Here is a 72,089-nt window from a genome sequence, read left to right on the forward strand (position 1 = left end):
GCAACACATTTCAAATAATGAATATTTCAAGTAAATTATTATGGGCCATACTTGCATAGGAAGAGGCAAAATTGTTGATAAATTATTTATGCAGCTTTAGCACTAATATAATAAATATTACATAGTGTTGGAGGGAAATGAAGGATTTTGAAATGAAGAAAGAAATTAACTATGAAGGAAGAACACCTGAAAATCGCAGAAGGTGAATACACAGATTTGAGATATGTGAATAATAACTGAGATACTAATGGGAGAAAATAAAAAGGATGACAACTATAAATCACTTTGAGAGGCAAAATACTCTTCATCTTTAGTTCTTTCTCTACAGAGAATATAGAAGCTTCTCAAAGTTCCTTCAACTCTGTCTAAAACAAATAAACAAAACAAAAGAAGACCCCTTAGAGTTAGCTGGGTGGGAACATACCTAGTCTGGCTGAAGAGACTTCCGTGATCAGAAGTGCAGATATACAAGAGGGCCATAACATGTGGAGAAAAACATAATTTTGATTATCAAATAATGTGTTACTTTTATTTTGCAGAGTGACTTTTCTCATCAGCTTGATACTAAATTAGGACAATATGATTGTATATTTTTTTAATGACAGAATCCATAAGGATTCTGTTTTGCTTTGGGTAGGCACGTTCAGCAGCAGTAGCTGCCGTGCCATTAAGCACGTCTGTGTGGTCAAATCTGCTCTGACATATCACATCAAGTAACAAGGTCATTAATTCCTTGTTTGCTGTTTTGCTCAGCTGTAGCATGTACAGATTCTTAGTAGTCTTATCAGTTGACTCTTCATCTTAACATTTGAGAAATTAATATTTTTTTAAAACTTATTTTTGTGTAAGAGAGGGATTTAACCTTTTTTTTTTTCCTTCTAACTCCCTTTCTGTTTACCTTCCTTTTCAACAGTAAGTAGAAAATGGGAGAGAAGAGAGGAAACAAGTTAAAAAACCTCAATATATTCCAGATAGATTTTGAAAAAACTAATTTTTCTAAAGTGGTAACAGACATATTACACATTTTTTAACCACTGACAGTGGACTTTGGGTTCTTTTAACCTCAGGAATAACATACTAAAATGAAATGTTTTACATTCGTCATTTCCGTAAATGTCTCTCTCACAAAATCTGTCATGGGCACACAAGTCTCCTTGTCATTGGACATTTACCAGCCTTGGCATATCAATCCATCTTTTGCACATCTGCTCAGAAAATGTAATTAGTTATACCCATATGCTGCAGAAGTACATGGTAAAACTTAAGAAACAGAAAAGGCCAAGAGACTTGACAGCCTTTCTCCTTCCTACTATGTGTGTTTTGTCAAAGACAGAAAAGTGAAAAGCTTTTCTTGCCCTCTGCCACAGGGTAGGGATATCCCTGTGTCCTAAGCAACTTCAAGAGATTAGGTAAAATCAATTTATAGTTTATTCTAGTACTTCTGGTTCTATTCACTTGAGAGCAATCATTTATACTGTAAAAAGACATAATATTCCCCAAATAGACATACCTTCCTTTTCCTGGTCATTAACATACTTATGAACTTGTCCTTGCAAAGAACTGATAAGTAAGATGGACAGGGATCCTCATCTGAAGTTTTGTGACATGGGAGACCCAGATGAGAAGCTCTTGCTACACAAAATGACACTCGTGTAGCAAATATGGAAACTCTAATCTTGTTGATCAGCTTTTTGACAGCCATGCTCAATTTGCTGGCAAGTGATAAAGCAGAGAGGGACTACAGTCCACAGTGGAGCTATGCCTCAGCAATGAAAAGTTGGTTCAATGGCATCTTTATGCCACCTGAGTTTGTGGCTAGACCTGTTCCACGTTCACCAATGTTCAGCGCCTGTGTTCAGTGGCTACATCTCTGCAAAAGGGCGGAGCAGAGATCTGGTGTAACTCCTTTGGACTTTACTCAGCCACAGGATCCTCTAAAATTTGACTTTTTCACTAAACAACATTAATTACCTTGCATTCATATTAAGTTTCTCTTTCTTATGACACCATAATTCAAGGCTATAGATACTAGAATAGAACTGTTATACTATGATTTATCCGATAATCCCAGCTTCTTCAAAGTTAACCCCGAAGGATGAAATATGCTCTGGATATACTATAATTCCATCTCCATGGCAGGGGGTTTGTAGCTGTTCTCAGAATCTGCTATAATGAAACCCTAGTTTAGTTTTTCCCTGGATGGTACATTATCAATCTCAGTTGGTGGCATGTTTAAAACCCAAGATGACAATTCAATTCACAAGAGATTTGAGCTTTCAGCAGGACCTCACCATCACAGTGTGGAGCAGAAGCCACTGGCCACTAGTTAAATGATATGGTACAAAACAACTTCTGAAAATGCTGGATTCTGTCAACTCTGTTTTCTTGTTTTCTTACTGAAATCCAAAACAATGTGTCACTGTTCACTGTCTGAACTAATTCATGGTGATTCAGCATTACAGAAACACCATTTTAAGTTCGTCTCTGACACACCACATTTAGTTGTTGTGTATGTTTAATGGCTGTACATTTTTTCTAAAAAAACAAAGCAAAACCAACTTTCAAATTATTAGCATTCTTTTACTTCAGTAGGGGTTCAAAAATAAAGCTGCTGTACCTCCATCCTCCCACTTTTCTTTTAGGATTAATTTGGAAAAAAAGAAAAGCTCTCCTAATTATAGAGATTTAGCTTTCTTTATAAACTGGCTATTTTAAGATCTGTTTACAAGATCACAATATGAAACGTCATTCAAAAACAGTGTGAATTGATTACATCCTTCTGAAGAACATGTAGCAGTAGAATATGCATTTGTAGCTGTTACACTGCCCTATAATTAAGGCTTTATTGCTTCCCTTCTGAACACATGTGGCTGCTGGGGAACAGCTGAGATACTTAGGATGAGACAATGGAAAATTCTCTCCTTCTTCCCCTCCCCCCCGCCTCCAAAATCCCAAACCCAAAACCCAAACCAAAATCACCCCCAAGCTTTTATAAACAAATGGAAGAAACACTGTGGTCACTACCAAATATAAGAATAAGACAAGATACTGATTATATTTTTCTCCTCCAGTTTCTTTTTAATGAGCAAATTTTCCCCAAATACCATTAATAATTTGAATGTTGCTTAATTGGGAGACTTTGTATTAGAACAGCTGAACATAGTCTTTGGTCTTTTAATTCATTTCCATGGATTCTGGATCACAGCATGATGATGGAATGGTCGACAATCACATCGGGAATATTCACGTATCCCAGAATGAATGAACAGACCAAAAAACAAGAGGCACCATGTAAATACATTTGCGTGGTTAGAATTACTCAGGGGGTTCAGTTCTGCTCTGAACCGATCTCAAATTTTTGAAAGACTAAGCTTAATAATGAAATGTTCCGTGCACTGAGCAGCTCTCCACACAGATGAGTGAGCTAAATGCCAGCTGCCAGCTTTATGGGCACGCGGCCATGCTATGTGACGCTGTGCTGGCCACTTTATAGAGTTACACATGTGTTCCTACATCCCTGCTATAAAATAGCTGTACCACAGATAATTAATTAGGAAAATCTACCATTGGGATCTGTGTTATTGGAGACGGACTCCCAAGGAAAACCTTCACAGCTCTGCAGTTTATTTGTTCTGAATAAATACTTTTGATAAATGAGATGACGTATTAAAAAGCAGATATGCAATAATATTGTTTTCCATAAAGGTCATCCATAAGACAAATGCTTCTAAGGGCAGATGAACATATATAGCAATAATGTTGATCAGCTCTGTCAAGTTGCAGACAATGACTTTCTGAGCAGTGAAGCCAGAATTCCCATAGCAACCCTCAGAAACATCAGATGCAACACAGATTTGGTGTAGGTAGCAAGCCATATAAAGTAGGAATGGGAACATTTTGAGTTAAGGGTTAAATATAATTTAAATCATGAAATCAAATATCCTTCTAATTGTATCCAAGGTATTTTTTTCCTTCCGTACTATTTTTTGATCTTCTATATTCTGAATCTATGTATAGACTGCAATCCAAGTGACAGATGACAGTTATCTTTGTACCACTCCCAGAATCTCTGTTGGGCTATAAGACAAAGCACAGTAGCTCCTGTTGCTCCGTGGCCGGGAGAAGGGGGGTGCCTGGCTCCCAGCCCTGGCGCCCTGCTCCCTGCCAGCTCCCCGCTGGGGGCCGTGGCCCCTGTCCTAACGCGGCTGTAAAAGCCCTGCTCAGACCTGGGTGAGGTGCTCAGCGCGCGAGCAGGAACTACTGTGGGACCTGTAGCAAGTGGCTTTGCAGCTCGTATGGAAAGGGGAAAAATAAAAGTCAGGGAGTGTCTTCTACTGGCATCTCTGCATTTTAGCCAGATAGGGCATGGCTTTTTTTACCTTGGTTAAAAGAAGCTGGCTAAGACTTGCTGGTTTGACTCGGTACTGCCTTTCTGTATTAGATATTCTGGATAGGGCTGATGCTGGTCTGTACTGAGTCTCCCTGCTTCTGCAAAAACTCAGAAATGAAGAAAATACTAATCTAAAAAAAAAAAATGTTCTAGGTTCAGTCTTCAGCAGAAGTGTATTTCTTCATCTGCTGCATTCATATGTGACAAAATAAGGCACAACTGTATTTGCATGGTATTTTTAAATTCGTTTAGCAATTGTGTGCCGTAGTGCACAATCATCATCACGGATGATTATTAATTAGTTGCTTTTTCTGCTTTTGCACCTCCCTGCTTACATTTCTCCATTATTTTTCTTACCCACAATGAGATGGTAACAACCTGTGTGCAATCATAGGAATAAAGCAACATGCTGTAAGGCACCAATAAATATTGAACAACTTTAATATGTTAAGCTGTCACAAATAATTTGCTTATAAAATTAGTACTGTCCTGTCAGTCAATGAACACGCAGTCTCCAGAGAGCTATTCTCACTTGGCTATTTTCTCTCAAACCCAATTAAAAATCTATCTAACCTTGCTTTAGCCTTGCTTTTATGTCAGCAGAGTATCTGCCAGGTTTTTTTTGTTTACTGCAAAAGGTATAGCTGGTGGACAAAAGGAGGAGGAGATGTACTGAATTCCTGTAATAGTTTTTCTCTTTGTAGAATTACTCTCAATTTTCACTTTATTTCATAGACTCTGAATACTTTTTAGGTTGAAAGGGACCCTTGTAACCTTCCCTCTTTTGCTTTCGTTAGATAAAAACTTTGGACTCTCATGCAGTAAAAGGAGATGCAAAAGCCTTAGCAATTCTGAAACTTCAGTGAGCTGCTGCTCCCCTAGGTAGTCCCTGCCAGCCTTAAGGCTCAGTCCCAGCTCTGTGGGGCCCGTGCAATTCTTACAGGCTACTGGGCAGGAGCTGCTGATGTTCAGGGCAACTCTGGCCTTGTTTTGTAACCCAACAGACAAATAATGCAGCACCCAAGTGAAAAAACTGTTCTTTACTTAGAAGTAAGGAGCTTTGTGATAGTTGTACATGTGTGGAGCTTCTTGCTCAGCTCTCATTTTACATACTATTTTTTTTACCTCCTGGTGAAAGCTTAATTTATTATTTAAATGAATGCAATTACAGAGTACAAATAAGATAAACATCTTACTTCTTTTCATTTGCAAAAGAGCCTGGTGGGATGCTTTACTTTTGTGGAAGAAAAAAAAATCACATTATAACTTTGCAACCACTTAGTTTTTGATTAAAAAAGTTAATTCAAAAAGGCAATTCAGTTGCACTTTAAGCTGACACACTGTTATAAACAATTACTTAAAGAACAGTGAGTCTTCCCCACACCACATAATCAACATTGCCTTGATTCCAAGGAATTTTCTTAGTATGGCTTTGACAATTAATGGCTTACTGGCATCTCCTGGTTAATTATTAATGCAGACATAATAATGCTTATTCCTTAACTAACCTTCTAAGCAATACAGTTATCAAAGGAATTATTCCTGCTGAAAACTGTGTCACATCACAGTCTAGATCAAAAATTTTAAACCTCTAAGTATGGCTTTTTGCCTGTAGGAAAACTAATACAAAGTTTTTTGATTTTTTTTTATTAAATTTTAAACAAGGACATCCTTTTACAGTTCTGCATTTCTTCAATTGTGTGTCTTACCTAAAACAGGATCCACCTTCACTTTTCAGGTCCCCAGAACCTCCCAAATCCACTGAAAGTTTGTGGCTGTCCCTTTCAGGTTCAGATGAGCTGTTGCCCCTCCATTCCTCCCCTGTAAAGTTGGTTTCATGATTAATTTATGCCAGCATTATCCTTATCTTAGTGATGCTACCAGTGAAATCCTGCCCATAACTATCAGGCAAATGAAAGAATTTCAATATATAAAGCCCAAATCTTTTGAAAAGTCACTATTTCGGGTGCAGGCTGATAGCAGCAGGGGCCAGTTCTTTTTTTATGCCCATACTTGCTTCCTTTTTCTCTGGATGTGGGTCTTGCCACAGATCACTTGTCAAGCGATGGAGTCTGCACCAGGCAACCATTTAAAATCATTCAGTGCTTAGAGCCACAAGCCATCTCTGTTTTACCTTTATTACTGACAATTTGCACTGGTGACAGCTCCCTTGTTAGGTAGCTGAGTTTTTTATTCTTGCCTTTGTATGTGTTCTCAGTCTAGAAAGAGAGAGAAATGCATTGTTTACAGGGCTGATGTATGAACCACTAACATATAAAGAGACAGCATGTTCTCAGCAACTGACCTTTCCTTCTGTCTTGGAATGGTTTCCTCTTTATGGTCAAGACACAGACCACGATGACTAAACCTTGCAGCCCTACAAACCGTGCAATCACACTGCTCTGAGGAAGCTGGTGGTGGTTAGCCAGGAGCTTTGCACACTGAACTCTGAGCAAAAGGAGGTCTCTTTTCTTTCTTTTAAATGTTTATTTGAGTTGTGCTTTCCAAGAACCTGCCAATGGTCCTGTCTCCGGCGCTGGGTAGAATGGGTGTCACTGCAAAAAATGGAATTGGGCCAAAAAAACCCACACTTGGTCACATTTCTCTGTCAGCCCGAGAAAGCTGATAAGCCGCACTGGTTCTGTATTCTACAGGTGGTGATTATCTATCTAGGAAACTGCAGGTGCAGTCTGAATTTTCTATTTCACAATATAACACTAATGTTGTTTTTAAAATGATCTCACATAAATGTGAGAACAAAAGCCACGCAGAACTGGATGGGAAACTTTCTACCACTCAGAGATGTTGTTTCATGCTCTCTGCAGACAGACACACTAAAACATTTCACCATTTTTACACTGGTTCATTTTCTTGAATATCAGATTTGCCTTTTAAGTGTTTAATTTCAGTCTGCAAATCTGCAGAAGGAAGTTGAGGCCTCCAGACAGAAGCTCTTAGCTGTAAGCAGCTGAAAGTTGAATTCTTAGTCAGACTCCTGGCACTTCAGAAATTATTTAAAGTGGTTGGGCTCTAACAAGCTGTAGAGAGCTATCTGAAAAGAGCAGAATGAAATTCCAGTAAGAATAGACAGATTGATTTTGAGTAATCAAATAGTTCAAGCACTTTCTAAGCAGTAGCCTAAGGAAGGTGAGACTCCATAAAAGAAAAATTTTTGGAAATAGGTCTAAATACCCAACAGACTTTCTAAAATTCTAAGTTTTTATGACACAAAAAGAACAATATTTGATTGTGCTTAACAATAGACCTTGGTTTTGCATGATGACAGTCCTACTAGAAAATCAGAAAAATAACAACATGGTCACAAGAAAGCCTCTACGTAATTGATTACTAAAGTCTTTCCCCCCATAAGTTATGGCCTAGCTAAAGAGGAAGAGAAATTAGAAATAAATCCTGAACATAATGAACGACAGCTCGCATTTGTACCAAGGATTGAAAATCTTGAATGGTACTTCTGACTTCCAAATGCCTCGGAGAGCAGCTTTCTGCTCCGGCAGAACATACAGCTACAATCAATGCAACGCATGTTGGCATTGCCCATCTCAGCTCACCAGACAGTACATTTTCTTAGAGGAGTCTAAATTAGAGACATGGTATTTAATTTTTGGTTACACTTAAACATTCATAACCTTCCAGGTAAGCCCGTTCAAGCTCAATTTCTTGAACTTTTGGTTATCTGGTATTCAGAGTGTTACTGCTGTCTGTCTTGTTGGAATCCTATTTATAGGACTATACACTACTGAGAGATTAGGAGTTAAAAACAGTAGGCAAAATTGAGTATTAATAAATGCAAATTAATGCTTATTGGGGGAAAGCCAATTCTCCTATATATACACACTGATGGAAATTAAATTATTTAGTAACCTTCAGCATACCTCGTTAGTGGACAGATCTGCAGAATGGCAGCTCAGCATTCGGTGGTACTTTAAAAACTAAATTAGGAATTAGTACAAAAGAATGATGAAAAAAGTCAAAGCATAATTATGACAACATGTACATTTCTGGTGTGCCTGCATTTTGACCACTGGTTACAGCAGAACTAGAAAATATAGACAAAAGCAGTAATAATGACTACAGATATGAAATGCCTTTTGTACAAGATGATATTAAGCTACAGCTTTTTTTTTTTTTTTTTTCCTGAGAAAAGAGGCAGATCTTGGAAGACACACTGGAGGCTTGTAAATTCTTGAGTGGCACAGGGAAGAAAAACAGGAAACAATTGTTCATCTCACAATTTAAGAGGCAGAGGGCATTACCTGAAATTATTGGGTAGCTGATCATCACAAAATGAATTTATTTTTCCTGCAAATTAAATTATGGGAAAAGGTTATAGTTCAGCCCTGTTGTTCTGCCATGTCTCCTACAAGCATCTGCTGCCAGCGCTGCTGCACGTGACACAGCGTGGCACAGCCCTTCAGCACCGCGCTGCCTTCCTCCTAACGCGGACTTGCCTCTTGTCTATAAATTGTCCAAAGCAGCAGAGATGCATGTTTCCTGCAGTTTTTCAGAAGCATCTTCGCTGCTATTTTATAGCTGGAAAAAAAAAAATATGCTGAGAAAAGCTGAGGTTTCATTAATACTTCATGGGGCAGTATGAGAACAGTCTTCTTTGCATTGCTGAAAAGGCTGCGTTGGTGTTCCAGGTCTCACTTGCAACCTAAATTTTTTAAGATCAAAGCCACGAAATGACTTGTGCAGCCTGGGCAGGGCCGCAGCCACCCAAGTGCAGCCCTGAGCTCAGGAACTGCAGCCCCGGCCCCCGCAGCCTTGGGGTGGCTGACAGGAGCAAAGTCACTTAGTACCACCCCAAAAGGTGGAGGGGGGGCTGAAGCCCTGCTGTTCTGCAAGGCCAGAGCCGCGGTTAGACTGTGCCCAGTTCCTGCACCCCATTCTTTATTCAGACTTAGGCTTGCTCAGACCTTAACTACCAAGGAGAACAACTGCAGGAATTACAAGTGCAGACTGACAGACCTTTTGGGTGGAATAATTCAATGACTGTAACACTTTAATGCATATTGCATGAGTGAATCAGCTAATCATTTCAAGGCAAAACTCGCCTTTCCCTTTCTCTTCCACACTATCCAAAGAGGGAGGAAGTTAAGGATTACAGGAAGGTCAGCCATGGGAGTAAAAGGTTCGATCCTACAAACTCCAAGTGGAAGCTCTTGTGTTGGCAGGATCAGTGCTGTGACTAACACTGTATCCCTGTAGAAAGTCTGTTTCGTGAACTGTCGAGTTTTTTCTTTATCCTTTAAAAACAGTCAAATTGAAGATGTTTAATAGACATGTAAATACTGCAAACTGAAACCTGAACTAACAGTACTTTAAAGCAGCATTAATTTCAGACATGTTCAGCATCTTTCCGTACCACGTTGCCATGAGGTGACTAGCACGATCTATTAAAATAATCCTAAAGAGCTCCTTGAAGACTACACTAGGTAATTTTAGAAGTACAGGAAATAACAAAGAGTCTAATAAGCACAACAAAATACCAAAATACTTCTTAAAGATGAGCATACAGAATGAAGACAAGCTTTCCTTATTAAACTTTTTATTAAAATGCCATTTTTACATATTTAAAATACTTTATATCCAAATTATGCAATATTTATGAAAACAATTGTATGCAAACACTTGCATAAAAATATGTAAAATCACAGCTAAGCAATATAAAGCAATATATAGCATGTTCCAAAATGTATTTCAGGACTAGAATACCTGAGTTTTCAATAAGCTGGTTTCTTGCATTTTACTGATTTTTAACAGTTACATTTAATAATGTACCTGATCTTGTATAAAGCACTTCTTTGGTTGGGAGAAACTGCATGAAAAAGGCAGAGATCAAGCAGAGATATTAGTCAAGGCCTATCTTCAGAATCTTCTTCCACCTGAAGATCCACTGTTTGAGATGCCAGGAAGGACTCCCATGTAGCAAGGCACTTTAAAAAAAAACACACACAGATACATATGAATATAGCAGATAAATTTCTATAAAACTGGTAGCCAGGGAGAAAAAGAAGGCAAAAAAAAAAAAAAAGCAGAATACATACGCATTGTCATAAGCTGCTTTGGTGGGACTATGGTAAGAGCAAAATATGGTTTCCTAGACAGCTCAGTGATATGCAGAATGTTAGCCAGCATGCTGAGTTGAGCTATAAAGGTCACTTTTACATAATGACAAGCACACAGTGTGAGCATAGTAATTGTATGTGTTAGCATGGAAGATGCTAATGTTAATTATGCTCTTCTTTAATGTCTCCCTTCAGTTATAGGCAAAGATCTCTTCCAAATAGGAAGTGCACTGTCAGACACAGTTCCCTTGTAATCTCTGTAGATTCCTATCGTATGCCCGATTTTCTTTCCAAGTTAAATTAAACCTGTTTTTTTTTTTTTTTCTAAATACAGAGAGAATTCAGTTTTCCCCTGAGTAATGGGAAAGAAATGGGACCAGAAAGGCAGGAGGGTGGGAGATTGTCATCCTTACAAAAAGTGGCATTTCCCTCCTCATGGAAAAATGTATTTATAATTATACAAACTAATTTTTTTATTTGAAGCACCAATACTGTAGGCAGTAAAATGAAAAACAAAACAAAACAAAAAACAACAAACCAACAAACTGAAAAAACAAATTACTTTTGTTCAGTTTGGCTTAAATGAGTGTTGACAGCTTGGCAAACTGTTAGAAATAATATATTAGTGTTGAGAGTCATGGCAAGGCTATCACGAGGTACCCTGTGGTGTGCTGATATTTGTTACCCAATGTACCAGGTTTCTACTATTTCAAGTCTGTCAGTAGAACAGGGCAGGCAAAGTCATGCAATAATTTTATTGTTTTGATGCTATTGAAAAAAAAACCTCTTAAAATGGAAATGTTCTAATAAAATTTTGATTTATAGGCTCATACCCATTGCTCTTGACAATGCAGCTTATTTAATACTTACTGTACAGTTTTTTTCATTAAGAATCTGAAATAGTCACAATAAACAAGTCTTCTGAAATTTATCAGGAAATACCTTCTTTTATAGTAAAACCTGGACAGCATACTCCATTTGTCTGAACTTTGAAATAAATCAGTACCCTGAAAACAGCATCATTTCCTAAGTGAAAACTTTTGCCATAAACTATTCAAGCCACACTAATCTGGTATCCCCAGCTACAATGAAATATCTAGCATCCATTGGGTGACAAAAGTAACAAGAAGCAGCAAACAAAAGTCAGCAGTGATTATGTCTCTGAAGACATAAAAAAAGTAGATGTGGGTCTGCAAGATAATGAGAAAGGTTAAAACAGCTGACTGACCTAAAAGATCACAAAGAAAAAGGCATGCAAGAGCTTATTTCTGCGTAGGTTTGTGGTCTTTATCAGGCACGTTAGAGACTGTTCCTGTTATTCATATATTGTCCCTCAGACTATGAATCTGCTCCCACAATCTTTTTTTTTCTGATCTTGCTGACAAAATCCCCAACTAGCTTCTGCTGCTGTTGCACAGAACATTATACTGCTGTTCAGAGCACATCTAAGGTTTGAATTACTGTGAAAAGAGAGGAATAACAGGATAATCTGCTTTCTTCATTGACTTTTTGGAGAAATGTTATTTTGAAATGGTAAATATAAAATCAGGGAGAAATGGTGAAAACAGTGCTAGCAGGAACCGTGATCTGCAAGTGTTGCAAACTGAATTCTGACTTAAAAGATCTTTTTGACCTTTTGTCTAAAACCTTTAAGGTTTGATCATTAGATTCTCCCCTGCTTCATGTGACACTGTGGCAGCTGAGTCTGAGATGCTTGAGCTGGAAGGGGGCATCTTGGTTTTAAAATGTCAGTGAGGCAACTGCTAGCAATGTGTCCTCACTGTGGCGCTTGGACTGAGATTTCTGTTTGCTAGAGCCCAGCCTGGATTACCATCCTAAAAAGGTGCAAGGCACATCTGTTTTCCTAGGCTTTTTCTCGGCATGGGACAAGAAATGATCACTGTTTCTTGAAGAGACTTTTGTTGGCAATGACTGACTTTTTTTCTGAACCACAGTTTAATTTAAATCATGTAACTCCATGTTTTGTCATTCTGTAATTTCGGTAATGTGAATTAAAATACATATATCAGCACTGGCTGCAATGTAAAAATGGCTGTTATCTTTGCAACGCTGAGCCAAACTGCATGTGTCAAACTGCAATCACAATATGTTGCTTAACCAGATAGATACAATCTACTGAAGTCTTTCCAGACAAAGATGCAAAGCATTTTTTTCAGTTACACAACTTATTCAGCTTTTAATTTATCCTCATTTATATAACCAAAACACATTTTCCAAAATCTAAGAGCAATGGTGGCTCATTTCACTGTCAGACATCACAGTGCTGCTACAGCTGACAAGTTTTATAATTAACCATACCAAAACAAAACTAGGTCTCTGTGCCTTAGGCTCAAGCTTTTTATATTGTGCAGCATGAACTGCATAAACGACATTTTGTTAGTGATGTATACTTCAACATTATTACAGAATGATTTTACTTCATTCTCCTGGGAGGCTGAGAACAGAGATCTAAATGGAGGATCAGCCAGCTTTGACAAAGGAGATGAAAGAAAAAGAAAAAACATACCCAGGAAATTAAATGTGCATGCATAGGATGGAAATTCATAATCCAATTACTTGTAGAACCCCAGTGGAAGACATAAAAAAGCCTAAATACATAAAATGAAATATCAAGAGCTTAAATGAGGCTACTTTACCTAAAATATTCTGATTACCACTGCAGGTCACACATCTATTCTACAACATCATTTTTAGAAAAAACAGCAAAAAAAATTTTCATCTAATACAATTTCATACTAACTAAAAAGGAGATATAGAAACAGAATGTGTAGTAGGTATGATAACAGCAGCAGTGTGTCACAGGCCATGTGTATTTCTGTTCCAGTTCCCTCTTTTCCATGGTTGATACCTTAAAAATATCATTTATAATGGCATTTTCTGGAGTAGGATCTGAAGATGAAGTCTTGTGTGTGTCCGAGAGGCAGAAAAAAATACTTCCATAGTTTCTGGGCGCAAGAAAATGAAAACTAGAGTGCAAAGAAATAGTGATTCCCAGTACAAAAACTGTCTTCCTAAAAGTATTTAAAAGAAATCTTTGTGATTGAGGTGAACAAGGGTTCAAAGATGGATCCCGGCTTTGAAGCGACATTCACAGAGACAAACTGGCTCAGCCATGTGGGAGCTTTTGAAAATCACATGAAGTTTGTTAGCTAAATTCCCAGGCATAGCTAAGGTCAGATGCATGAGCAGCTAACTTTTTGCTGTACAACCAAATGACTAGTTAAATGCATCACCACAGGGGCCTCTAGGGCAAACAACAAACCTCATCTGTTTTTCTACAGCTTTTACTAGATAAAGAGGTACATAAGGGCTTTGGAGCTAGAGGGAAGTTGCTGTAATGGGGAAGGAGTATTGTTTTGTTCTAATGAGTCTTTTGGATCAATTTATGCCTGCACAACAATGTAGGTCACAAAAATAAATTATGCTTGAAATAGTTAAGAAAATCGGGAAATTATTTATATTTTTGGAAACGAGTAAGATGTGTCAATACCAACAAGGATTTCATTATATCAAAGATAATTTAGCTTTTTATCTGATGAAGCTGCAAAGGTTTAACAGGATTAGTTTGACAGGACAAAAATAAAAATTAGAGGCTATGCTTTAAAACAAAGGCTCATCTGTGCACAAGGAAAAACATGCTTTTTCAATGCCAAAACTAATTAAATATCATCCTACATTATGAAAAAAACCCAAACTTCCTGCATTTACTAGAGTGCCTCATGAGCAGTGGAAAACCAAACTCTGATATATTTTGTGGATTTACAATATCTAACTAGTCTTTGGATTGGGCTGCAAAATCTAGCCACTTACTCCAGTGTTTTTTCTGAATAGAATAGGTTATCAGAGTTCTCTGCTGAGAAAAATTAAAGTGTTTCTTTTTCTTTGATGCTGTAAATATCCTAAAGACTATAGTAAGCACATGAGAAAAACAAAAGGAAAAATTTAGTAAATCTTTAATTGCTATTGCTCTTTGAAGCCAGAGTTCAACATTGCCTGGTTTGGTTTTGCTAATTTTTACCAGAAACACTTCAGACATTCTAGCTAAATAATAATACCGCCACCACCACTAACTTTGTATCTTGTTTTGGTTTTGGTAACACTGCATCCTTAGGGCTCTGCAGACTATCTATAACTAACTCAATAAAAATACTCCTGGTGATAATCAGCTTTCTCAGATGTAAGCTCCACTCTGTGGACAGTTTGTGATTTCAACTGTATGGCAGAGACCTCTTCTGGACTAAGGTGTGCTATTTCAGACAATAGTGTCACGCCTAAAGCATGGGGAAAAGAAATAAAATAAATTTCATATTGTTTCAGAAAATCCTCCCTGTTTTAGCAGTGTGCTTATAGTCATTATTAATACAGTATGTTACTGGCTTTAAGCCTTTGTGGAATACAGAGAGACTTAAGCATGTATTCAACTCTTTTCCAGAAGCAAAGAAAAGGAAGTAGAGAACTCTATGAACTCTTGGTAATTCTTGGCTACTAAATGACATTATATTTAAATGTATTATAACATAGTTTGTACATTATCACAGGAAAGCCTTCATTCTCATTGGACTGCATAGGAGCACCCTGTAAATTTGCAACACTGGTCTTTAATTGGTGTCTACCACAGCACTGAGAGACACAAAGAGACTGGTGGTTCCACAGCTGCAGAAATAAAGGAATACTTCTTATTAAAGTATATTAAATATAGACAGTCAACAAACTGGAAGGCTATGGAAATACCTCTACTTGTTTTGAATTAGTAAATCTGGAGAAATATAATTACAGGTAACACTTTAAAGTGGCACTTCATGTAACATGAACATTAATTCAGCTTAAGGGAGACATACTGTTTTACACTAGCTAAGTGATGCTTGTTAAACTGACAGCAGAATCCTTAGGCAACTACAATTAAGGAAAAATCCAGACAAATGTAAGGTCATATGCTTTCCCCATACTGTGACAAAGAGGAAATAACATTTTAGAAGTTCTAGTGTACTTTGACACACTGCTATGTTGTAATTGATCTTCATGTTGTACTGGCTTTGGTTTTACAGTCTTGAAGGACTGGTTCTCTACTGCAAAAGCCACCAGAAAACATGAAAAGTCTGTCTCTTCTTACTCTGTAGTTCTCAGAAATTTAAGAGATGTAGAAAATGGCCACTAGCAGGAATGATTACTGGTTAGGTTGTGCAAATTAAGTCAGCAAGACAGGAATGATGAGGAGCACAGAGAAACGGTGCCGTAGAGAAGGGAATGGGACACTGCTCATGGTGAGGCAAGAATAGGAGTTTAACTGGGTGGGGAAAAAAAAAATCTGTGTAAAGGAGAAACAAGGTAGTGACTAAGTTAGAAAGCAAGAGATGTTCCTCACAGGAGATGAACAGAAGAGCTGGGCGACTAAATCATATCCATGGCATCCATGCTGCCTTGGAGCATGCACAAAACATGCTGTGGGTAAAAAAAAAGGCAAGAAATAAGATGAGGAATACTATAGCAAGAAAAGGCTTAGTAAGCATCAAATGGTGCATCAAAAGCATGAACAAGTAATTTAACTTTGGACATGTGAGGGGACGTTAATGATGCAAGTAATGACTGAACAAGTGAAAAACACTAACAGGCACTGTGTTTGTGCATGTATTTAATGAGCGAGACTCAAACTATTATCTTTAAGGTAGGATTTTGTTTTCTACTGAAAGCATAAGAATCACATTCTGATTCTCAGGCTTCTGAGATTCCCTTCCCAAAATTTCACTTCCAGTCAGCAAAAGCAGATGCCAGGGCTTCTTTTTCTGCTGTTTTCAAGAGTGCGTTACACACCTGTAGTTTGTAATATAAGGGCCTCTGACAGTAATCACTTCTCCAATAATTAACCATCAGCATTAGCCACAAGTCTCAAATAAACATGCACGTTTTAGATCAAAACTCCCAATCTAAATATTAATTTTATCAAATTATCTTGAATGTCAGGATTAAGATAATAATTTTCTGATAAAGCAGAAAGAAATTGGTAAGCCCTCACTGTGCAAACAAGGAGTGATACAGTTAGCACAATGTTTTCTATTTTTGTAGTGCTGCAGTAAGATAAGGTGTTTTTTTTTCTAAAATCTAGAGCTACTAAGATATACAGCAAAAACATTTTATGCAGATTTCTGTATTCAAGAAAAGCACCAACAAAGAATAATCTCAGTATAAACCAATTTGTCCAGTATTTGAGAGGCTATTTAAGAAGAATCACTGGCAGTTACAGAGACGGCTGAACTATCTTCTGCAATTCATGACTTAATGATCGTAATTTCATGTGTAGTATGAGCTTTGGCATTCTGAATTAAAATTCTAATTCAGCAAAAAGCATTTCTAGACAGGAAAGAGAACCACATAATTATTTTTGTGTTTTAATTTAAGTAATAATTCATTAACAAAATATTCCAATTTATTTAGCATCGTTTTAACATACGTATTGCTGATATAGAAGTCAGAGATCACCAATAACTGAAGAAAACGTGAGAGGATGCCAAAAGCTTGCTGCCTGATTTCAGAAAATATTTTGATCTTAATATGTAACAACAGATTGTCAATGTCCATGCATCTCACAGACTGTATGTTAATTAATTAGACTTGATGATCAAGAGTTCTGTCTTTTCAATTATGTTTTAACAAAATGATTTGTAAAATCAGGACGCTATCATTGGCTAACAGGCAATCCATAAAAAGTCCACAATACAGGACTGATAGCTACAGATACCAACGTATGTCTGTGAAAATTACTAATTTATGATTAATAGATGGCTTAGTGTATTCCCATTTTTTTCCCAAAGGAAGAGGAAATTCTTTAAAAAAATTCAAGACATCTGGGATATTTTCAAAATGCGCACTTCAATCAACAGCGTGTTCCCCATGAAGAAACTTGCCAGAATGCTTAACATTTCGTTATATGTTTTCAAGTTCTGTTTCTTAGTATATATTCTTATAAAAGGGAATTCTTACCAAGAATATTAGCCATGGCATTTAAGTTGAAAAGAAGAATTTCATTTCAACCACTTTTCTTATTTCTGAAGCACTAAGTTGTAATTATAAGAAGATTCAATTTATTAACTGTATACACTTGCGTTTGCATTTTTTAAAAAAGTGCAATAAGCTTTTCATATTGACTTCTTAAAATTGTATTGTTCTTCTTTATCCTTGTAAAGTCTGATTATTTCATGAAAGTAAATTCCTTAAAGAAGTAACAATGAGGACTTCCTGAATGTGTTGTCTGAAATGGAATCACGTGTAAACGTTTTCCTCATACAAGATCATTTACACAAGTTTGATCTTTACAGAGGGCTTCTTCATGCAGTTACAGCAAAAGGTTTCCAAACTACAATATAGCAGCTGATGCTGAACAGAAAAATATGCTCCGAAGTGTTGTGGTTAGTAAAACAAGAGTGCCCTCTGTTGATGATGGACTCAGGATCAACCACTTGGGCACAAATAAAATACATTTTGCTTGAAATGTTTCAAATTAAGGATAACTGCCTCCCTCTTCCCACAAAAAACTGATTCTGAAGTTGACACAGGTTTGAACTAAAATGCAAAAATTCCTCTTTACGGACAACTCATGGACTTCTCCACTGAAATAATCAATGCAAAAAATAACATTGCTATAAGAAAGTGTTTTACCTCTTCGTAATAACGGAGGTTATTCTCAGCCACATTAGTGAACGTTGATCTCATATCACACTGCATGTTTTGCTTCCACCTGTCCCAGTCTGCTTTCAGAGCATTATTGGCACATTCGACTTTGTCTTCAAGTTTCCCAATCTCTTCTGAGAACTAAATATGAATTGTAAACATTACAAAATATTAGTAAAGTCACCATTTCAGAAGTGACTGAAATCAAGTTATTGTAGTGCTGACAAACAGAACTGCAGAATCAAGGTTGGTATTTAACTTAGCACAGAAAATCATTCCCCGAAGATAAATTTCAATATTATACTGGATTAATACTCAGTACAATTTCTGAAATATCAATAGCAGAAAGTCTAGACCAGAATTCCAGTGTTGCTGAAGATATTTTTATTGACTGAGAATTTACAGACTCTGGCATCTCTTCACTAGCACTTGACAGTAATGTATCTAAAAAGGAAAATACAGAGGGCTTTACTGAAGCAGAATCAACTATACAAATTAGATTTGTCCAGAAAAACTGAGAAAACCCTGACAGAACCTTTGATGAACTCAGGAGAAACCAGAATGGGGAGAAGACAGCAGAAATCAAAAGCACAAACCTGATTTCTTGCCTGTGACCTTGCCATCTCTTTTTGTGGAACTAACTTCTGCGTGACCGTGTGAGGGGGAGAGAAATACAGAAGCAGAGAAGAAATTTAAACCAAAGGACTTCTGTAGAGAAGAAACTATTTCACAGCAATCCAGAATAAAAAACCTTGAGGGCTACTCTACAGATAATACTTCCTTCTAATTACTGTAGATGCATAAAGTGACTTTTCAGCTAATGGGAATGAATAAGTGAACATGAGGCCCTCTTCTAGTGCTCTCAATAATTTTGTTACTTATTGTCATTTACTAATCAGCTGTGTCAGTTCTGGCTGGCACCCAGTCACAGAACAAGGCCCATCTTCTGTAGCTACAGTGCAAATTCATCTGCTGGGACTGTACAGTGACCGTCTGCTGTGGGAGGGAGGTCAGGAAGAAACACCACCAAGGAACGTCCAGCAGGAAAAGTTCATCAACTTGTATTGTTTCCATTGCAACTCATACACCTTCATTTTCTTCCTTGTATTCTACTGTCAGGCAAATTGCTTTTTCTCATACAACACCCCTGTAAAGTTGGATAGCTCCTCGTGCTCTCTGCAGAGCTGGTGCTTTCACTGATCTGAACTTCAGGATTAACTTTCAGGATTTTCAAGGAATGCTTATGCTATTGGCAGAATGCAGAAATGGCAAAATCCCGAGCAGAATGTGGAAGGCCTTGGTGCAGTCTCCAGCTTGAACCACGCAAGGAGAACAGTGCTCCAGTGCAGCAGCTGGCAGGGCTGCTGCCATCAGACACAAACTAAGCAGCAGTGCCTGAAATGGTGACAGAATCTGAGCCCAGTGCTTCATTCGCAAACCACAAATCCCAACTCAGTTTGACATACTAGGATCCTTCAGTTATTCAAGTAGCAAAAAACTCCTTTAGCTAGTAAAACTGAAAATTTCATCCAAATGAATTTTCTCTACATTCCATGATGTATAAAAATTCTTAGTTAGATAAATTCTTAGTTAGACTTGATTTCTACACTGATTTTCCTTTCCACAATTCTAGATTAATGAAATACTGGTTGTTAATCAAGAATATATGCAAAATATTATTTCTTCTTTACTGAAAAGTCCAATTTCAGTTATCTAGCCAGACCAGTAATCAAACCATGGACAAGGGCAATTTCAACTACCAACAGTGTATTCAATATGAAAAGGTTAATCCAGAGTTTAAATGTGGGGAAATTACCTTTAAAGGAATCACAAGCAACTACATTCAGTATCTTGGGCAAGTCCCAAGTTAACTGCCTTTCCTTCAAATACCAAAAAATGAATGCACACAGAATACTGAAAACTGAGTAATTTTAGATGACTTAGAGTAGGAAAGGCAGTTGAACCCATTTTCTGCTTTTGCAAGAAAAAAGTCCCTATATGGGAATGAGCTAGACTACACACGTAAAGAACTTCCCTGACTTAGAAGTCATGGCAGTAGCAGCTTCCCCTTATCTCATTCATCATATCTTTAAATTTCACAGTTTGTTTTTGTCTTGCCTTTTCTATGAACTACGTATTTCCTCCACAGTGTAGTCACAACGTGATGTGGACAGGCAGACTCTGTTCTACATCCCTGCCTGGATATGCAGTTCAAACATCACCCTCTAAAACCCAGAAGAAACTCTGTGTTGTATCAAGGCAAGAGTTGGACTTAAGGTCTAAAGACAGCATTATGCCACACTTCATCCTCTCAAGTGGAGAGATTTAAAATCTGCTTTTTCACAACTGAAAAGAAACACAAATGCCACCCACCCTCTTCAGCTGCCATGACAGCAGAAATCAAAGAAGAATGGCTTGGTCTCAACAAAAACATCTACCTAGTGTGTTCCTCATTTACAAGGTATAAATTGTTAGAATTTATCCTGCAAATTAAATATGATTCTGAATCTGTTTTCTTACATTGATCTCACAGAGGCAGCTAGTGTGATAAATTAAATTTCACATCAGTGATCCCCAGAGAAGGACAGCACAGTGCTAATCAGACATCGGACCCTGGGATCCGGAGGTGGCAGCCAGACTGCCAGGGCAGAGTGCTACCAGGTGTGCACAGCACGACCTGCAGCCAAAGAGACTTGGCCCAATAGACAAATCAGTGGCACAGTGGTTTACACTACCTCACTATGCACAATAGAATGAATTTCTATCTGCTACATGAATTAATCCTTGCCCTTTTTAGCCTAGAGTTAAAACAAGATACATTCTGAATGTGATAAATTCAGCATTTAATTTCTTTACTACTCGGTTTCAAGCCTGTACACTAGAATCCTTAAGTTAGCATTTAATGCTTCTCTGGTTCTGTCAGAGCACATTATACCAACCTTTTGTCAGAATTACTATTAGCACTAGTGGCAGTACCAAGACTCTTTAAAACTCCCAAACCACAGAGGGATTCAGTAGCACTGCTGTGCATGCCTTCAGAATGGAGCGTGAGAGCAATGGAGCCACGAACTCCAACATCTTTACAACCAGAGCTCTGGAGGTCAGAAAAGTCTAGATAAGCAGGAGGTCACCAAAGTCCTCCCAAATTTCTCTGTCAGAGCCTGCATCCAAAATCAGTCTTCAAACCTTCCATATCCTGAAAAACTGCCTTCTCTGTGGACTAAATTTTGGTGTGGGAGACAAGGTTTTGGCTTTTCAGCAGCACCACAAGCAGCTTTCTAAAAGACTGATGGCAGAAGCACAGCTCAAGAAAACACTTTTTCCCACCCAATGAGCCTGGCATCTTGTAAGGTTTAATTTGCGATCCCAGCCTATTTCAGCTGCACTGACCTTGGGGAGGTTTTGCATTCTCCTGCTGCATAACCTGCTGTTTGTTAAATCATTTCATGTTTGCCGTGACCAGTGCTAAAGATCTCACAGTCTTTTATCAGCTCTAATGACAGTCTGAGATTCCTTATCTGTGGTAGATATGTACTTCAAATGAGATTAGAGTTCACGCCACCCGTTGTCAGCAGAATTTCTGGCTACTAGATTGCACTGACAATTTCAATCTGACGTCTGTGAGATCATTAGAAGATACATGAGATCTGCTTAGGAATAGAAATGTGCAAATACAGCCAAACTCAGTGTTTGACGCCAATTCCAATAACAATACCTCTGTTATAACCACCTTTTATTCTGAAATCAGTCTGGTTAGAAATGTCAGCAAAATATGTCAACATATAATAAAAGTTAAAACATAGTAAAAAACTGATTAAGAAAACAGTTATAAGTTACTTGATTGGTTAAAAATAGAAGTACACCATTCTCTGTGGCCAAACTATCATTAATAGAAAAAGCCTTCAACTTCTAATTAAGAAAAAGTCTTCAGGATACAGCTGCCACTCAATTAGAGAGCACAGGATTTTATCATCAGATTAGAGTAAGACATCTGTTTTACTGCTCTTGTGAGCCTGCAGGGAGAATCAGGCTGTCAGAAACAGGATTTTTTGAAATGAGTAAGAAATAGAAGGGTAGGAAAGATAAATATGTGAACACCTGTGTAATCACACTCTCCAAAGACTTTTTTGTTTTGGAAAGACAGAAACAGTGAAAAAAGACCAGGTTGTGCAAACTGATCTCAAAATTTTACTGGAAGCAAGTACAAACATCTTGTTATGGAGTAAACCATCGTCAATATCAAATCAACATGGTATGATCAATACTATGCTAAAGGAAAAATATTCCTTTGTGTCTACAACAGCTCAGGAAAAGACAGTGCATGCACCTTGTTTGAGGACTTCCATCAGATTATAACAGAAATACATTCTGAAAAGACCATGTCCTACCAGGCAATGTTCTCTTCCTTATGGTGGACAGCAATAAAACTAGCTGTTGAACAAGCTGTATGAAATTGGAATTCATCGCTGAACTACTCTGTGCAAATGCAACTTGTTTTTAGCAGGCTGGCAACAAACCATACAAATGGGAAATACTGTTTAAAAGGGACACAACATTAAAAAGTTGATGTAACAAGCTGCATACAAATAATATATGCAGTGACGTAGAACACTCCTTTCTGCCAGAGTAAATTCTTAGAATCATAGAGCATCTCCACTTGGAAAGGACCTATAAAGATCATTCTTGATAAATAATGCGCTTTTACACGCAACGCAACTAATGGGTGCAGGTGGGGCACCCACAGCACGGGGTGCTGGGCACCACAGCACGGGGTGCTGGGCACCCATGGGGTGGGGTGCTGGGGACACAGGTGGCTGCGGGAGGAGCTGCAGCGGCGCTGCCAGTGTTCCTGCTGCATGGGAACAGAGCGGCCTGCAGCCAGCACAGGACTGGGACCTGGGAGCTGGAACCTGCCACTGCCACCCCAGCTCCCAGCCTAGGGCCTTCTCCAACTCACTGTCCTCCCTGCACTTCCTAACAGCATCAAACTTTGTATGTAAGCTAAGGACAAAGGACAGGAGAAGCAGCAGAGGTAGTAAAGAAACATAAACCAGATTAGAGAACACAAAGGCAATGAAATGAAAGGACAATATAAGTAAGCAAAATTTCTACTTCAGGAAAATGCAAAACCAGAGGTATTTACTTACTGTCCCACTGCAGTACATAGAGCCATACTGTTACAAAATATACCATAGCCGTTGTGGATATCAGTCAGTGGTAATACATCCTTATATATTCAGCTCAGTGACAAGAAATCAAATAAAAATATGCATTTTAAGTGCCAAAAACTATCTAAACAGCTCATCTTTACATGGAAGCTAATCACGACAACACTAATAAAAAGCATCTGAAATGTCAAGGACTTTCTCCTTTGATATACTAAAAAGCTGTTACTATTATTTAGTCATTTTTATATATTATTTACACTGTATAACACTTTGTGTTAACACTGTGCTAAAAAGACATTGTTTAGGCTGGAGAGTTAAGCAATCAAAAATTTTTAAATTGCCAATACCTATCCCAGAAGTTCCTTTTAATTGGCCCGCTGAGCCTTGCTGATAGCTTTGGGGATGCCTGCCCCCATGAGCTACCAGTTATGGTCTGACTTTACTAGAACGAATAATAGTTTCACACTGGAAGTAAAAAAATATCCCTGGGCCCAACCAAGAAAGACAGAAACCTGAAAGAACAGAATCCAGAACTTTTTATTTTAAATAAGTTTAAAGAAGAGCTTTGCTTATTCTAACCACCTCCTCTCCCTTTCCAACATCAATGGAGAAGCAGCTACAAGAGCACTGCAGCAAGTCTTACTTTATTTTAATTCCCAGTGTGGAAGTAAACAGAAATGCTAAAAATAAGCTGTGGTACAGTCTGTGTTGACAAAACACAGTGGTCGCCCACTATTACCCGTTGTTTGCTCCAGCAGCCTATCTACTGAAGTTTTGCGTCTTTGTCATGATTGCTTTTGCCCGGCATGCAGAGCTACAAAGACCAACCCTTTTCAGAATGAGAATTCTAGAGACACCATCCAGTTACAAAGCACAGCTTCAGAGGACACGCTTTCTTCAGAGGATTGTCTTTTGCATTTAGAATAAAGCTTGGAAGATTTCAGCTTCCTGTACATACTCACCAGATCCTTTTCTGTCTTTTTATTGGCTAAAGCATCAACTTTGGAGTCGAGCTCGCCTTGAATTTGGTCTCTCCTTTTCAAAACACCCTTAATATAGAAGAGAAAAAAAAAGAATATAAACTGCACCAAACTTTAGCCATCTATTCAGAAAACCATCAAACTTGACTATTTAATAAATTAAGCAAGATCACAGAATTATGCTATTTAATGATTTTGACATGATACATGTACTTTCCTCAAAAAAATTCTAAATCATGAAGAACTTAGTTTTCAATACCTGTATTCTATCTCACGTGTTTTTCAAGAATCTTCGTAAATCCCAAATTAGTGCTGCAAGAGTCTGCCATACACAGTACCACTGCTAGTTGTATGAGAAAAACTGCAACAGTTTACTTACTACCAACTCAGCTTACTATACTATTCCTATTTTAAAACAGCAACAGAGTTTGCCAAATCTCATGAACAAAAGTTTCTTCCTTGAATAAAAGTTACAATATCAAGTAGAATAAATGACTAAAATGTTACAGCAGGCAGTACTGAAATTGTGGCTTTAACCTTTGTGGCAGGTGCATGCGCCCAATGAAAAGGGGGTCCCTGGCTGTGGCACCCCTGCTGTGCCCATCTTCTCGGGGACTCACGGTGCCAATAGGGGCTGGCACCCCCCCAGCTCAGGTGGGCCCGCGTGTAAATGGATCCCCTGGGTGCCAATTTGAGCTCCTCCTCCTGGAGCCCTGGGTGAGGGCTCGCCCCTGGGGGTGGGACACCACCCCCGGGCAATGCCTTGTGGTTCCCAGGGGTTGGGGCGCTGCCCTATGAAGTTCCTCAAGGTTGAAAGCCCTTCTTTTTTTTAGGGGGGGGGTGAGTGATTAGGCATTTGGGGTTGTTGTTAAACCCTAGGAGTTTGTGTGGTGGTGGTTTTGTTCTCTCACAGAGATTTGAACGTGCTGTTTGTATGTTTGTGGAGTGACAGTTAATGGTGTTGAAAAGTACATTTTTATTGGTTGCTATTTGTTTATTTGAGAGCTTCTGCAACAACCTTCGATATTATTTTGTAAGTGCCAAACATAGTTCAGAAAAATCAGATAAAATTGTCATAAAAAAAAAGATGTTCTAACATTGATATTTGTGCTTATTTTCAGCATATGTAATTATTACCTTCTTTAAAACTGCCTTGTCAGGTATTGAATTTTTATCATAATGTCAAAAGGGAATTAGAAAGGGGAAGGAACGTTACTTGTTAAACTACAAAACAGCAACCGTATTACCGATCAGATTTCCATTTCTGATGTTCATGTGCTCTGTGACCTTGATGAAGCCTTACAAATTTCTCTTTGCCTTAGTTTCCTCATCTGTAAATGCACACTCAGGTGTGCTTATCTCACAGAGATGTTGCAAGGCTTTAGTCCTTTCAAAAAAAAATCAGAAGCAGGACATATATAGTTACAAATCTCAAAACCTTCTTTTACATTACCTTGCCATGAATGGTGTTTTACTGATTCTTCTGCATATACTAAAGAGATTTTCAGTATTCACCTCTAGCACATGGTATGTTGAAACTGCACAGGGCACAAGCAGCTCTACCTTCTCTAGCTGTCTTATTTGACTGAGTTCTCTTTGAAATCTTGTCACTTTCACAAACACAGTATAATAATTAAGGAGGTTAATTTTCAAATAGTTTTTCAGTGTTTCTTTTTGAACAGGTACTCACTAGAAAAAACTGGTAAACCTGACTTTGGACAATTCTGAGTAACCGATTAGCAATACATACTAAAGCTCATAAATCTACATTTCAATAGGTCAGAATATCTTTTGGTTAAATAAATATAGAAAATGTTTAGCTGTAAGCACAGATGTAAAACAAATATGTCTGGAACAGCTTTCCTTCATATTAAAAATGCTTTCTCTTTTTTACTATTTCTTTTGCCTCTTTTAAAACTGTTTTAATGATTATTTGGCAACTTTTATCACAAATACTCCTTAAATTACAAGAGAAAACCAGTTATTTTAATATTAACATGTTACAACTATGGACAAGTGCTGACTTCTAATGTCAAGCAGAGGGACTGTTCTTAAAACATATTATTATACAATTTTTTGGTGTAATATTTAATGGTTACCTTCCACAAAACCCTCAAATAATTGTATGTGCACATATTACCAATTTATTGCTGCATTTTGTTCCCTGAGGTATAGCAGTACTCTGCACTCCCAAGATTTGTTCTGTCAGTCAGGAAGGAGCTGGTCCAGATGTAAATATTTTAGCTATTAATTAATTTCTTTCCCCACCTTAAGGCTGAACTCCCAAGACTGTAAAATACAAGGACTGTATTGTATTGACCACACCTTCTTCTGCACATTTGCGCATGATCTTGGCAGCACCACACAAAGGTTCCTGTGATGAGGGGTTAAACACTCCTCTGAAAGCAGGTTTTACTAGTGTGTGACTTCCTCTGTTGTATTTTTAGCATGACTAGTAGTTCCCTCTCCAAACTGTGAGAGGGAGGTTGTAGGAAAAATAAAAATCCATGGTGAATGAAAGGAAAAGAACAGTTGTAGAACAGGAGTGAGGAAGATTTTCCTCTTGCCTGGACCTCATGGCAGTTGTGTTGCATGTGTTGCATCAAGAACACTGCAAGCAGGAAAAAATGCAGTGGGCAACAGCTACTTGTAAGGTGTGCATGAAGAGCCAGGTAGTCGCTCTGGGGTTTGTCCACAGAAACCTCTCTGTGCTCTGGACAGAAAAGAACACCTGAGAAAGGGTGAGCCAGGCTGCAGACTAGAAGGCAAATGGGCAGGCAGCATCTCTTCAGTAGCATGAAGGCTAGGATCCTTTATAGGTAACAGACTTAAAAATTCTGAAAAATTAGTTTGGAAGTGGGTGAGAGGAAGACCTGCAATTGCTAGGACAGTAATCTCTTCAGACCTTTAAGCAAAGCAGTACTTACACCCATCTACCTGCATGTATATGCAAATAATGAGGCCTGTGAAATACGGGACGTTTTGCAGGGCCCCTCTTTACATGAAGCTTGTTTTAAAGAAAGCAGTAATTCTTAGTAGTAGTAATTCAGTAGTTAAGCCTTACTGAGAAACGGACATTGCTCTCTGCACAGTGCCAGCAAATGCTTAGTTAACTTGGGTCTTGCCCTCTGCATGGCCTGTAACACACTTTCAGCCCCTACTCAGAAACCACTGCAGTAGGAGCTGGTTCCCAGCAGTAAGCCAAGAACAGATAATGCAGCTTGCACTGCTCAAAACCTAGACAAAGAAGGTTTTGTACACATTTTCTGCTTTCTGGGGCAGCAGAGTAGGAATTATGACATGCTGAATTCGGATACTTAATTTTGTTGATTATCCATCAGCACTGAGTTTATCAACTCTGTAGTCAGATTTGTTACATTCTCTCCAAGTGTAAGAAAAATACATACATAAAGAGAACAGAGAGCATCAGCTTATGGCAAAGACTAACACATGCTTATATAATGACACAGGGACTGGAAGTTCCCTGCTGTTCTGGAAAAAGAAAACATAGTTTAGGTCTATCTCCTAAAAAGGGAAGAACCTTTTCCCCCACACAATCTGTTACTCGATGAGTTCATATTTCAGCAGTGTCAGAGGAGGTCTTTCTCAGCTGCTGTTCCCCAAACCTGTGTTCCCGCCTCTCTGCTACAATGCAGGGCTCTCTAAAGATGGCAAGATGAGACACTGTAGCACAGCTACCAAGAGCTGCCTGCCATGCAAAACAGTCAAGCTCTTCTCATCTGGAAGGGGCAGCCCTTGCCTGATGAGCAAGGGAAGCAGGACCAACCTGATTCCCTGCTAAGGGACAGCTATGCTATGCTGTGTACACTTAATAACAAAGAGGAACTGCAAAATAATTTTCATCAGTTACAAATTCTCTTCTAGTTTGTCACTGGACTAAGCCAAATTTTATCTACAGCCATAAACAATCCTTAAGGAAACCTTACCATCAGAATTTCACTGTAGAGGACGTACTCATGTAAAATCGGCAGCAGGTTTTCTGAGAGCCCTGCCATTCGCTTCTCCGTAGCTTTGCAACACTTGTCGATGCAGCTGGCAACACCTTTTAGGGAGTCTGCAATATCTTCTTCCGATGCTGACCACAGTGTGTGGATGGGGCCGTATTCTTTCATTTCACTGAAATACTCTTCACAGGAACATATAAGCATATTACTCTTTTGTTCATTAGTAGATATCTCAGTGATACTAACTGCAACCTCATATTTACTGTAAACAAAGCAAGAGACTGAGGCTGATGTTTAAATGTGTTCAAATGACCAAGATAATTAAACTGCAGTTATTAGTATTAGTTATTAGTTTATGAATTAACTAATCAATTAATATATTGTAATTAAGTAGTTCCTAGAAATCTATCAGCAAAAATGCCCCAGTCGTTTCAAAAGGACATACGTACTCAGGTGGACCTGAAGAGTTGTATTCACATCACCCAGTAACCTGAATTACTTCACGAAGTCTTCATACAGAGGGACAGGAACCATAGCCCCGGGCAGCAGTCAGTTTGACTTGCTTCTACTGCCCTGAATTCCTCTGCTACAGTAATGCTCCAAATCTTGTCTTGGTTATTAAAACTACCAGCCTTGGTAGTCCCAAAAGCTTCAGAGGACACACTGAAGTTCATTCCAGTTCTGCAGGTGTTACATCCTTTAGTAGTTGTTATTAATCTAAATACAAGGATATCCTACGAATTCTTTCTCTTAGGTCAGTAGGCCAAGTGATAATCTGTAAGCAGAAAGAGGGCCCAGAATTCACTGGGCCATTTGGTAGGGCTAGATTTGGGCAAAGCTGGATATGACTTGGAAGCTGCATGTTCACACGAGGATACCGAAGCTGAGAATTCAGTCTCAACGTTCAATACATGACCAATGTGTTGGTCATGTATTGAAAACACAGTTTCATCACAACTGAAGTTATAATGAAGAAATGTCCAAGAAAAGATGCAAAGCAGCCATGTGGCATGAAGACTGTAATGTTTACCTTGAGATTAATTGGACAAAAAAACCTCTACAGAAGATGTAATTAAGAATCCCATGTTAGGCTAGTGCAAGCAGGAATGTTCTCTGAATCACAGCTATCAGCAGTTCACATCCAGGACAGCGCAGCCCTGCACACAAGTGTTCTGTCAAGTGCTATTTGGAAAATCTAGAAAGAAGATATAACCTACAGCATTTGGGAGGGTGTCAAAATTCCTAAGGTTTTCCAATAAATATTTTGGCACTGATGTCTTGAACCTTCAGATCTCAGCCAGCTATTTCCACTGAAATGAATGACATCAAAAGGAACTCTTTTCACCAGCATATATTTTCCTTTTATAATACCCCTCCAATTTTGTGAGGACACGCTGAGATCTGGTACTGCACAATAAAGCAGAAGGGCTCAGTTATTAAAGAACATAGTGTAGCTCTTTGAATTATATTATATAAACAGTAAAATCCCTCAAGTGCTGACCAGTGGAAATTCTACTGAACAGACCTAGTCTGAGATCAGGGCCAATCTCAAAGTCAGTAATTCAGCATTCTGAGTAGGTGCACAAACTGCTGTTATTTAAGGAAAAAAAAATGAAATTGTCATCATTCTTAAGAAAACTATTAAAAAAAAAAATCTACTTGGTCAACACAGAAAAAGGGTGCAGAATGAAACCAAAACAAAGAGATGTTGAGAGATCTGAAATCTAGACAGCATTATGTCAGTAGAAGACAGCACAGAAAACTATTTACATTCCACTGAAAGTACAAAACGAAAGGTCATGTAGCTTTCCAAAAAGCGTAAATAAAAAGATAGCCATACTTGCTACATTTTATTCAAGTTCCTTAGCAAGCAGTTCAATGACATGTTAAAATTTTCTATCAACAAATTATTCAAACTAACTTGAAGACCTGCCAAAACAGCGATCATTACAAAAAGCACATTATAAACACAAATCTCCCTTCTCCCCTGCTTGCTGGAAAGAGTATTTTGCCTGGTACAATGAAAACTAATTTACTTTTCCAATATATTAATTTCTTAAATAAAAAAACCTGATGCTTGTTTTCTACTTACCCCTTTCTTCCTTGTAAATTCTATGAGCTATTTTGTCTAGTACATTTATTTTCTGACTAAATGTTTCCATGTAACTGTTCATTTCTGTAAACATTTCAGGACGACTTTTAACTCCTCCTCTTACTGACGACGCCACAGCTCTGACAGTCTGTCCCATCCTGCTCAGCAAACCGGGACCCTGCTTCTTGTGTGAGGAGAGTTCCTAAAGACAGAATACACTCTGTTTAGTTCCAAGTACTTTTTAAAATTCTCTGAAAATAATGCATACGTTGAAGCTTTTTTTTTCTTTTTTTTTTATCAAAACTACACAGCTTCTGTGTGCCTCTTTAGTGTATAAACCTTACTTTAAAATTATTAGACCAGTGTCAGAACCGTACCTGTCACATGCATTTACTAGCTAAACCTTTCTGGGCAAACACAAGAATGCCGTGTATCACACCCTCACAGGAATGATTAAAGATGGCAGAGAACCTTTACCCTCTCATTCCTTAGGGTGAGTTAGCTGGTTTGCAATTTAGCCTTTTGAGTAGGAAAACAGAGGTAATGATTGCACAAGTAAGTCATTGAGAAAAGCAATCCGTGTTCCTACTGGAAGAAATAATCCATCTATCGTTTTTGTAACTCTTTTTGTATGTTGCTAGAATAACCTTTGCTGAAGTTCAGAGGCAGGCTTTTCCGAGTACAATACTTCAATTTTCAACTGGACACGTCTTGCAAAAATACAACAGGAAATTCAAAGACTGTATTTTTCTCTTAGGAAACTAGTATAACTTTTTTTAAAAGAGGAGACGAAAAAAGACAATGCCATGCCAAATAGTAATTAATTTAAAATACTACTTTTCACATGATCTTAGAAGCTTATATATATGCAAAAAGCATGCAGAGTTGAAATATTGTGAATTTGCCACAAAAATCCAAAATGCAGCAACAAAAACTGCTTTGGAAGGTACAGGAATATTTATGGCCACACACGTGATTACCAAAAGCACAGAAGAAAAGGTTATCTCTGGGGATGAATTATTCTATAAATCCCCTGCCTTCTTCTGACCCTTCTGTTAGAAGCTGTCAGAGGACACTACTGAATAATGAACTAGGGAGACTCCGGATATACTCTACTAAGATGTGGTTTCACATAACTGTAAATAAAAAGAGTCATTTTACCCAGGCCTGCGCAGTAAGAAAAATTTTGAAGTCTTCATTGAAAGTTAAAGTTGGATGATCAGCAATACGGTTCAAAAACTTATGTAAAGCTTTTCTTCGAGTCTCGATGAATTCATCACTAAATCGTTCCACCATTCCTTTCATTATGAATTTTTCAGGCAATGGCTAAGGAAGAAAGAAGAAATATATTGTATAATTTGCATAACATGAGGGGTATTATAATAGTTCTACTTTCTAAAAAACATAGGTTTACATTGTAAAATCCACCATGTAAAATAAAACCTGTTATAAAGTTATCATATTTAACAGTGGTATAACATGGTTCTTGTGGCACATAGCCCAGAAGAATACAAGTGCAACTAAGAAGGACACAAATTACTGCAAATGGCACAAACATTAGAAATACCTTTATGGGATTTTTAATTATCACATACATATAAAGCTAATGAAATAGGTTGATGTAATGTTTGTGAGACTGAAGAAAGACCTCAAAGATCTCTGTATAAAACGGTAGCCATCTTATAAACAAATAAAAATAACTTTAGTTTTAGCAAACGAACAGGAATAATCAGCGTCGGATGTGCCTCTTCAAGTTTGCTCTTCAACCAAAGGAAATCCTGATACCGTCTTCGAACTTCATATTCACTGGAGTCAAACTCACCACGAGATGTCTGAAAACCAGAGGCAGAAAAACCAGGCCCATGTTAGAATACCAGAAAAAAAAGAACAAAATAGTTTTAGATTTTAGAGAAAACTGAGTACTTGAAGGGAATGCATATATGATTCCATTTTGCCTGTGTTATTTGCTTGCTGTTTTTTAAAGTGCAGTGATCAACTACTTGAAGAGATAAAACACATCCCATTTTAGCAAGAAATCAAAGTTCTATTGTAATGAAAAAAAAAAAAAATAAAAAAAAAGGAAGCACTAAACTGCACACAGACTGTCTTATAACAATTAGCCTAACACAATGTTTCCAAAAGATTTCAATCATTATTTTGGTGTGGCATTTTCCTTTCAGCAATTACAGTTATGTTTGTTATTTTTAGAGCACTTCTTTTAAAGTGATTAATAATCTACAAGTGAGGAAAGTCCATTTTTTATCATTCTGAAAAAAAAAAAAACAAACAAACAAGTAGCTGCCATACGTCCTTGGGACCTGCTGACACTTGTCAACAATCTCCACATTCAAAACATGAAAACTTCAGCATATCATAGCAATAACACTTCCTGCGCTGCTTAATGGATTCTGCGTTCCATCATCAATTCCAGTTTTGTAGCCCATTGTTAGAACTTGCCAACAAACCTTTAATGCCTAGAAAAAATGCTTATTACAGTGTTGCAAAATTGTCAGACCATGACATTTATTTTATCACCACTCTATCTTATAGAATCAAGCCACAAAGAGCCCATGTTTTCATTAAAGTAATGCGTGCTGTTTAGCATTCATTGTTGCACAGAGATTTATAATGCAATGCAAGTAAACTCTAAAAATTTCAAAACACGCTTTTGTAATCTAAACATTTTTGAGGGTTGAATAAAAATTTTTCAAGATACGTGGGAGGAATGCTATTACTTTATCATCAACAACCAGCACTTCAAATTAAATACAATAAGAAAGGATAGAATAGATAAAAAAGCAAAAGCAAGCCACCTTACAGCCCTTCCATACTTGCCTGAAGAAAAAATGTTCTCTTGTCCACAAAAACATGTATAAAATGAAAATTATTGCTAGCAACCTAACGAAGATAGCTCTCTTCCTACTGTTTAAATATTTTATGAGGAATTGCTGTCTCCCCTTATTTAAGAATGAATAATACCCATTTGAAAATTTGGCTTTAAGTGAATCTTTTAAAAAGAACTCAAAGTAAAATAAATTAACAGTGCAATTCTCAAAATGCAGTCCACAGAGTATATGCTGGTAATCCCAGAAGAGCTGGCTAGTCTCACAAGTCTGACTTTCGTCCTTATTTCCAGTAAATAATTAGTATTCAGGACAGCTAAAAATACACTTAGTTGTTTCTTAATATTACTTTTTCATTGGAAAATTGTGGCAGTTTCCCCAAAAATCATATGCAACTGCAAATGGGAAACAAATGTCCATGTGATAGTGGACACTGTGATTACAAAAGAAGGGAATTGAAAGACTTTGGAGCAGGTAACATTTATGCAAGACAAAAGACTGCTAGCCTGAAATTGATCCAAAAGTCATAAATACTTGGGCCAGGATAGTGTCTTTGAACTGAATGAATCTTTCTGCCATTTCATTCCTGCTGAAGATCACAATAGAAAATGTTATTCTCATGTAGAACTGATTTGGTAGTTGAAGAATTATTAGCTATTTTCTCAGCATAAAAAAAACCTAAGCACCTATGTGTGTAGACTTATACTGAATTTTCTTTTCAGAATCTATTGCACAGTTTCATACAGTTTTAGTGGTCCATAACTCATGACAGAAACAGAGTATAATTTAGATTTAGCAATATCCCAGAGAATGGTATGCAAGAAGGGTGGAAATGCTGCTGCTGCTATCAATGTAATCCATTATAGCCATAGGTAGATGCTTACCTTTGTGACTACTCTGTATGTAATAAATGTTTCAATGGCTGTAATGTGGCTTTCAGGATCATCAACTGTAATGAAGAGATCTCTTAATTCTGATTCATCTTCAAATTTATACTGGTTTATCATTGATGAGGGGGATATTGGCATTGAAGGACTGAATGAGTTTACCTCAGCCAGTGATGTATCCTACAGATAAACATGAGAACATCCATATCAATACATCTTTATATACAAACACACACATGCAAACACGTTTGTCTCAGATGCTGAAATGGCAAGCTCTTAAATAGTCCGGTAAAACAGATAAAACATAGAGCAGATGAAGGAATTCTATAATACATGGCAAATCTATTATCCTTTTCAATATTTTCTTCTGTGAGGATGTAAGACATGAGATTTATTCTAAAACTGATGGGAGAGCAAAATGCCACCGTTTGAGAAGAATGTTATGCATAGCTAGAAAGAGAACTTGCCTATGAATACTAAAATTAGTTACCAATCCAAGCACCAGTAATTGTGTAGGATACTTACCAGCTTTATTAAAATTGTTAAAAGCCAGTTACTCGGGACTTATGAAGTTTGAATTATGGCTAAAAAACTGAACAGGGTGGATAAGAAACGATGACTTTAAAAGTAAACAAGACAAAATCCAAATGAGAATTTTTATTGGAACTGGATATTTTAGTTTGCATACATTGTATACATACAGTTTGAAATAGAAAACCTTTACAGAGACATAAATTTAATCTTTAAAATGAAAAATAGTAAGTAAGGTTGCAGTAAAAATTTGTTGTTTAATTTGTAAAAAAAGTCAAACCACTGTTTTGCTGAAGTGGAAATCCACTTTTTGATAGCATCAACCACATCCACCACAGCTATCTAAGAATATGCCCCTATAGCAGCTGCTTCTGCTCAGTGCATTCAATGGTGATCACTCAAACACTGAGAAACTGAGTGGAAATTAGAAACAGGCAAAAAAAAAATCTCATTTTCTTTCTTAGATGCAAGGCTGGATGAGATCTAATCTAAAATCTCGAAGGATACAGTGACTAGGAAAATAAGTTAAATTCACTAACACCATAAAAGAGCATAATAAATTACTAAATCACTAAAATTAATAAATTTGGGCAATTAAAATAAATCACTGTTTTAAATATGAAACATTTTATACACTTTTGCTAATAGGTCTAATGCAAAGAAGTATTTCTATAACAGACTTGAAAATTAATCTGTTTCCCAGAAGTTTTCTAGAAGTGTAGTTAGGCTACACTAACTACCAACTGGCAAAGAGTTGCCCTTCCCAGTGCCTCACTAGCTATGGAGCAAGGAGAAGAGGGATGTTGCTAAAGAGGAAACTGCTCAGATGGCAGGAGTGGAAATGTGGGACTCCACAGAAACTAGAGTCACACCATCATCCCAAGGCCGATCTCATGGGAGTGAAGAGCACACCACCACATTGCTGCTGAGCTTGGTGAGAGTTGTTTTTTTTCATTTGAATACAACTGGATCAAAACTTTCTCTGGAGCACACTCTCCTCTCTTGTTCTCTTCTTGCCTGAAACCTCATTGCCTACTGCCATCCCTCTCCTTTGGATTTATCAATGTATTCCCGCAAACACAGAGTAGAAATTTATATTGAGAATTATGCATGGAAAGCACTGATGTACCAGTTCTCCTCCCATCACTCAGGTACTGTTCTTCAAACAGGGAGACAAAAGCAGGACGGAAGACTAAAGGCAATGCTTTAAATATTATATAGCTGCTTACTTGTACACCTGTAAGTCATTTTCTTTACTCAGTGTGTTCCTACACGTGATTTCTATACTGGTGTCCAGCCAGCACTGTCCTGAGTGGTGGAGGATAAACAGAGAAGCTATTTCACTGCCTGCTAGCACTAACTGGCCATGCTCTACACAAAGAATGAGGACTGCTAGTTCAGAGCAGCCCATGCGATTCAAAATGCTGAGACAACAGGAAATTTCCAGGGAAAGAAAAATGCTTGTGAGCATGTAAGGGACTTGAATGGCCATATAACTTGATGAATAATGACTGTGCAAGGCCTAAATTGGATCAAGGCAAATGTGTTTCATATTTTCTCATTTTCCATGGGTTATTAATACCTTAATGTTTCATTTCTCCTTCTAGGTTGCTACTAAACCTTGTTCTATGCAAGCAGGTTTCTGAAAGCATATTTGTATATGGAAGGACTTAGGAATATGTGGTTTGTGCAATAAAACATGAGCAATAAAAATCCATAGAGTAATCAGGTCTTCAATTCTGTTGTAATACAGCTCTAGCGTTCATTTGCACATGAATGAATGCATGTCAATTTTAAACAAGCATCTGTTTTTCCTTCTTTATCCTCATAATACTTCAGACTTACTTCCAGGAGTTCTTGAAGTTCATGTGATATAAGGCTGATGTCATCACAGGAACACGGTAAAAAAAAAAATGATAATTTTCTATTTTCTATACAGCTGTAATTTTGTGGTTGGAACTATGTTTTTGTGTGCATACAGATGAGGGCTGAAGGAGTTCTGTAGCACAGGAAAAAAAATAATTCTTCTAGCTTTTGGATTGTATAACTTTTTAAAAAAAAAACAACTTTTCCTCTTCATCCATGCAAAGACAAACAAGGTCCTCTCCCAGATAACAATGTCCTTTCCCACACCTTCCCCAGCCCCACCTACCCATACTATCTCTTCTCTTATCCAAGCCCTTTCAGTACTGACAGCAGTCAGCAGAACTGTAAGTGCCAATCAGCAAATGGGTTTGTGCATTTTGATTTACTGGCCAGGAAACCAAACAGATAGAAAAATCAATGAGTTCCTGGCAGCATGAGGGCCTTGTTCTGGGTCTCCTTCCTCAAATCCTTGCAGTTACCCTAACTCACTCTCACACTTGCCTGCAATGGATCAGTAAGACTCCAGAATAAGTAAGGGAACGGAAAGACTCATACAGCAGGAGCAGCCTCAAAGCAGGCTGAGCCTGCAGCTCTGTGTAGAAAACATTTAGCCCAGGGGTTTGCCTAAACACCACTCCCCAGAGCACAGATCCTTGACTCGGGGTTGCTTCCATGCCTCATCCATCCGTCCATCCCTCCCTCCCAGCAAGGATCCAGAGCTTGCAATCTTCTGAGGCCAGGGATCCAAAGCAGGTCTGGAGATAAGGGATGTGGTGGCAGAGTTTGTCTTGTAAGAGAATAGCTTAGTTGTTGGAATATTCTTCAAAGAAGCAAAGAGATTCAGGAAGACAGAATAGTTCCTTGACCAGAAAATTCACTTATAAATCAGTCTTTGAGACTTAATCAACTTGTTTTCAAAGAAAAAAATAGCCTCTATGCAATTTTGAAGTGGCACGTACATCTTTTCCAGAAATACCATTAATTTTCTGTAATTATGAAATGGAGACAAACACTGTAAAACAGAGCTTGAAAGAAGAGCTGCTAAATATTTAAAGTATTAACCAAAGTGCTGACAGCCTTTTCAATGCTAGGTCACCATGTCAGTTAACAAGGAAGGCAAAGATTAACTGACTGGGTATTGTGATACATGTGGTACTCTATACTTGGAAACTAATGAAAGAAAGCAGGTTGAAAACATTGTATTTGTCTGACTCATAACTCAGCCCCCAGAAGCTGTCTCTGCTTAAAACACCTCAGAACTTTTTTCCCATGGTAACAGAAACTAGGATAAAGTGAAATGCATGTCACATCATGAAATGCTTTATCAGAGTTGCTGGAGAAGAAGCTAGTCTGTAATATTTGAGGTATGTCACAGGATACCAGGTCAATGGTTTATCAGGTTAAACTTCTATGAATTTTCATAAAATAAAAGCCCTCTATTTACATCTTGAGTAATAACTTTGGGTATTGAGGTTGACAATTTTTAAGACTCTAATTTTTCACCATTTTGGTAGCTGGTACATTCCACTGACTAAACTGAGAAAGATGAAGTCGATGTTGGTGTCAGGCACCGAGCCCTGCACTGCCACTGCTGTCCCGCTCGGCCTGCAAATGCTACACCCACCACTCCCTTAAGGATGGGGGCATGAGAAACCCCATTAAGGCACAATTTAAAAGAAGGTGGTCCTGGAAGAGTATGTTATGGAAAAATCAGTTTTACAAAACTTAGTCTGAAGCTACATTTAGCCTGTCAGTTTCCCTTGAATCTATGGAACATGAACAAAGGGGGCGTAATGCCCAATCAACCTCCCAGATTGTCACCTGCTCAGAAGATCAGCCCTCAGATGGCACCCGAAAGCAAACCGTGAACTTCTGGTCTATATATAACCACTACATGCAGGTGTCCAAGCTATGGAAAGAATGCTGTATTTTCACATAGTATGACAAATTTTCGTGTTTGCAGGAATAAGTTATCACGTGGCATGCATTAACAGTAGTTAAGATTTAATATAAATAAGAAATATTTGGCATGAATCCAAGTAGCAGAAATTTAAAGATACATATATTTGCCATATAGCAGCAGTAACTTGTATCAACTACATTTCTTTTTATTCCCAAGGAACATCACTCTTGACAAACAAGCAGCACAACTATTGATACACTGTATTGCTAGGCAGATACCTGCATGCAGAACTGCCTGAGCTCACCTAGTAAAAGCAAAAGCATCAAAGTAAGAAACAAGCAACTAAAATTATACTTTAGCACTATTTTTGCATGCAAGTTCGGTGACTCATACATCTCTTTATGTCAAATCAAGACTGGTGCTTTCATAGAAAATATGATTTAGCTAGACCCTAGTTATGCTTCATAAAAACACAGGTAGCTTGGTGAAATTTAGCCTGGCCTCTTGCATGTTATAGACCATTAAATCACCTAATAGTCCCTTCTGGCTTTTAAATCCATGAATTTCAAGAATTTTACTACAGTCAAAGTTTAAATATGTATCTTCTAAGACTGAAGCTCTTATTCAAATGCTTTTATTCATGCATAGCAAAAAAATGTATCTCGTTTACAGAAATATAAAAAATACATACTTAATTCATATGACAGTTGGTCCTACTGAAAATACATTTGGTGTTAAATTTTCAAGTAGGAAACATATCTGCTATTTCTCTCCAGAGGCACACATCCTGTCACACAGCTGTTCAGAAGTCTCAGAAGGTGAGCAGGGCCTTAGCCCCTATATATATTTTTTTCCACCTTAGCTATCTGTATGTCCTCATATTTTAGATGCTGCCTTGGTAAGGCCGATAGATCCATAACATGCTGTCATCTTTAATGTCTGAGAAGGCAAGAGGTAAGCCTCATCCCAACCAAAGCAGTACAGAATGAGAAGCATTATACAAGGTAGCTATACCACACTTAATTGGTTTAATTAAAGTCAGAAATATTGTCAACTCTGGTGCCCATGTACCTAGCTAACTGTGTGCTTTCAGAGTGGACCCTAAGATATTGTCAGCTACATTCAGTTTATTCCCTTCATCAAAATACAGATGTTACCTTCTCGAACCTCCTATGTGAAGGTGCTAGGCTTCCCTTTCTCTTTCAAAAGAAAACTGAAACTGAAACTTATAAATATTTATTTATATTTAAATACAACTGCAATTGCTAAATATGACTTTGTTTAATTTGCAGGTAGATACGTAGTACATGACAAACGTGATGCTAAGGTTACAGCGTGCTCAGATTGCTTTGCAACCTGAAGGTAAGCATGGTTGCGACTCGCGCAGCTCGTCTGAAGTCGCAGCCCGCCGTTTTGGTGCCCAAGGCGGAGGCTCCCGGGGCCCCGCGGAGCAGGCGGGGGCGCCTGGGGACCCCCCCCCCCCCGGCCGGGGCGCCGCCCGGCCTCCCCTCGGGCCGCGGCCGACGGCCAGACCCGCCCTGCCGTGCCGTGCCGTGCCCCGCGGTGCCGTGCCCCGGCGCAGAGAGCGGAGGCTGCCCGCCCAAACGCGGGGCAGGCGGGAGGCCGCGATCGCCGCCGTCCCGTCCCGCCCCGTCCCGTCCCGTCCCGCCGCACGCCAGGGCAAAGTGCCGGCGAGCGAGGGAGCGGCCAGCCGCCCGCCCGCCCGCCCGGCCCCGGCCCGGCCCGGGGAGGGCGCTGCCGTACCTTGCTGAACACCTCCAGGTCGTCCTCCTCATCGTCCAACGCCAGCACCTCGGCGGCGGCGGCAAGCAGCGGCCCCCGCGCCGCGACGGGGGCACCCACGGGGGGATCGGCCTCGGCCTCGGCCCCGCCACCGGGGGAAGGCGGGGAGAGCAGCGGCGGCGGCCCCGGTGCCCGGCCCTCTGCCTCCATCCTTCCCTGCGAGCGCCGGCGACAACCCCGCCAGAGCCGCTCCCCGGGAGGCCGCAATTGGCCGCCCGCCGGTCCCCCGCCCCCGGCCCCGGCCCGGGGGGGGCGCGCCCAGTGCGCAGGAGTGGAAGCGAAGCGGGAGCCAGGGGCTGCTGTGCTCCGCCGGGCCGGGCCGGGCCGGGCCGGGAGGAAGCAGGGCTGGGCCGGGCTGTACCTCCCGGCAGACCCCGGTGGCGGGCCTGCCCCTCAGAGGGCGGCGGGACTGTGGCTGAGGCCGCAGCCTCTCGGCGGAGGCTGGCCGTGAGCGGGGAGGCGGCGGCGGCTGCTCGCAACGCCCACAGACGTGTTCGTGGGGGCGTCGGGCTCGTTCACGTGTCGCCAGCTCCCCGCCTCGGCCGCCTCCAGCGTTGCTGGGGGACGGAGGGGCCGGGCGGGCCGGGGCCCGGCGGGCTGGGGGCGGCCGCAGGGGCTGATCTCGCCGCGGGGGCGGGCTGGGGGAGCGGGGCTGCTGCTGGTCTGGGGCACTGGGGAAAGCGTGAGCTGTGCCTCGGGTTAGAGAGCCCGGTGGAGCCAAAGAGCCGCTCGCTCCTGTCCTCGGGAGCCCCGAGAGCGCCTGGCAGGGACGGGCGTAGCCAGGCGTCCCTCCCGCCGGGCTCGGCTCTTCCTTCCCGGTGGGCGCCCCGCCTGCGCAGCCCGGGGCCCCGCCGCCGGGGCGGCAGCCGCAGCACGGCCCCGCTTGCCCCCACCTCGCGCCTCGGACAGCCGCTCGCTCGTTCGTAGCTCCAGGCTTCCTGGCCTCCCTCGTGGGGTCTGGTATGCTCTCTGATGTTGAGGCCAGAGATTACTTCGGGGTCAGAGATTTACTTGCGAGTACAAATTGACACCACGTTGCATCTGAAAAGGAGTGGGGAGAGAGTCACCAAACATTTTGAATTAGTAAAGCTGCAGAAAGTAAAAACATTAGAATTGCGGTGTTTTGAAGTTACTGGTGTTGCACAGCAGGCAGTGGGCAGTACGACTAGTTGCTGGAGCCGGGGCGTGTGGTAAGGGACGGGAGGGCAGGCTGGTGTAACCTGCGGTGGGGCTCTGCGCCGCCTTGTCACGGGAGCTCCTCCGTGGGGCCGGGCACGGTACGTCTCTGCAGGCTCCGTCTGAGATGTCTGAAGTCAGTGGGAACTTTGTTGTTAATGTAGGTTTCAAGAGTCTTGGAGGGTAGTTAAGCAGGGAAATACAACCTAATCGCTGTGTAGCTTGGTTCCCTTGCTGTCAGATTGGAAAAGGCAAACTCCCTACCCAAGTGAAAGTATTTTGAAAAGCATTCGTTCGTGAAACACTCCTGGTACTTGGTGAGGAAATTCATTTGGTATTTCATGCTTTTCGGTGAAGTCTTGAGCCACAGCTTGAAAGACAGAGATAAAATTAAACACTAAATATACACTGAACTGTGAAAAGAGGAAAAAGGATATGCCTGTGTAAATAGAGAACATATACTAAGACATTGTCATGTTAAAAAACAAAACAAAACAAAAACAAAAACCACCAAACAAAAAAAAAAAAACAAAACAAAACAAAAAAAAACCAAAACAAAAAAAAAAAAACACCAAGGTAAAATTTAGAGGGAACTGCGGGTTGGCGGGTGGTGGCCCTTTACCCAGGAGTGGTCGCACCCGTTTCGGCTAACAGGCGAGGCTGCCGTGGCAGGTTGCTCTCTTCCGTGGACCAGCCAGCAGAGGGAGATGGGATGCCCCTTTCCCTGGGTACTCGGCTACTCGCTGAAGGCACCGTATGTTTCGGTAAGCTTAAATAGGCACTTCCTGTAGTTTAAAAATAACGGCTGGCCCTGGTACGAGATCCCCAGGCTTTTTTTCCTTCCGACCCTGTGTAGACCGCCCCTGCCCTGCTGCTGTTTGCTGTGCCCGAGCTCTGCCCCTGAGGAAGCTCGGCTTCCTCTGGTGCGCTGCCTTCCTCCCAGGCTGCTGCCGGCCCTCAGCCCGGTGCTGCTCACCTCCAGGCTCAGCAAAGTGCGGGCTGGGGTTCCTTGTGGTGCAGGTCCTTCTCATCCAGCGCCAAATCTACACCTCTTCCCACCTCTGTGTCTTTTACAGTTCCTTTCCAGTGTCCTCACTGCTCCTGTATCCTCTGGTTACCTTCGGGTACCAGACAGTGATGAAAAGTAAGTATCAGAATATAAATTTTCTAGTCTGTCTTTTGTACATCAGTGATAAGACAAATGTAGCTATTTTGTTTTCTGACTTTACGTAGGTGATGTATGAGTTCTGTTTCCTCTGGTTTTGCTTTTCTTTCAGTGTTTCTAAGTGACATGCATTGTGCCAGAGGCCTACAGGTTTTCTGAATAAACACCTACAACCCACATAATGCCTGAGTTTTTAATATGTCTGTATTTAAATTCAGATGCTATACTTGTGAGACAATAACAAAATAAAAGAAAACTCACTGAGGATCAGAATTCCAGACAGCACACATCACAGATGATAAATAAAGGACAGCCAGTCAAAGAAAGTATAAAACTGATGTACTGTAGGCTTGAATACTAAGGCTGTCATCTGGATCATACTAATTTTTCAAAGTTTTACCATTCTCTCGGGTTCTTTATTTCTGTTTGAGAGGAATCTCACAAGATGCTTTAATTGGATTTTTTCTTATTATAGCTTTTTATTAGCTCATTAATCAAGCTTAACAAGACATATTTTTAGATTCCTTACTGGCAGTGCTTATCTTTCTGTGCTTTTTATTTGAAGTACCAATCTGTGTGGAAAAGGTATTCATTGTCCTTCGCTCTAGGAAGATGTGCATTACATTTAACAGCTACTTGGAGCTTTAATCATCGCAAAGACCCATGCTAAAACAGAATAGGAGACTGGTCTGCCATCAATTTCACCTGTCCTCCCCACCCTCTACCCAGTTGTCCCTAATCTCTATTGAAAGGGTCCAGGGAGTAAATGTAATTTAGGGCACCTTCCCTCCCATGTGATGTCCCAGTGGGGTTGCCAGCACCTCTCACCCTGCAGTATGTAGCAAAAAGAACTTTTTTAGTAGACTCAAGAATTTGTAGCTAATTTTCTGCTGTAGGATCAGAGGTGACTTTAAACAGTTGAATAATTGTGGTATTCAGAGGTATTGTAGGTAGCATAAATACAGAGCTACATTTACCAGAGGGGATTTACAGGTTTCTCTTGTACCGTTATTTCAAAAGTGCATTGCTGTAGATCTTGGTTATTCTTCATTTCAATGTGTGTATGTGCACACATAGGCCGACAGGCTCCAGGTTTCCCGAGCACCTGGGATTTACACATTTAACCACAGATATCCTTTCCATGAACCCATGGAATTAGATCTTGGAAATAATTAAGGGTCAATATGTCAACTGTTGTTATGCCATGAATATTATTGCGCCACTTATTTAAAGAAATAGCTATTGCACTGAGACAATACTTGACAATATGCTAAATAAATTTTAACATTTTGTAAAATATGGTGTTTCCTAAATACCTATACAGTCTTCATAAAATACCGAACCTTTCCAGGCCCTCCTACTCAGGAATACTGACTGGAGCATTCACATATGCCAGGGCTGAGCTGCAGTCGCCTCCAAGTTTTATTTATTCACTTAAGCCCAAAAAGCTATTACAAAAATGTCAATATTATTCCTGCTTGCATTTTCCCTTTTTCTCTGGTAAGAGTGTTGATCCTAGCTAGTAATCCCTTCCAGAGTTGCTTTTTCTTGAACAAATTAAATTTACAAACACCGAAGCAGAACCAAGCTATTCCTTCGCTCTCATGTGCAGGCTGCATGTGATCCCTTTAGGCCACAATACCACTTCGAATACTTAATGTTGACTTGTCGAGTTTCACCAACTGCACAGTGATATGGACAGAATTAAATCTTGTTTTATTTCATCGGCTCCCTAGCCAGGCAGTAGCGGAGTATGGAGGGCTCATGGTGTTTTACTCTGTTCTACCACTGCAGTGCAAATAATAAGCATATTAGTGAATCTGCTGACATTCGGCACCTTGACACAAATGAGAACATTTTTCTAGGTCTGAAATGCATTGTCAAGTAGCCTTCTTGTCAGGGTTGTGTAGTGTGTAAGCAGAAGTCATTATGTTTAGACCCAGAAGATATTTTGATGGTGAATTAAGGGCTGACCTTCATATCATGCCATTTATTAGAGCAAGCTTTATAGTAAGCTCCATATAATGGCTCAAAATAAGGTTAACTATTTGTATACCATGCCTGAGCTGGCAAAGGAGTCAGAGCATTAAAGCTCCTAGATAAGTTGTGAGCTGCTTAGCTTTTCAGCTGCCCGTTGTGTTTTGGTTGAAAGGTAACTGTTAAGGTCTTCAGTTATTTTTGTTGTTGTTACTAGTTTAAGTTTGGAAGGTGCTTTAATTGGAATATTGTAAAATGATTATCTATCAGACAGTGGATATCCTCCAAGCTTATTTTTTTCAGAGACTATCAGACCGTCTTTGCTTTCTGACTGCCCAAAGGAAATTACAATGTGGTGTACTCATAATCATGTTATCTCTTTTATAGCTGCAGATCATTTTTATGACATTGTAGATGTACAAAGCCCTGATCGATATCTAGAGACTTGCTATCCTTTTAAGTTATGTGACTCTGCCAAATTTTGGACATGAAAATGTTCCAGGTGAAGCGTTATTGGGTTTCATAATTTTTACAATATCTAAAAACAGTTGCCAAGCTTCATTGGATATGAAAGCATTGATTTTTATATTTTTTTTTATACTTTGCACTGTTGTCAGATAGAGTCCATCTGTTCTAATCTAGTATTGTCTCTTCTGCTGAAGGAATGGTTTCATGTTTCCAGATAATTGCTGCTGTTCTTGTTTTTTGATTATTAGTATATTTAGCAATCTGTATTGCATGGCATGAAACGTTAGCATATCTTCTAGTCCAAAAGTATGCAGTGAATATATTAATATTTAACATACCTTTAAAGGTTTATTGAATTAATATGATACATGAATCTGAGTTCTTTCTATTTTTAATTTTCTTGATGCCTAGTTTGGGAACTCTGAACTTTAGGTAAAAGGAAAAAGATTAATATTGGACCTCAGTTAATCTGTTTATCAATGACTAGATGTGGTCCTGTTTGTTAAATAACTGAAAAGAAATGACAGTGACTGATACGAATGTTATTCATTTATAGATGTCTGTTTATAACCCATTTAAATTGAAGAATTATGCATTTCAGCAATGTAATGCACAGGCTCTGAAAATACTGTGCAAACCTGTGATCATTGTTTGACCTTTTAGGCACAGGGCTTGCCATTATTTCAAGGATTATTAGCCTTTACAGAATTGCTTTATAAGGATTTAGCAGTCTTTTATTGTTCACACGTGCTTTCAGTGACCCTAAAAAACTTTACCAAAGGGAGATGGCAGGTTGGTGAGCCTATTTAAACCAATCCAGGAGGCACATCATGGATGAATAAATCTGTATTAATGATGTTTTAATAGATTTTTTTTTTTTAGACAGAAACTTTTTGTGCCTCTTGCCTTAGTTTGTTACTACCAGGGTGACTTAAGAAAGTTTTTATATGAAAGGGGTTTTTGTCCTCAAATTCACACCTGAACTATTGACATAAAGCTGGGATCTACATGGGACCTAGTTAACACTTTAATGCTTATTGTTAGAAAATGATATGTACATAGTAATACATAAAACATGTGGATAATTCATTCTACAGCTACGCTGCCACAGAGTCTCTCACTTGTAACTTGTCACTGAGCTTTTCTCTTTCACAAAGCTCTGTATGATACTAATTGTAAAGGACAGTGGCTCAAGGTCATTCTTGCTAAAAACTCCCCCTTTTTTGTTCTACAGAGATCAGAAAATGTAAAAAAAAAAAAAAAAAAAAAATTCTTCAGCATCATACAGAAATAAAAGTATAGTCATGGAAAGTAGATTATGACCCAGAGGAAAGAATGTGAACAACGTGGCTGCAGAGAGGAATTTTAAGTGATGTATGTGAAACTGCCACAATGAGAAATGCAGTCAAAGGAAGCGAGCCAGCAGTCTAACTACAATCAATAGCCAGGTTAAGTAAACAATTACAGTCTGCCGGAGCTAGAGGAAATCCACACAGCCTGACAGGGTAATTGCAGCGTCTTCAGGTGTGAATTCTGAATTTACTTTGTGGATACCTTTCTTGCCATTTACACAGAGCATAACCGATTTTTTTTCACAACCTATCAGGCAAAGGCTGCTCTCAGTTTATGAAGAGCTGTTGTTAAGTCCTTGCAAACAAATGAATGTCAATTAATAGTGGAGATTTTTAAAAAAATCTTGAAACTGGTGAGATTCAGGAGTGACCAAAAGAACATTGTATGTTATCAGACAGTATGATTAGACAGGGAAACAGGCTTATGAATAAGTAAAAAATACTAAGGAGTAATACTAGGGTACTTTGAGCACTGAGCTTGCCCAACATAGAAGACATCAATCCTAGAATGGAAACAGCTGTGTTTACAACATTTTAGATAGTTTCCTTATCAAATATTAATATCTGGAAAATCTCTTGTGTGAAAACTTGGCAGTTGGTCCAACAGAAGATTCTTCTCCTTGCAATATTTGCTATGAAGTTGCTAAATAGCTCAAAATAGTTTCAACACCGTTAAAAGAGATGCCTAAACCCAAAAAAGAGCTGAGAGGGATTTACAGATGAAAGAATATTTTTTACATTTTGGTTTGATCTCTTACTCCTTAGTTAGGCAAAGCTTCTTGGAAAACCTCAAAATTGTCCTGACAGTGTACATACATATGAAACTGACAGTATAGTGGACAGCTGTTCTACTGTTATCCCCCTTATTTTACATTTAACACCCCTCGCCCCCCCCCAATATCTTTATGCTTTAAAAATAACAGTTGTCCATAGTGGACAGTAAAGTGCTGGACAGTATTTGTTTCTCTGCACTCAGAACAGATGGAATACAATGAACCAGCTGCTGACTGTTTGCCCACCACTGCATGTCTTGCTTTGGATTAGCTAAGGTGTGTAATATATCTGGTGGGAATGCTATATAGTTGAATGTGTGAGTGAGCTGTGGCACAGATATACAGGAGAGGAGACTTCATTAATTTTGTAGCCCAAAGAAGAATTTTTATTTCATTTTATTTCCCCTTAGCATGTCTTGGTGTGTTTGCACTGTGTACAATTTTGTAGACTCATTGTCTTCAACATTGACAATTATTTGTCTCCAAATACTGAGAAGAACCACTGCCAAATTCTAGAAAAGAATAGCAGAGGAAACACATTTCAAGACTTTATGCCAAGATGTAATCCAAGACACAGAATGACTTTGGACAGTATGGTCAGACAGCAGCTGCAAGATCTCTAGATCACACTGGGAAGGAAGTATTTCAACAGATGTGATATACAGTAGCAGCACAAGTAGTCATATGCTTCCTGCAGTTTTCTCTTACTTAATAACTACTAGTAGTTTTGTTCTGGCTTGTGAGAAAATGAGAAGTACCAGATTGGTCTGTATTTTAGAGGGGAAACAATGGGATTAATTAGGTCCCTATTTATTCAACTGATTTTGCATTTAGGGATGACGTGATAGCAGATTACTTAAGATGTTGACCCAATGGCAAGAGAACTTGTATTTAAAATGAGGTTTGTGGATGGACTGTGGCATTGAAATACTGTATTCTGGTGAGCTACAGTGAGCTTTGTAGTTAGGCAGCACTGGCATTTGTTTTCCACGGAGAGAAAGAGAAAAGTTGTTAGGCGAGATGAAACTGCAGGGAAGAGTACGTGTACCTCCCCGGCTCCTAAAAATTAAATCTCTGTCAAATTAGATGAAAGCTTAAATACATGAAATTTGTCTTTTTTTATTCATCTTGCTGATAAGCAATAGCTAGAAGGCTGCTGTGGACATAAGTAAATGGAAGGAATATATGAGAAACTGAGAGGTGTGTAGTACAATATTTACACTTAACTGACTCCATACGGTAAAAAAAGTTTGAAAATAAAAGAGGTCAGTTCCTTCTACTTTAAGTGTATAACTGTGCTTTCCTTATCTGCAAAGCAAAGCTGCATGCTATTTTTGCCTTTACTGAACTTCTGAAGCCTTAACAGAATAATAGGGGTTTTTTTCCTATGTCATATCACTTACGACAGCAAATTACTATCTGCTGGATTGTATTTTTCAGCCTGTGGCCATGTATGCTGCAGTATTTGATTTGATGTTCTGTAAGAATTCCTCTTAAAATTGACTTATTGATTTATACTACCAAATTGTTCACATTTCTAAACTGTGCATGAAACTAGTGAAACAGGCTAGAATTCTAGACTGAGGACCTTTCTTGTTCTTATGTGATATACATGAGGAAAACAGCAATGAACAGAGAACAACTGGTGGAAGAAGTTCATTTTCCATATACTACGTCTCTGAGAGCACTTTTAGGTTTGCTTAAGAGGAAACTTCAGTTTAACTATTCTAGCACTTCTTGGACTGCCTCTTAGGTGGCCAAGCACTGTTGATACTAGACTCAGTAGCTGAGTTTAGGGGAAAGGGTCTCAGTGGTAAACTCATCTGGTTTTGAGTCAGTTGGGAATTACATCAGCAATTTAGCAGGTTGGAATAGCTTAGGAGTCCCTTCATGTGAATTTGCATCTCTGTGTTTCAGAAAGCTATTCAAGCTGCCAGGAAGAATGATATAAGATTTGGGAGACTTTGATTTGGTTCCCACTCTGCCAAAAATATTTAATATAATTCCAGATAAGCTGTATGGTTTTTGTCCAAAGCCCTATGCTGGTAAGGCAACGCAAGTATTTTGGATATAGTGCTGGAGTACAAGGCAGCCATTGTTGCCTTCAGCTATTCCCTCTGCTTGATAAGAGTTACTGGGTAGATTGGAGCAAATCTCCTCTGATACCTATGTGCCTTTTTAAGGCTTTAGGAGCATTGCCCTAGAAGATCAATGGTTTCTGTGCTCTAGCAGAACCAATGCAAATTACTCACAAGGCAACAAAGAAATTGGCCTAAGGTTCCTGTGAAAATGTGCTGCTGGTGTGTGAATGCCTTTTAACATTATCCTTAATTTTACATGCATACCTGAATGCAAATACATGCCTGATAGGAGTGAGGAAAGGAGGTAAAAGGAAACAATAAAAGCAAACACGGTGGCTATGAACTTAAACGCAGATGAAGAAAGGTTTGAATAAACCTCTGGTTATGCAACACATTTAAAAGCATGATCTAGTTAATAAGGCATTTTTTCTCACAATTATTTTTATAGTACAAAAAAGCAAGTAATATACAAATCAGTACAGAAGCTGAAGGAGTAAGTCTTCAGTGAAAGTATGGCCTAAAATACTAATGGCTTTAAAACAAAATTATGTCTATTTATAAATGAATCAGTCAGTTTTCAGGTAACCAATATGGTAATCTGCCTCAGGGGACTGAGATTGGCATAACTGGTAATATGGATCTGAAACTAAGAAATGACAGGTAAGGCTGAGAGGTTTTTGGACTGCCCAGCCTACCTCCTGTAAACAGAAAAAGTGAGCTCAAGTGTCTTCCAATGATGATGGAGTTAGCGGTGAGCAGAAACATGGGTAGCAACAAGAGAAGAAAATGATCTGCGTAACAGCAGTCAGGTAGGCCAGTCTGGTCCAGCTTCTGCTGTGTGAGGGATGGTTTCCTTGCTGGGGCTTGTTCTGCCAGCCCTGCACCGATGGATGCACCCGAGGGAGCCGCGTGGTCCCTCCGCTCCCTGCATCCCCGTTGTGGCAGGGCAGGGGTAGCGGGTGCACAGCCGGGAGGAGAGGGACGGGTGTCTGCCGGGGGAGAGCAGCCAACCCTGCTGGAGGGGAAGACAACAGGCCAGAGCAGTGTTTTGGGGTTATAGTTAGGTGCTATAATCAGCAGAAGGCTTTTGATTAATCCGGGTAAAATTTGATGGTCAGGAAAGGGTAATTAAAATGTTTGTATGCAAATATAATGAGCTGGCCCAGCAAAATGTGGGATATTAGAAAGATTATAAGAATGTAGTGGAAAAAACACATGCGGACTGGGCTGTGGTAATCGAAAAAACTGCACATTAATTTGTGAGGCAGATTAAAGAAAGAAATAGCAGTAGTGTAGCTATGTTGTTTGAATCAAAAGCACTTCAAAATCAGGGAATGATAGTTAGAAAAATTCTATTAATTTTGTGAGTCTGTAAGATATTGTATGGTTGGTTTTGGTTACAGAAAGGGATTTTTTTAAAGCATTTTATGTTTTAACATTTTGTGCGTGGTTAAAGCTTTAAGTACTTCCAGGAGTTGTGTCCATATGGGTGGGCAGCCCCACATATGGAAGTATTTAACTGCTTCAGAATAGCTTGGAGAACAAAAAGCTAATAATATTGGTTATTTCTGCTGTTAATAGCTGACAGTTTTTTCATTTCATCGATAAGAGGCCAACTTTAAGATTTCATTTAAGTAATGAACATATTCTAGATGAGCTGATTGAAGAATGTGTGATGTGTGATTCAGATGAAATTAAATTACAAGAGTAAAACAAATAGGTATGTAACTGAGGATTTCAAAGCTCGATACTTTACAGATGCGAATGATGAAATCAATCTACCAAAGAAGCTCAGAAACTCAAATGTGAGGGAGGTCTGGAACTTTCTTACTCAAAAGTTTGACAACTATCTGGAATTAATATCCAGGACAAAGGAGAAAACAGTGTAGAAAGAATTTAACTGGATGAATAGCCACATAATTTAAATTAAATGAGCAGAATGAAAAAAGATTACAGAAAGGACTGACAGGCAAAGAAATCTATGCAAAAGAGGTGAAGAAGCATAAGAATAAGGTGAATTGGACAAAAGTCAAGCAGAACTAGGCCTTGCACTGGATATTAAACATGATTAAATTACCCAGCCTTAAGCAAGCACCTTCAGAAACAAACCACTAAGAACAACATGGGGTCACTGTTCAGAGATTAAATGTATGACCCTAAAAATAAGAAAATGCTTTATTCTGTCTTTGTTAGAAATGCTGCTGCTGACTCTGGTGGGAAACGGAGGTGGCCTAGTAGGAATGAATCCACAGGCTTTAAAATAAAAATCATTGCAACTGAGATACAAGCAAAACACAAGTAGTTTGACATAGTGAAGGATGGTGATCAACAGTTTCCTGACCAGAAAGAGGCCTGCTTATGAGCTCTCATATCTGATACCATATGACAGGAAATACATGGTGATTAGGGAGAAAGAAAAATGATCCAGGTGATTATGGGCGCATTAGTCTGACCTTGAGGCTTTAGAAGAAATTTTGAAGGAAATCCTTCCTGTACCTGCAAATGCTTGACTGATGCCAGCTTTGGTTACTAGTGTTGGACCATTGCAGGACTGCTGGTGTTAGCAGCGTGCTGCAGGCACTGCACACACACTTACCTTCATCAGGGACCAGGCATTCTTAGGGGCCAGTTTACTCCACCTGCAGGCTGAAACACTTCTGAACAAATTGTACTTTTAGGTAATATTGGACACCTTTTTTTAGAGTGTCCGATCATGGTTCAGTCTAGCATTTCTTCTTAATTTCGTGCCTGTAACTTGATTTTGATATATAATGAACAGATCAAGATTTGCACAAACATGGATTTCAATTGTAGGTTGCAACTTTTTCATACAAAGTACCAAAACTTAGTATGGGTACAGAACATACATTATGGAGTTTCTGTAAGACTCTTCTCCAACTGACTTATGAATGCAGCTAATTCTGAAATGATCTTAACTTTCTTCTTGAGGATGAGAGAGGGAGATTGTGAAGAACACACCTGAGTCTACAAAGATTTTCCCATAAGAATCAAGTCCCCTAGATGAGTTCCAAATTTTTTCCTGGAAGGTAAGTGCTTTAGGCCTCTTACTAGCACTAGGCATAAATTAAGTTGTAAATTGCAATCTGTTTAGAAAAAAATAAATTTATTTCTAAATTATATTTAAGCAATGATGTGATGAATGTGGTGAAAAACCACAACAGACCTTTCCCACTATGTTCCCTAATAAAGGAATTTCCTTCTTGACCACCAGAAACAACAGACTGACAAAAAGCATCCTAAATACCACATTTTCTGTACTACATCTACAGGCACTGTGAGAAAAATAGGCTTAACCCAAATATCAGCAAGTCACTTACATTTTGTGACCTATGCTCTTCCCCACCCTTTGGGACTGTCTGTTGGACTGAGGTTTGAGCAGCTCTTCCCAGAACTGAGATGAGGAGGTTGTGGGCATTTTTACAACACAGGTCACTTTAGTATTAAAATTAGTGCTTAGACTGCTTATACTGCTAAAATTAGTGCCGGAGGAGGACTGTGCAATGAATAATAAGTTTAGGCAATGCTGAGAGATTAAAAATAAAACATGGCTTTAGAAGTTGCTCAGAGGAGCTTGTTTAATCTTTTAAGTTTTTCTGAAATTAAATATCAAATTATTGGTAATACCTGGCATCCTTTGTAGGAATATAGTTCAGATGCACTCATCAAAAGAGCTCATATCATTAGAGGGGCGATTGTGTCATCTCCAGTAGAATTATTCCACACCATTGGTATTTCTCGGCAGACTGACATGTTTTCACTTGACATTGTTGTAAGCCCTGGGAAAGAAAGTGAGTCCTACCTTTCTGTGAATAATTCATTAGTGAGCCATCACACTGAAGTATTCCAAAGAAGCATTCCCTTATTTTGGGGGAGGAGGGGAGGGATACAGAAGCTACTTTTTTTTTTTTTTTTAACTTTTATTTTTTTTGATGCTACCCTGCAGTCTTACCACTTCCTAAGCATTCTTCCATAGCACGCTTCTCTCCCAGCAAAAAACTTACTCTTAGCTCTGATCTTTTGTTCTGTAAATTAATCCATGTTATTCTTCCAAAGAGTTTTGGAGCAGAGCAGTGGAAAGCTGCTGACACAGTGTAGCTTTTCCGAGAGTGCTGGCTTGCCTGGACCTGGACAAAAATGCCAGTAAATCAAACTTTCTTGCAGAAATCCAGCCAAGAAGCATGGCTGGATGTTTAGTAAAATGTGCTAAAATATATTTTTCTCATGACTGGATAGACTGCCATTTTTATCAGCATGCAGACCACATATTAAACACCTGTCCGAACCAGGGAAGTGCGGTCTTGTATTTGATCAGAGAATGGAGGGCTCAACATTTGGAGGCATCTTTAAAGCAGTGATGAAAATGTTTACATAGAGTCAGTTTGTCTGACTTTGGAATTGTAAAAATCCTGGATTTTCCATTTGCCTGGATAAACATTCCTATTGCTAGTAATGAATTTAAGGAGCAAAAGTTGAAATAGAAGACCCTGGATGGCATATTTTTCTTATTTTAGGTAAGCCTTTCTTAGGTGTCCTGTTTGAAGGCTCTACCACTGACAGGTTTTTTTTCTAAAATTGTATCAGTAGTAGGTGTTCACTTTATTCTTTACTTTTTCACTTCTAATATGTATTTTTTCATGTCTGCTAGAAAAGCTTGGCTATCAGTTTAAAGCATGTTCTTGATAACAGGCAGGCAAGGGCTGGATGAGCCATTCTTTTATTCTTATGTGCAATATCTTGGGTATTTGAAGGGCTCTTTAGTGATCCCTTCCTCTAAGAAGCTCAAATAATTCCTGGTATTTTATTAATCTGTCAGAGCAGGGGTTGCTTCTGAATTTATCTTGGTATTTCTGTCTGAAACAGCTGTGCAGCCTATGCTTCAAATTGCCAGCATTAAATCAACATAGTTTTCCTCCTCATTCTTCATCAATTTGTCATATAGATAAGCCCACTACCTGCACTAGCAATCTTCCATTATCCACTGTTCTTGCTGGTTTCTTCCATATACTTCCATCAACACCCACAAAGGCTTTTTACCCTCAGATATATTCTTTTCTTTTTCTCTTTAGGTTTTTTAACTCCACTGCTTAAGACGATGTCTGCAGATAGCTAATGACTCTAAAAATTGAGCATGTCATATGACTTATTTTTCCAGTGATATAGCTAGGTGGTTTGGACTTTAATCTTTTGAGATCACATAAAGGGAATAAAAAAAAAAATATAAGCCAGATAAAGAGAAAAAAAAAATGCACAAGAGAAAAATGCATATTGATGATTTTTGTTATTTATGGAAACACTAGCATCCAAATTTCTTTTCTAACTACTGAAACTGTACACACTGAAAATGTACACAATTGAGGAACATAAATGAATACTCTGTACCCTCCATTATGCGCTTTCCAGAAAGTGCCCTTCATGATCAGATTTCTACCCCATAAATTTAATCATAATTCAGACTATTTTGTTTTTTTCATGTATTTGGTTGTCCTTAAACATGCTTCTGTGACATGTGTATATGTAACCTCCATAACTAAGATGTTCTTATTTGCATTGTAAAAGAGTAAAGTATTTCCAATGCCAGTATTATAATGAATACTGTATTTAAAAGATCATGCTTCATTTTACTACGTTCTGTATTGGCAGCAGAGTGCTATAGTCTGTCCTGACATTTCACTGTATAAATTAGACAGTTAAGGAAGGAAGAAGAAAAACAGCAGATATAGATTGTGACCTGTTCCAGATCACAACACACAACTTTGACAGCATGAGAGGTAGATTCCCATCCAAACGTACTAAATTTGGAGTCATCGGAAATGTAATCCTGATTTTAGGAAAAGATGAGGGGCTTGGGATTGCCTTGAATTTTATTTTTATCCTTTTTGTGCTTCTCTGTAGAAATAATTAGAACCATTTACAGTGGCTGTTGTAAACCTCATTGAATATGGTTTTCAGAAACTACTGTTACCAATTGTCATTTCAGTAATGTTTTTCTAAAATGGAAAAAGCAAAAACAAAATTTTTGCATAAGAAGAAAGACATTTCAAAAACTTGCTGCTTTTCCTCCATTAGAACACAAGCACAAGTTAAAAAGGGGCATATGTTTTTCAATGTGTAACCTCCATGTGTGGGCATGTTGGATACTAAAAAAAGAACTGCTAGACTTTTTTACAAGGAATAGATTTATTTGCAAAGGAAAAGATTAGCAAAATCATCAAACCACCTGAAGAAAAACTGTTTCAGAAATAAAACAAATGGGAGACTCCTCTAGAAATGTCTGTAAATGTGCAAGGTGTTTGCAAATAAATACTTTAAAAGAGATGTTTCCTCTTTCAAATCAGGCAGAAGCTGCTGATTCCCTCTGCTTCCCTATTGCTGCTGCGGGTGCCCCAGGCTTTTTCCTCTAGTGCAGCTGTGTTCCACTGAAATAAATGGCACTTCCTGGGGACTACATCTTTAGTTACTGGTACAAGAGTCATCGTAATGTGCAATGAGATATTTCAATAATGCTTTCAAATGGCTATTAAAACACAAGACTGCATAATAAAATCACAACTGCATGGTTGCAGATAGATCTACCAGTGGCACAGCTACCTACATATTATTCCTTTCAAAGAGGAGCTACTAGAAGAATAGTAGGGCAGCAAGGAAAGGTGTAAAAAAGCCCCAGCTGCTCAGTGGTGTAGTCTCACTGCTGCCTGTCTTTTCTTCCCAACTCCCTCTCTGTTTTCTGTTTGGGTTTACAATCTCCTAAGTACTGAGTTTTCATAGCTCAATTCATTTATTGACTCACATCACAGGGAATAATAATTCATGCCTAACAGCATGAAAGCTGGAGAAGTGGATTCAAAGTATGCCTGTGTCTTCAAGGAGATCCCAGTTATTTCCCCTACAAAGTAAACATCTTGCTTGGGAGAGTGGAAGATGTTGTGCATTAACAGAAATGCTTTGCCTTTCCTATAAGAAAGGTCTCTTAATTAAGAATTTGTGCATTAAAGCAGGTGTGAACCCAAAGGATGATTGCTGCATTGTAAAGCTTGCAGCCTGTTCTGTAGAATAGAAATCAATAGGATAAATAAAAAAGTTAAACAATGTTGAAGAATTGTAGCAAGAAGTTCCCTTCTCTTTCCTGGAATCCACCAGTAAATGCTAAAAATTAATCACATTTAAGCTGGTTCTAATGAAACACATGTAGCTAGCTTCTCTGGACCTATCTAGGACCCGCAGAATTTATCTGCCAAGGGCTTTGCAGATGTGGAGGCTGTTGATCTCAGATATGGTTAAGGACTCCTTGCCTAACTCTTAAGTACTTGTGTGTCTCGGGTAGGATGCCAGTGTTTCAAGGCATTTGGATTCTCAGTAAAGAGAAATACACACCTCTTGGGACAAGTAAATAGGGACTTAAAGTCCTGCTGAGTGCTTGGAAAATAAGCCCCACAACAGCTAACAGTATCTGGCCCTGGGCTTTTTTCTTTTCATGTTTTTGTGCTTTTGGTTTTGGTCATGAGCTTATTCTGCCCCTAAATACAGTTTGCAGCTTGTCACTTTTTTTCATTTGAGGAGCTAAGCTTGTCGTCCTGGACCCATGAAGTTGTATCTGTAATATGAACAGGAAAACAGTAGCACTTTAAACACCAGCATGTATCTCAAGAGGACCCTGCATACTCATAAAATGTTAGACTTTAGGATCTTTCCAGTGACAGCCATGACTGCCTTGTTTAATGTCAGGCTTCTGGAAGATGCTTTCCTAGCTGATGCTGTTTAGCCATCTGTCCCTTAAAGAGAAAGGAGATGCAGGTTTTGCGTTTGAGTTATTCCCTCTCTAGCTGGAAACATTGTGTATTTTATTCTTCGTCATATTTATTACAGAGTATGTGGTACCTGCTTGAGTATACCGAGATGACATATTTGTATTGCTTTGTTTATATTGTTCATGACATTTGCCCAATGATGGATAATCAAATTTTTCTGAAATCTCCTGTTTTTGTAACAGAATTTTAGTCTCATCTTGCATTCTATACTATTTATTTTGCCATCAAAACTGTTAAAATTCATAGTAAGTACCTTGGCACTCTGTCTATTTGTTAGGCAATTTATTTGGGAACAATTATGGTTATCTCTTAGATATTTCCAGCATGTTTTTTTGAAAACAAAGCCTTTGTCTCTGCACTATTTGAGAAAATCAGTAATTGAAATCTGAACTGTATGCTGCTTTTGATAGAAAGTTTTGTTTTTCTGCTTGGGGAGGAATCGGGTTTCGGCTCAAATGGTCATGTATTCTCCCTCTATATTTTGTTTCTGGTAGGTTGTTCTACAAGACTACAGAGTAGTGTTACAGGATAAAAACCTCCCAAACACATCCTAAATACGTTTACATGTATATGCTCTATAGATATATCAATTCTCCATGTTAGAATATTTGTAATTTAAATGTTTTTAATATCCTTATAGTTTGGCTAAGACTTTGGAGTGTCAGAAATTAAATCTATGTGTTTACCTTCAACTGATTCTTTGCATTAGTGTAAGGAAATTATCCTCATAAAGATGTCCGGGAAAAATAGTTTCCTTTGATTCTTTAGTAGCTTAAAGGCATCCCTTAATTTCATCTGTTTCTTTTTATACATATATATACATATGTGAATACAAAGACTGAAGATTAGCATATCTGAGAAAGTTAAGAGCTGCTGGAAAGGGGACAGTGGACAGTTATTCAAATTCAGCATAACTGAGATTAGAGATGCAAACAACTTCTCTTAATATTGATAGTCCTACCTAATTTTCTTTTGATGTAATTTCAAAACTGTGTGATTTTAAAGATGAAGCTTTCTATGGAGCTGTCGAAATCTTACGGTTCACATTTCTGAAATAATCGAATTATACCTTCTTATACTTAACTAGAGAGACCAAAGTGCTTTTCGCATGCAATATTGCGCTTAGCACAAAAACAAATGCTAATGTGACTATCGGTACAGGACCAAACTTTATCTGAGATCTGGGGTGTTGCCATGGCAATTCCAATTGTTGGAAAAAAAATTCCCTTTTGTGCTTCATTCTGACATTATATTGCAAAATGATGATTATGAGGAAACATGCAACCCAAAAGGGGGGGAGGGGGGGAGAATATATCTTTTTGAAGATGTAAAACATACTTTCTGTTCCATTTACTTTTTGTGAAACACCAAATATGTGCCCAGATTGTTATGAGCTGTATTTTTTTGCAGATTCAGATACATTTTTATTTATCAAACTGCCACAATAATAATGAATGTTATTTCTCCCAAATGTAATAATCAACATAATAAGGAACTCAGAGATATATATCCCATTTCCTATGCAAAATATCAATTTCTAGTATATTATACTGCTGATGTGGACCTCTTGCTTTTAGCAATGCTACCTATGTTAGTTGAAGCATATCTAAAACTTGCCTATGTTATTTGTATATATCAACTATATAATCTACATATAATCAGAATAGCTCATTGTAGCCAATAGATCAGTCATTTCTGTTTCTAGTTATAAAATTGTTTTTCTACTAATACATCTCATTGTGTGAAAATTGATATGGCTATTACCTATTCCTTGCTAAATCAATATGCAACGAACTTTAAATAAAAAACCCCACACACAATACTTCCAAAAGAGAAAAAAATGAAGGGGTAGAGTTAAAATGTGGCTTGTGTTGCAATTCATGCTGAAGTTTATTGTGCATTCTTTTATGTAGGAAATGCATAAGATGAGAAACATTTCCAGAAGAGAACTAATTCTTGCAGTGCTGCATTGCTGCTTTATAAATAAATCATTGTCCTTTCTCTATTGATCACTGGAACAATCCAGTCAAAGAATGCTGACTTAGTACAGCCCTTCTCAGGAGTACTGGATTGGGAGAAAAAGCTGGATAAGTGGGACCCAGCAGCAGAGACTAGGCAAAAGCCCAGACTGGTTAGAGATCAGGTTTGGTGCATAAAATCCAGACCTTGATTTATTTTTTATCTCAAAAAAAACTTGACAAAGCAACTGATTTCTACAAGATTTTATTTCTCCCTTTCTCCATTTCTTTCCATGATGTCATTGTTCAGGGGACATTTTAAATATAAGACAACAGTAGTTGTAATTAACAGATGCTGAAGACCCATGCACAATGTATTGTGACATTTTTGTAGAACGTACTCAAAAAGACCTTTCAAATTTGACCCAGTCTTTCAATGATCTCAATTAAGATATTTTTTTGTCAAGAAATAAGGGGCTCAAGTCTTCCAGAAATACTTTTGAATTAGTAGACTTTTGGAAATAATGCTGCATTCCTGTGAATTGAGGTAGAATCTGAATTTTATTTGGTTATCTCAAGGATCACAGCTTGCCAATCTGACAATTTTGTGATGTCTGATTTGTCAAAATTGCTGGTATCAGGCCCCAGGGCTTTTTTTTCTGTGAAGAGGTGTAGCCTGTTACAGCAAGTTGCTGAGAAATACTATCTGGGTTTGCATGTTTGACCATTATGATCAGTGTTGGATCTCAGAGGCACATACCTTGTAAAACAAGTCTTTCACTGAAGCCTGGGGTAGGTGTCCCTATCCAGACTGTATGTTCACAATGTTGTTATCCAGAACTTCCAGCTAGTTCTAGAATATAAAGTTATTCTTTTTCATAAAATGAGATTTACTGGAAGATATAGGGCTCAGCTGATGGCAGGTTATTCAGGGCCATGGTAATGCATTGCTTTTAGGGCATGTTGTCATCCCATCAGTTTTTTTCTGCTTCCCATTAATTAAAAAAAACCTTCCAGGATGCAGGTCTGTAAAATGTAATTATTTAGTCCGCTGGGTGTTTTGTCTCTAGTGTCTCAATTGGAGGCAGCACATGCTGGCCGTGTTCTCACCCGGTGTGGTTAGCTGGCAGAGGCAGATAGGAAGCAGAGTATTAGCAAGCTTTCTGGAATATAATAGAGGCATACGGCATTGGGCAGAAAAGCTCGATGTGAGGGACTGTGGACTTGGATGCATGAACTGATCTGAATTGCTTCAGTCATGCGGGGGATGGCTGGGGGTTTTTGTTCCCTGTTTGCTGTTGCTGAGGGGAGGCTGTGGAGCAGCCGGGGGCTGTGCGGCAGCATGGTCCTGCAAGGATCGGCTCCCTGCTGAATGCACGCAGTCAACAGCAAACCTTCCCCAACTGGCACTATAAATCTGGACCAAAAGGACTACAGGGAGCACATCTGGGGGCAGAGAAAGAGACTAAAGGTGTCGTTGTTGCTATCATGGCAGAAGGCACCTGGCACAGCCCTAGTTTCCAACTAGACTGGCAGCTCGTAAGCTTTCCCTTTCTTCTCTGTGTCCAAGTATCAGTCCGTTCCTGCCTTCTGCTAGTATGCTGAAAGGCCTGTCATCAACATGAGCATAATAAACCATGAAGTATTTTGTTATGTGAAATAATGCAATCTGTTAAACAAACAAAAAACCCAGTGGTGCTATTAGTTCTCTTTTTGACCATCTCTCTCTTCCAGCGAAATCAGAGTCTGACCACTGACCACTAGATGACACTGTTGCATAAGGACATGCTCAGCATAATGGTTTAGACAATAACTAATTTACTTAGAGAACATGTATGTGTATAATTAGGAGTCATCAATGTCTTTCTTTTAAAATAAAATAAGTTTACCATATCTAATTAGATATTTCTTATAAGATGGATTTCTTTCTAATTGGATAAAGCTATACTACTGGTCTAAAATATAGCACAGGATGTATTTGTGTTCACTTTCGTAGTTTCCATATTTTTTTAGTCCTTGCAATAAATGGATCTGATTACACCTTTTAAGTCGATGTTCTCTCAAACTGGTATGACATAAATGATTGTTCTGTCACTGTGATTTTACTGCCATTGTTTTCAGTGTGTGAGGTTTGTTAGTGATATCTCTCTTAATCTTATTCTGTCTTTCCCCGTCCTCCTGATTGTGATCTTGAATCTGCATGTTCTTTCCATCCAAACTGAAGTAATCTATTTAAAGAGCCAACAACTGCCACCATGCACGACTCTAGTTTGACCATGACAGTGCAGGCTCTCCAGCAGCAGCGAGCTCTGTAATCCCCAGCTAATGAATGAGAGCTCCAAAATGTCCGTTGTGCAAGGGGTTTCTTTAAAAGCTCAGATTTCCTGTAACTGAGTGTTGCCAATAGAAAATCTATTTTTTGCAGATGTCAGACTAAATTCAGCCTAGGTAATATTCAAATTCGGTGCTTTTCTGTAGGGAAAATTAAGCCTTTAAGCTGCTGTGTGAATTCAGAAGGCACTGTCTAGTCAGCACCACACCCAGCGTGGACAAGGCTTAACATCCCTTCCCAAAAAAATGTCATTAGTGTCTGAATTCACTTCACCAAGTGAGTTTGAGATATTCCCACCAAAATGCTGTGTCACTTGCCAATGTAAGGTCTATGATTAATTTACAGTTCTTTCAGATCTGTGAGAGTTTTGGTATGGATGGTCTTCCTCAGGTCAGCTCTGGTGACGCCAGGCTGGGACACCCACCACTTGCACCATGTGAGTGCTCCCACTGGTCTGTTCCTGCAGCTGCCACTCCAAACTGTGTTTCACAATTATGACTAGAACTTGCCTATTAAATCTCGATGGCATCTTTTCAATTAATTTAAATTATCTTCTGAAAAAAGCTACTCCTGCAACAAAATAATGGCAAAGTCATTTTAGAATAATATTCAAAATGTGGTTTATAACTACACTGTACCTCTGAAATAGTTTATCTAACTATCCCAGTGATGCATAGCTTTCTCTGCTGTCCCTGTATTTCATATACAAAATCATGGGCTATTATATAAAAGTCCTATCTCTGTCTTATTTATTAAAGTGTTGGTTCACTAAATAAAGGATCTCAACAATGATTTGAGCTGGCTGAAAACCTACTTGAAGATTATATATTTCAGCAAAAGGTTTTCAACAAGCTCTATTTTTGAAGCTAAAGTACTTCAATTCCCAATGACAAAATTCATTAAAATATAAATTAGCCTAAAGAAACACATGAATTACAATGGTATATTTGCATATCATGTATTTGGTGTGAATATAACAGTTTCTTGGTGTAGACTAACAGCTACTGCCATCTTCACAACCCCATAGTTGAGTAAATGACTGTGGGATGAATGAGGAAGCGAAAAAGGACAAGGATGAAAATTATTTGTACTGAATGGGAAAGAATACTGCAGAATTTTGCAGTCTGAATTAAAACCTGTTAAACCAGTTTTCTCCACTCAGACTTACCTTAACTAATCAATTAGCATGGGAGGTATATGCTTGCCTCAATATTCTAATAATAGAACGAGATTTAAGGAAATGTCGTATTTCAATTGTATTTGCAGAATTGTAGATAATTGGTGATTATTGCAACAAGGGTGAATATGATCTAAGGAATAAAGGTGAAGAGTGATCAGGATGGATGGAATTAGAATGTCTTATCTCAGGGGATTTAAATGATTCACCTGCAGTAAAGACCTCTGCATCCACAAAAGGCAGCAACAGAAATTTCTCATAAAGTTTGACCTGTTGTTCTGTAAGTAATATAGCAGAGACTCCAATACAGAGTATCTTGTCAATTCCTTTTAATAAATGAAGCTGAACTGATACAGCAGCTTGTGTAGTTCCTCTGATCTGTACCAATTCTCTGCTCGATGCCTTCATGTGTATTTCCATGAATTGCTGATGCACTTGGCCAGTGAGTTTTCTGTGACTTCAAAGCCAAGCATTTCACTTTGCCTTGTATAAAACATGCCCAGAAGCTGGGTACTGAAGAAAATAAGCAGGGAAAAAAATATTGATTTTAGATGTTAGGATAATCTAACAAAAATGGTTTAAAAAAAAAAAAAAAAAAAAAAAAAGGAAGGGGAGTTGCCCCTCTCCATTTTCCATTTTTTAGCTTTCTCATTTGTTGCAAATCGTTTCCAGAAAATTCTCTTGTAGAGAAGCAACTAACTCCATATACAAATACATACAAACAATAACTGCAAGTACTGCATTTGTAATTCCTAGAAGGTGCTGTGATATTGGAGGATATATTGGTAAGAGACACCATTCTACATCACCTCAGCTTTCCAGGGAAAAGGATGAAGAATGGATTGGTTACTCTTCAAGAATGATGGGCATGAGATTCATCATTGGCTTTTTGAAAAGGCTGATGTTTGACATCATAATGCGCAAACTTGATTAGTGCTAATGCAATTATCTTTGTTAGCTTTTGTGATGTAACTCAACGTATGTCATTGTGCATTGCTTTGATGAAGTAATGTTAGGAAGACAGTCAAAAGAGCCAAACAGTCCCAGATTTATGCCCTTTTTAGAAGTGACTAAGACATTTTGCATCCTATAGGTCAATAGACCTTTATACTTCTAAATCACATAGAATATATTTGAAAATATGACCTTTAATAAAGTCCCATATTTCCAAACAGCTTCAGGGGTCATACCGGAGTTTCCAGATAAATTTGGAGTCAAATAAAATGAGGAACTGCTGAGTTCAGCTTCAAACTGAGAAAGAATAAATCACAAGATGTGAAGAAAATAAAATTCCAGGACTAACACTTTGCAAAGCAATTTTATTGTATTATTATATCCCATGAGTTCTTCAGTCACATGATAACTTGAAGCATGTAAGTAATCTAACTAAGTGTGACTATTGCTACTCTTTAGGAAAATATTTCAATAACTCATTGACCTGAAACTGTTTAAATTTATTGTCTAAAATATCTTTCTCTTTTTTCTTGATACTGTCAGGTTTTTTGTAAGTGAAAGAATTTTTAATATTCAACCTTGTAGCATTTGCAACCAGTCTGAAGTAGATAATTTTATGAGAGTTTTATAAACTTAATTTAAACTGAATCCAAGGAAATGGGGAAAAAAAAAAAAAAAGTATTGCAGATGAATAATTTTTAAGGAATTGGGAAGAGACACCATTATGTAAAGGAATGTTTAGTATCAAAGCATATAAATAGCTTTAGCTGACAGCAGAACAATAACTTCAAAAGATCACAAATTATTCTAAAATTTTAATAAAAAAGGAAGCTAGATTTATTCCGTTCTGAAGATAAGAGAGGATGGCTTAATTCTGTTCTTCTTTAAGCATTTTTCAGACATGCTTAACTTTTGATTTCAATGTTTTTAATCCTGATTTGCACTAATAAAAACTAGGTGCAAATGAGAGCTGATGAGTCTGTATTGAAGTTAAAGGAATAGTTAAAAATGTCTATGAATATTCATTTAAATTCAGAAATTAACTCCAAATTGATCATGTCTATGACTTTTTGTGAATTTGCTCTCTATGAGCATACAAGCACTTGAAATTATCTTTCATGAATATTTGCAAAAGCAAATTTTCAATTAGACTTTTCAGATACTTGCAGAAAATAAATTTCCAGTGATATATTAAATTGTGAGATTTGGATTTCACATCGTGTTGCCTGGTATTTGTGATCTATTTTATGAGATTGCATACTTGAAGGACTTCAGGAAGGTTTTGGCTGGATGGAGGGATTTGAAGAATCTTTACTTCGTGAATTGCAGGATTCAACAAGAAGCAATAACAAATCAGAATATATAAGAAAATAAGAAACTGTGCAGATTTCAAATTTCTGTTTGAGGAATTTGTTTTTTAATGTATTGAACATTGCACTTCAGCATAAAATGAATCTTAGAGGCAAATTTCTCCTCATTTGTGCTGTCAGGGAATTGTCACTGGCAAGTTCAGTGACTATGTACAGGCAGAAAAATTTTAAGTAGTTGGTTGGGTTTTTTTAACTATTTAAGACACAAGAATCATGATAGAATGCAATGGGTGGTAGTTCAGGGTAACTTAGGAGAAGTGGTGTACATGCAATGACTGTCAATCGAACTCCAAAATGTGATGTGTGGTTTCAGTTAAAAGCTAACTTCAAGTAAAAAGTCCTAACTTGAATAAGATGTTTGTATAAAACAGTTCTTATGAGGTATCAAGTTTAAGCATAATCTTGAGCATGTTGTAACTTGCCAGAATACCTGAAGCTGGAAAGAATATTCTTACTAGGGAGTATAATAGAAATGACAGTTCAGCAAATCTTCCATGGCGGGGGAAGAAACCAACCCCAGCGGGTGAGGCAGGAGGACGGGACATGTCCTGCTTGACACATGTACATTTTTATTCTTAGGAACAAGGTGAGGAAGGAAGGATGCCATGGACCCAGCGGGATCGGTTGTGGCCCGCGCTGTGATGTGCAGGGACACTGGGAGGAGAAGCTGCTGGCAGCCTGCAGAGGTGCCCGCAGGACCCCCAGGGCTAGCCCGGAGAAGGTGAGCTCATCTACCTTGAACCAGGGAAAGGTGCTGCTCAGGGTGAGCAGCCTGGGCAAGGTTTGGACCAGTAATTGCCAGCCCACTGTGCTGCTGATCTTGTGTGGGCTAGGAGAGGTCCTTATCAATAACTGCAGTTGAGAAACACACTTTTTAATTTTAGTTCAGTTTTTATTTAGTGACTTTATCCCATGTTGTGCACAAGGAGTCTAACCACTTATTTTTCTGGACTAAATGTGTCCTGATTTCATCTTTGACTTTGTCAAGTGAAAGGCACATTCCCTATGGCTGATTCAGGGCACTTTCTTACCTGGGGAGCAAACAACTGAAGTACATGCTAGCACACAGGTATTCCCTTGGAGCAGGGGAGTGGTTTTCCAACTAGTTACTAGAGTCAGCTTGAGGGCAGGTAACAGACAGTGCTGGGTCAGTCTCCCTTGGCAGGCACAGCCTGTGCCTCTAACAATCAGCAGGCAAGGGGGAAGATTGTTTATGATGCATAAGGTACCCTAAGAGGGTCGTGCAGCTCAAAAGAAATCAGATCAGATTTCTGAAACTGAGACAACTAAATTATTCAGCATGAACAGTCTTCGCTTGCAAAGGTGCTAAGTACCTTGAATCCCATGCTCAAATGTTCTGCAGACTAAAATACTATTTACTGGAAGAAATTTGTGAGTAATTTAAAGCTAGGGATTATTTGGGGAATTTTTATAAGTGATTTATAGACAATTTATAAGCAAGAAAATAAGGATGAATAAATTATTTTGTTATGTATTATTTCTTCATCAGTAGTTTTGATAGTGAGGGAATCCATCCAGCCCCAGGGCCTAGAAGGCATACATGCCAAGGATTGCATTTCCTGTGTAAAAGGTATACAATGTGATAACACAGTTGTACTGCATATTCAGTTTTGATATGTAACCTTTTAAATAAATTGGAATACTCTTTGTGCCTATGCTGGCAGACACAGAGAGATCATAAAAAATAATTTTATAAAGGTCACTTCCTCACTAAGCGCTTAGAGCTTGTGGCAAGAGCGGTATAGGGCTATTAAAGGACCTTTATGCTTCTAGTTTTCGGTGGGTGTTAATATTTTTTCAGCTTTGAAGCTCTGTTTAATATAAAGATTCTGTAGTCTTTCATGCCACAGGTCTGTCTGTGCATCCCTGTGCTGTGGGCCTCTGTGCCGCCTTCCCGTGCTGCAGGGCTGGTGGCGAGTGCCCGCGCTGGCTCCAGGGTCCGGGGGGTTGCTGGTGGAGGCAGCGTGACGCAGCGTGACTGAGGCTGGCAGCATCCTTCCTGCTGCAGATGAGGGGGAACACAGCAAGATCCAAACCATGGAAGGCTGCTGACCTTTTGTGTCAGTAGCATCTCAAAAACAACCAGCTGTCTCACCAGTTTAGTGTCCTCAGGAACCCGGGCAATACATGAGTGCCAACAGCGGCTGAGGGACCTGCACAAGGCGAGAGGTACCAGGTGCCTGCCGAGCTCAGTCCAGCTGCATCGCTCATTGTTCAGCTTTTCCTGCTGTTGCCTTCGAAGGCACTAATGAAGTTGTTGTTGAAACCATTTTATTTTTTGTCCAGTGGAAAACTTGTTCTCTTGGTCTTGCTTGTCTCCAGTAAAATATTTTGTCACAGAGAAAATTTTTGGAAGCTCGTAGTCCATCCAACCAACATTAAACCCAGCTATATCTGCTGGTCTTTAGAAACAGAGACACATTTTTTTTTACAAACTCCGCTTATACCTGCTGGGCTGTTCTTCTTTCCTGTGATTGACAAGATAGCCTGAATCAATATCCTTTTATTTTCAGACCTCTATTATTTTAAGGAAATCCACATCTGTCTTGCTAACAGTGTAGGGGAATGTTACTCCCCACTGCAGTGGCACCAGGGGATAAGTGTAGTGGCATCAACAGGGTAAGTGGAGTCTATCTGGTGTCATTAGAATAGCCCCTGGCCTGTGGATGTGTGCGGTGTTCGGGGGCCTCTGCCCCACAGGAGAGTTGAGCAGGAGGCTGAGACAGTGCACTTGAGCTCCGAGGAGATGTTTTCTCTCCAATTCTGCCTGCTGGTGTAAAGCTACTGTGGCTCATAGAAAGAACGGGTTGTTTGTAAAGATATTGACAATACGCAGAGGTGTCGCAATTAGTAACCACCGCAGCGTGCCCAGGGGAAGGATGCTCGATGTGGCAGGCACGGCCTCTCTGGCGGGGAGAGGCCGGTGCTGCCTGCCGCAGGAGGCAGCTTGTCCGCCTGACGCAGGGACGCTCCCGAGCCTGCTCTGCTGCAGCTGGAATTGCCCCTGTCGCAGACGCGGTGCTACGCAGAGCCGGGGCCGGAGCTGGGGCAGCAGCCCGGGTACCCGCCAGCATCTGCTGCCGGCGCCCGTGCTGCTGGGGTGTTTATTCAATACCTAGAAATTGTATTTAAAATTATTTCTGTTCTCTCTCGGTGAGAAACCCTTGAATGTATGATTCAAAGCTTTGATTTTCTCTCCTGTTGAAGACCTATGCCTGGCACCAGTCTGTGATCTTGGAGAGGTTACATGCGCTCAACAACAGAGATGTGTCAGCCCAAAGTTTAAATTACTCGGGTGACTCTTATCCCAGAAAATCTCTAAACTACTTGTGTGGGCAAGCTGATAAAAATCAGTATTTCCCAAATTTAAATTATCGATCAGAGTTTGTTGCTAGCCCCTCCTGCATGAGCATGGACAATCCTATTGATAGATCACCTATTTTATGGGATTCTTAATAACTCACCTAAATTTTAACACATTTGCATGACAGGATTTTAAACAGGGTCATATTTTCTATGGCATTATAAAAGTATGTGTTTGTACTTGTTCCATATCACTTCACAGACTGTAACTGTTTTTTTCCTCAAGCTGCTGCATTGTGGCTAGTAATTTTACTTCTCTGGCAGCATTTGTCTGACCTTCCCTATGGGCCCTGATCCCTGAATCGAAAGGAATTTTTGATAAGATACTACATAATCTTCCCAGAAAAGGGATAGGACTTCAATCTTTTTAATAAGGAATAAAAGATGTAATTTCCCTTGTGATTGATAAGCATCATTTGTAAATGAACCTGCTTTGTTGCATGGTGAAAAATGGTTGGAGCAGTTAAAAAGTGGATCGAATAAGGAGAAAATACATTCCCAAAAGAAAGAATATAAATTTGTAAATGGGAAAGATGAAATTATTTTTAGACATTAAATTAACAAATTAATTTGGCTGACATTACATCCAATTTACATAGAAACCATTTTTCACATTTTCCATGTAGACCATTTTCTGTGTTCTGCTGTGACTAAGGGAAAAACAAAGCAGATGAGTCCTTTAAGGCAAGAGCAAAACACCCCAAAAGTCATTTTACTTAATTCCAAAAGTTGTGCAGCAGGCAGAGATTCAGAGAATGACAAAGGCATGCACAGAGGGAGGCAGCGATGTCAGGGTAGCAGCTGATATCTGAAAAAGCTCACTTTGCTGTTCCTGTTAGTACTCTGCTGGAGTGGAGCACTTCGCTGATCAGGCCAGGCTCTAGCAAGCATACTGCTGTGGGGTTGCTGGTCTGAAACTCATGGTTTATGAGGCCCCAAACGGTTGGGATCAAATACAGCAAAACCAGATCCTAGCTCCACACTGCCATGGAGAGGTGGAAAACCAGTTCCTTGCTTGGCCACATGGACTCGGTGGGAGCGGCTGCACCAAGGAAAGGTCTCTGGGGTGGGCTTGTTTCAGTTCTGCTCACATGGTAGACATTGCCACTAGGCTAGGTGGACACACACAGGCCCATCTGTGTTCTTCTGTTTCTTCTATCACAAGACTGTGAAGCAAATTTTAATTTGTGGTTCTTTGTTTCTCTAATTCTTTCTGAACACCCCAAAGCTGAACAGCTGGTAAAGGCCAAAGATACATGTAAAAGGCACCAGTTCCACAAACAAGCCGCAGCACAGTTCTGTTATGTGGTAAGAAAGTCCAGCGTGTGTCGGTACAGGAGGACCCAGGTGAACATCTCAGCAGGTGCAGCTAGTTTGCAAAAGCAGAGTCCAGGTCCTGAGTCCCACCAAATGGCTGGGAACAGCTGCAGGCAGCAGCTTATTTTGAGTCTGGGGATGGTGGCTGTCTGGTTCCTCCTCCTCCTGCTGCATCCTTCCCTGTCTTCTAGGTCAGGAGAGTAAGAAACACCCATTTACTCTTCCTGGATCAGACTGAACTAATCCATAATGAGGTATACTGGTATCCTTTCTTCCTACTTAGGCACATAAAAAACTCAGATAGTTTTTCGAGGTTGAAAAACTCACTTTGTTGAGCCTTGCATGGTGACACTACGTGACCAAAAGCAAAGTGAAAATATGCCTAAAATTCAGGACCTCAATTTAACTCACTATTGTAGGGACATTTCAGACAGAGGATAGAGAACGATACATGAATTCAAAAGACAATGTATGTATAAAAAGTCTGATAAATATTTTTGATTTCTTCCACAAGCAGTAAAAATGCAAAAAAGTCCAGTAGGTCTGCTATCATGTTCTGTTTTGACATTGAAGTTCAGTAGCAAACTAAGTGAAATTGGCCATTCAGACTAACTGTGGCCAGGGGAAAGAAATGATAGTGTGAAGATATTAGAGAAGCAGAAAAATAGGTTGCCCATTCTCCTTTCTTTCATCTCTTGCACAGTTTGGCAGAGAGTTTGGGAAGGGGCTTTTCGCCTCTTCAGGGAGAGACATAAACTTGGACCGCACAGTCTCAAACTCTGCCAGCTTGTCATTCAGCTCATGCATTCAAGATGTTGCATATTAATAGCACTCCCTGATGGCTGGTGGATAGGGGTCTCTCCACCTATACAAAATAAGCCTCTTGGCACAACAAAGTACAAAAGAGGCCCACACAGGGAAAAAAAATGCACTTGAGAACTGCTTTGGAGAAACTCTGCACAGATGCTCATGTGCAGATGCATATTTCAGATGTTCTTTTTCCTGATTAGCATGCAGCAAATTCACCTGTTTTGCTGCCTAGAGGAGTCACAGCAAAAATGGAGAAACACCTGCATGAGTTAAGTTCTTTCTCCCTATGAATATGATTTCCGTAGCACCCTTTTTCAATTGCCCTTCAGTGTAGTCACTGATAACCTTTTCAGTCTCCCTCTTGGACATGCCTAAGGCAGCAAACACAGGGTAGTACTTCAGGATGGAGACAAAGCACAAGCAGTGCAGGGAGCTGCACGTTGAGAAGGGGAGAAGGGAATGGGTTGGTGGACTGGTCACACCAACTCTTACTGTACAGATGCGTTGGGGATGCTCAGGCCAGATGGGTTCTGGCATGGCTGGGACAGGAGGATTAGCTCCCCAGGCCTGGGTGAAAAGCTGGCATTCCTGATCCACAAACAATCTGACACTCAGCACGCACATAGCCTTACCTGAGGTCTGGTCACGGGATCCAAGAAAATGAACCAGCCTGCTTCCCCCCGGCCCCTGCGGTGTGCTGGTTATCATAGGTGTCTGCTCTTAATTCTCACACTGAGCTCTACAGGCAGATCCTACGTACGCCAGGGGAATAAATTTCCTTTGTGCTTTGCTCCACTGTAGCTTACTCCAATGGCAGAAAGCATAGCTCAGTTCTAACCATGTGTTTTGTAAAAATGAGCCTCAGGAGGAGAAGGCGGAGAGAGGGTTGCTTATACATGTGTGGGTATCTGATGCAACCCACAGTGTGAGCCACGTTTTTCTGGATATTTCAGCATATACTGAGAATGACACATGAGCAGTCCAAGCTATTTTCAGAACTGACAGTTTTTCTTTTCACTCCAACAATTGCTTCTTCAATACACTAGAGTATGTAAAGTGCTTCAATAAACTTTTAATTAGGAGTAGGAGTAACAGTGAAACTAAGAGAAAGCTTCAGCCAAAATGAGAGCTGACCTCAGCTCATACCTGTTTTGCAGGGTTTTGTCAATTTTTTTGAGAGAAATCACACATCTTGGCATTTGTTGGTTTCTGGCAAGGCTGAAAGCAGGAGTCCTGAAACAGCCTAAGAAAGATTGGGCTTATGATGCTCTTGACCCAGGAAAGACCCAGCAGAAATCTGCTCTGATGGGAGTCATTGGCTAAAGCAGTCTGGATATATTTTGATCTGAGCTCTAGGTGCTTCTCTAAACCAAAATATTAAAAATGTTTGAGATTTTTAAAAAGCCTAAAATCTTCTCAGATCCATACAAGAGAGCACAGATTACAAGCAGAAGTCTCCAGATAAATCTGAGATGGGTTTTGCTACAGTGGCTCTTTTAGACTGACTGAAGTCTGCTGACTGACACCAAGAATGCAATACACTGTGGAAGGGGTCTCTGTTTTTTCTTAAGCTGTCTAAATCAATTAGGTGTTTGAGTCATGGTGGTGTATTTCCTATGAACTTCATTTCTTTACATTACCCTCCTGACAAAAGTAACCAATCCCTTTGGAGTTTGCAAAGGAAGATGTGTCCCACAGAGTTAATACTGTGCACTACATGTAGAAATATATGTGTAACGAAAGATGAGAATTTGTGGATCAAGTAATGA

General features: G+C 39.2%; 1 protein-coding gene across 1 annotated transcript; it reads right to left on the reverse strand.

The window, feature by feature from the left end:
- Nucleotides 1-9,947: 9,947 nt before the first annotated feature.
- Nucleotides 9,948-40,673, reverse strand: SNX7 (sorting nexin 7). Its single transcript, XM_033000543.2, has 9 exons — nt 40,162-40,673; nt 34,095-34,277; nt 32,089-32,199; nt 31,529-31,693; nt 30,368-30,569; nt 28,258-28,457; nt 24,293-24,379; nt 18,151-18,303; nt 9,948-10,347 (listed from the first exon to the last, which is right to left on the reverse strand). The coding sequence occupies exons 1-9, from the start codon at nt 40,348-40,350 to the stop codon at nt 10,267-10,269; spliced, it is 1,371 nt and encodes a 456-aa protein (XP_032856434.2). The 5' UTR covers nt 40,351-40,673; the 3' UTR covers nt 9,948-10,266.
- Between the last annotated feature and the right edge of the window lie 31,416 nt (nt 40,674-72,089).

This window comes from Tyto alba, unplaced genomic scaffold (genome assembly GCF_018691265.1).
Source record: "Tyto alba isolate M040663 unplaced genomic scaffold, T.alba_DEE_v4.0 Super-Scaffold_1000006, whole genome shotgun sequence".
Lineage (NCBI taxonomy): Eukaryota > Metazoa > Chordata > Aves > Strigiformes > Tytonidae > Tyto > Tyto alba.

Excerpts from the sequence above, each read along its gene's own strand:
- SNX7 (XM_033000543.2), bottom strand. The coding sequence starts at position 40,350 with ATGGAGGCAGAGGGCCGGGCACCGGGGCCGCCGCCGCTGCTCTCCCCG. Across the intron at positions 24,380-28,257 it reads TCTACAGTGAAATTCTGATG|GGTGTTTTGAAAAGGAGAGA; the intron begins GTAAGGTTTCCT and ends TTCTATATTAAG. Across the intron at positions 10,348-18,150 it reads ACCTCCGTTATTACGAAGAG|TGCCTTGCTACATGGGAGTC; the intron begins GTAAAACACTTT and ends TTTTTTTTAAAG.